The sequence below is a fragment of the Psammomys obesus genome, unplaced genomic scaffold, assembly GCF_907164565.1.
Source record: "Psammomys obesus unplaced genomic scaffold, mPsaObe1.curated_primary_1811, whole genome shotgun sequence".
Classification (NCBI taxonomy): Eukaryota; Metazoa; Chordata; class Mammalia; order Rodentia; family Muridae; genus Psammomys; species Psammomys obesus.
The window spans coordinates 11515346-11587434 of record NW_026594428.1 but is presented as its reverse complement, the minus strand read 5'-3'; positions in this window follow the sequence as shown (position 1 = coordinate 11587434).

Genomic DNA, 72089 nt, shown 5'->3' with positions numbered 1-72089 from the left:
AGCCATCCACACTGAGAAGTCCAAAAATAAAGATGAATGGTTTGTTTTATGGTCAAAATTTCAGTGTTTCAATACACCTATGGAGTTCCTAAATGCACCAAGTAAAAACAGAGGGCAACAGGATTACTGAATTCTGTTCACTTCTATGAGTCTCTGAATCTACAAAATAATTTTTTTCTCAAATGGAACAAATGGCCAACTTAACAAAGACTAAAATGAATCACTCTTAACAAAAATATTCAAACTCTGGAACGCTCAAGTATAAAACGGCACAATGTCCTCACCGTCTGTTCACATTGCAGGCTTGATAATAGTTCCAGTTGGTGAATTAGCTAAATTTAGGCCATTGTTTCTAAGCCTCGTCCATGGAGCAGAGGTAAGCTGAAGTCAAATGTTGCAGTATTGGCAGGAGCCCTGTAAACCACCTTTAAATATAGGTGAATAGCCTGCATCACTGTCTTCCAGGAGAAGGAATTTGCGAAGCTGATGGTTTTCGAAGGCTTGTCCTGATTTTCAGAAACAATAACACCCTAAATGCACTCAAATATAAGAAAGTGTATAACGTTTCACAAAGTCTACCAGTTCACTAACTTAACAACCTCTTCAATCTAACTGTGGACAGCATGGTCTCATGATGAAAGTAAATCTCCTGAAACAAATCATAACCTTCAAACCAAAGGGTTTAGGCTAGTAGGTTATGAATTAAACCAGAGGAATGTCAAGGATATGTTATGTGTGGCTTCTGGGAACAAATATACATGTAAATGATGTTTGTATGAAAAAATCAGCAGCATAGTGACTGTACCATTTTACCACCCTCGCAGCAAGCTCAAGTGAAGGCAGGAAACTGCTTATAAAAGAGAGATTAATTTTTTATTATATAAAGATATAGTTTTAAAAGAACTAATATAGAAACCCAAAGTTCAAATTATTATTCATCTTAGAAACAATTTTAAACATTTGGTTGTGTTTTCCTTTATGTATAACTTTATTTAAAAGTATTATACACATATTAAACTGTACAGAATAATATTGTATATTTCTGTGTTTTAATACAACTAAGCTACTTTCTTTTCTCTAAATATATTTATATAATTTATTGTTAAATATTAATATTTCAGTTCTTATGACAAGGTAAAGTGAGCTTAATTTTCTGTTTTCAGTCCTCCAGAGAACTTCAGTTGTGAATTTTTTAAACTTTTCTTGAAAGTTTAGAAAGGATTCTTCTTCCTACCCCAGCTCTGAACCCCTCAATAAAAATTTTCAATAACCTCTCTGACAGTGCATCTGATCTTTTTTATTGCTACCAATATCTCTCCAGGTGTCCTTAATCTTCTCTTTAATCAGACTGGCTGCTTTCAATCCTTGCTGCAAGGCTGCAATGCCGACCTTTTCACCCTCATGTTGGGTTTCCACTATTTCCAAATCTGTCCATTATTTACTCTTCACTTTAAAAGAGAGGCTACTTTGATTGGTTTATTTAAAATACTCCTTATATTAAACACTGTAACAACAGTGCAAAATAATCAGGAAATTAGTATTTTTCTATTTTCTGTCAATTTTCTTTATTTCTGAGAATGTCATGCATGTCTATAGTGAAACATGATTGTATCCACTTCTCTCTGTCTCTGCCTCAAATCCCCTGTGTCTTCCACACAACAGCTCCCAACTTCGTATCTTCTGTTGTTACATTGTTGTTGTTTGTTGTTGATAATTCCATAGACCCAACCAGTGCTCACATATGTGAAGGTTTGGAGCCGTTCACTAGACCATGAAAAATTTCTTCCAGTGGCCACATATTTAAAACTATGAATACTTCTTCCTCCCCAAGCAGCCATCAACTTCCAACACCTCTTTACTAAGGGGCTGGTCCTGGAAAGCCTTTCACAACTATGCCAAAAATTTGACTGGGTTGATATTAAACAGGTGTGGACAGGCATCCTCAGAGCTTCACATGACTCCATGCCATCCTCCTATTCCTATTTTTTTTTTCCTCTTCTGTGATGTTTTCTAATTAGGTATGAGGTCTGCTCCATTGTATGGAATTGACCTCCTGGCTAAAATCCAACGGTTGAAAAGTCATAGGCCCTAGGATAGAATGTGCTACTGATATTTTGCTAAACAGCCATATTGGCAAATTGTCTTCTGAGTGTTTATATCTATAAATATACACTGGCCTCAGTCTTGGTTACAGAACAAATATTGTTAAAAAATACTGTATTTCTTTTTAGTACTTTGTGAAGTAAGAGGCTCTTCAAAGAAAGAAATGGTTACCTAAGTCCTCAGAAAACAGGGGCTAAAGCATCACTTAATTACTGACGATGAGTAGTAACGTGGCACATACCACTCTAAAAAGTACAGATTGTGTAACTGCTTGGAACAGTAGAATTAAAAACCCCAACAATAGTGACATAAAAATAGAAGATTTTTTTTCTCATTCAAGAAATCCACCCTAATACTAAATCAGAAAAAATAAATGCTCAGAAAACAAAGCCAATTAAAATAGGAGTTGACCACACTGTTTAATTTACATCAGTATTTAATTGTAACCTGTAGTCACTAGAACTGGAAATAAATCTTCAATACTTTTTGTAGTTTTGAAGTGGATAACATTTTTGTCAGCATTATGAAAGAAATCTGTTCGTGAAAATTAATGCCCATGTTGACATCTGAAATCAGGATTTTTGCAATGTGAAAATCATGTACTTATGGAGTGGGTAATAATGATGAACCTGTGATGATTATTTTTCATCTGTAGATCAAAAGCCATAAATGAGGGACCACAGAAAAGACCATCTAACAAATTCTGTAGACATTCTGGAAACCCGCCTCTACTAGTGGAAACAATTCACCTTCAATCCATGTCTGATTACAAATACAGGGTATGTAAACAATGAGATAAGTCTATGATACATTGTTACACTGAAAATTACCTTTGAAAAACAAGAGACACATGATTCATCCCACATTAAAAACATAAACACACATTTGGTTGGAACTGGTTTGTACATTAAGCATCTTGTCATTTCTTTTGTTAATTTTAAAAATCTTATTTATTTATTTACTTTGATTCCCAATCATAGCTCTTCCTCCTCTCCTTCCCTCTTCCCTGTTTCCCCTCTTCGCTTCCTCAGAAAAGGGGAGTGCCTCTGGTCCCACTACCCTTCCCAGCACAGTGAGTCTTATTAGGACTGACTGCATCCTTTACCATGGTGGCCTTGCAAGGCAGCCTCACAGAGCATCTAATATTTTCATCAAAAATAATAATGTAAGAGCAACACTAAATGAATGCAGCAGATACAGTGTGTATGTGTGTGTGTAACAGTATGTATTTACTTTAATTTTTATTTTTATTAATTATAGTTTATTCACTTTGTATCCCCCCTGTACCTCTCTCCCTTCTCCCCTCCCACTATCCCTCTTCCTCACCTGTGTCCCTCTCCCATCCACTGATAAGGGAGATCCTCCTTCCCTTCCCTCTGATCCTAGTCTATCAGTTCTCATCTGGAGTGGCTGCAATGTCTTCTTCTGTGGCATGGTAAGGCTGCTCCCACCTCAGGGGGAGGTGATCAAACAGCAGGCCAATCAGTTCATGTGCAGGGGTTCCAGGCCATCTCCATGAGTGGTCTTGGCTGGATTATCATTTTCAGAAAAGACCAGTGCCCAGAAAAGTCTGTGCCCAGACTTTTTGGATCTGTACCTCTCCTTGTGGAGCTCCTGTCCTCTCCAGGTCTTACTATCTCCCACTTCTTTCATAAGATTCTCTATACTCTATTCAAAGTTTGGCTATGAGTCTCAGCATCTGCCTCAATACCCTACAGGGTAGAGCCTTTCAGAGACCTTCTGTGGTAGACTCCTGTCCTGTTCTCTGTTTTCTCCTTCCTTCGATGTCCATTCTCTTTGTCTTTCTGAATGTGTATTGAGCTTTTTAGCCAGAGTCCTCCTTCCTGATTAGCTTATTTAGGTGTACAGATTTTAGTATGTTTATCATATATCATATATATAAGATCCACTTATGAGTGGGTGTATACCCTGTGTGTCTTTCTGCTTCTGGGATACCTCACTCAGGATGATATTTTCCAGTTCCCACCAGTTCCTTGATTTTAATTGCTGAGTAGTATTCCATTGTGTAGATGTACCACAATTTCTGTATCCATTCCTCAACTGAGGGGCATCTGGGCTGTTTCCAGCTTCTGGCTATTACAAATAAAGCTGCTACAAACATGGTTGAGCAGATGTCCTTGTTGTATACTTGTGCATCTTTTGGATATATGTCTAGGAGTGGTATAGCTCGATCTTGATGAAGCGCTATTTCTAATTGTCTGAGAAAGCACCAGATTGATTTCCAAACTGGTTGTATAAGTTTACATTCCCACCAGCAACTTCCTGAACAGAACACAAACAGCACACGCTCTAAGAGCAACAATCAATAAATGGGACCTCTTGAAACTGAAAAGCTTTTGTAAAGCAAAGGACACTGTCATCAAAACTGCCTACAGATTGGAAAGGATCTTCACCAACCCTATATCTGACAGATGTCTAATATCCAGTATATATAAAGAGCTCAAGAAGTTAAACAGCAACAAATCAAGTAATCCAATTAAAAATGAGGTACATAGCTAAACAAAGAATTCTCAATAGAGGAATACAGAATGGCAGAGAAACACTTAAAGAAATGTTCAACCTCATTAGCCATTAGGGAAATGCAAATCAAAATGACCCTGAGATTTCACCTTACACCCATCAGAATGGACAAGATGAATAATTCAAGTGACACACATGCTGGAGAGTATGTGGAGAAAGTGTAACAGTTTTTTAAAGAGAGAGAATTGGGCTGGGAGGTTGTAGTACATCTCAGTCTTTGGGAAGCAGAAGAAGGGGGATCTCTGTGAGTTCAAGGCCAGCCAAAGCTACTGAGAGTGCAACTGATACCTTTAGAGTTGGAACGGTTGTGTGTCATCAAGTTGGTTCTGGGAAACACACCTGAGTCCTCTGCAAGAGCAACAAGTGCTCTGACATATCCCTGTAGACTAAGAATGACTAAAATTTTATCATATCTCTAAAATCAAGTATATAGAACACTGGGACTCATGCTTTCCATAGAAATGTTTCAGTAAAATTAGGATTAAAATAAAGGAAGCCTGTGCTGTTGGTCTTCTGTTCAGGAAGTTGTCTCCTGTGCCATAGTGATACCTCAAGATCCAATTATACAACTCCTAGGCATATATCCAAAAAATACTCAAGCATACAACAAGGACATTTGCTCAAGTAAGTTCATAGCAGCTTTATTCAAAATATCCAGAATCTGGAAACAACCTAGATGTCCCTCGACCAAGGAATGGTTACAGAAATTGTGGTACATTTACACAATGGAATACTACTCAGCAATTAAAATTAAGGAAATCATGAAATTTGCAGGCAAATGGATGGAACTAGAAAGGATCATCCTGAGTGGGATAACTCAGAAGCAGAAAGACACACATGGTATGTACTCACTTATAAGTGGATAATAGTCATATAATATAAGATAAACGTACTAAAATCTATAGTCCTAAAGAAGCTGAACAACAAGGAGGACCCTAGGGAAAATGAGCAATCCTCATTCAGAAAGGCAAAAAGTATATTCATCAAAAGTGAGAGAAGACAGGGTTCATGACAGGAGCCTACCACAGAGGGCTCTGAGAGACTCTACCCATTAGGGTATCGAAGCAGATGTTGAGAATCATATCCAAGCTTTGGGCGGAGTGCAGGGAATCTTATGGAAGAAGAGGCGATAGATAGAAGGATCTAGAGAGGACAGGAGCTCCACAAGGAGACCAACAAAGCCAAAAATCTGGGCTCACAGGGGCCTTCAGAAACTGATGAATCAACCAAGGACCATGCATGGAGAGGACCTAGTCCCCCTGCTCAGATGTAGACCATTGTCAGATCAGTCTCCATGTGGGACTATCACTTTCAATTGCTCTTCTTCAACAGGTTCAAACTTACAGTATCAAATCATGTAGAGAGCTGGGTCCAGGTAGCAACATGAAACTTTGGGGATTAGAAATAAGAAAAAGGTGAAAAAATGCTTATTGACTTATTATCAGACTTTTGTTTTAACAATATCAGTGTGGCGAGAAGGTGCAAACCTAAACACAGCAAGCAAAAATTATTTTTAATTCTATAAGCCACTGATTAGAGATTGGTGTGCCTCTTGCTGGGATGGAAATTACAGTTCTCATTTTTATATGTAGTCACTGTCAAAGTGATTCTCCTTTCTGAGAAGAAACAAAGTGAGAGCTAAATCACTGAGAAGTTAGAAGAGGATAATGTTCAAAGAGTAAGTAAAAAAGTAATTGATTAAAACATGTTTGTGTGAAGTTCAGCAAGGATTGTTTTAGAACCTATCTTCTATAAGAAGTCGGTTTCATAAAGATGATGGTTTGGGCTGATTTTGTACTATGCATGGATTACTCAATTTAATTCTTATTCAGGATTATGAGGCTGATATAATTATATTGCCCCTATTACAGATGAAAAAGCTGAGGAGTAATTTGTTCAACGTGATAAAGGCCATGAATTGCCAATATCAGTTTTTATAGTTACAGAATCTATTACTTTTACAAGCTCCCAAATGAAAATTTTCAAAAAAGGAAGAGAGAAAGAATAGTATCAGAAAAGCTAAGTCTTTTTCATGACAGGCGAGAAATTCTTATAGCATAAGGCATCTTTTGCTTACGCTTTTCCCAACCATAGTACCAGGTGGCACCTCTGCTAGAGTGATGATCTAACTCTCAGTAGCTGGAGAGCTGAACACTGACAGTGAAAAGGGAACAGAGGACAAAGTTCTAGACTATCATAGAGAAAACATGAAATTCAAAGAATTTGGATGAGGATAGAGATAATGGAGATAAAGATGCATTTTAATACAATGCACTGAAGGTGGTGGTGGGCAAAAGAAGTGTCAGAATTTCTTCATCTCTAAGATGACTGAAGAAATATTTAGATGGAATCTACCAACAAATAACAGATCAGAGTAGAAATATATATTTTTCTCTCAAAGGATCAAACCATTCTTGAGTAGTCATCTACAGAAAAGTTTGATTATCAGGCTGGGGCAGGGGTCATAGGTTTAATTACAACTTGATGTGTTGTCAAATTAAATGTAATTTGGTTTGCAAATAGGTTAAATTTTCTCTTCCTATAGGGATGTAACATGACTGATTTCAATTTTTAAAATTTAGGGCATTTTCATGGAGGCACCTAATGAAAGCAAGAGGAAAAGACAACTATAAACAAATATAATTCTTTCTATTCATTCACCTACATTTGAGAAGATGATAGTGTAGGGCTAAAGTAACGTCCAGCCTTTTGGAAACCTAAGATCATAGACCTGTTCTTTATAGTGTCTCATATATTTTTACTTCCTGTAGCTGAGAACATTTAAATTCTGGGAAAGTGTTTTTGTCTCTCATAGGGTCAGGGTGAAAGCACCAGCTTAATAGTGTTGGTTTGTGTGCCATACATCATGCTGTGTTTCAAATTTCTATATAGTCTGACTGCATACATATTAATATTTTCTGATCATCTCTGAAATGATTTCAATATCTTCAGCTTCCAAGTGTTTCTGGTATTTGTTTTGCTCTCACAGCACCTACTAGAATAACTCATTAAAATCAAGTTGCTAGTTTCATTTCTGTTTCTGTGATTAAAACAAAATGTCCTGATAAAAAAGCAACACAGATTGGGGGGTTTATTTGGCTTAAAATTTCCTGTCCTAGTCTTTTATTTGGAAGAAACTGAGACAGGAGCCAACAGGGAGAATAAACACATGAGTCCCTGCTTGATTTTAGCTGGATTAATCCCGTCTTATACTGTTCTGGACCTGGTAATTAGGTAATGGTTCCTCCCACATTGAACTAGATCTTCTAAAATCACTTAATAATCCTAACAACTCCCATAGACATGACCAACTTTCTCTAGATAATTCATCATTAGGACTCTTATTTTTCAAGTGATTCTAGGTTGTGTCAAGTTGACAGTTAAAACTAACCAGCACAGCAGAAAAGAAAATACTTTATAGTGCATGATCATATATCAAAGGTCAAGTTGTTCTAACTCCATGGATGAACACCTAGGAGAAGGGTATAGCTTACTCAGGGAGTGGACACCTCTGGGACAAAGCTTCAGAATTGACCTAGGGATGAAAATAACTTTGAGGCTACATAGTTTTCCATTGCAAGATTTTTGCCTATTCATCAGTGGATGGGGATTTGGGTTACTTCTTCATTTTGACAATGCTGAATGATGTTACTAAGAATTTTGTGTCAGAGCTATGTCGTGGAACTTTCTTTTTAGTTATCTTAGGTAATACCTAGTATTGGAATCGCTGACTCATTTTGTAACTGCTCTTTTGGAGGAACTGGCAAACTTTCTGTGTCTTCTTGAGATCTGTTAGGTGTCCTTGTGTTTATTCAGTGTTATCAAATATTTGTATGTTCTTGCTAATATTTAATGTAAATCTTCTCTTCTACCTTTTTGTATTATAACTAATTAACTAATTGGCTTGTTATTAAAATATTCTATTTCTCTGTAAAAAAAAAAAAAAAAAAAAAAAAAAAAAAAAAAAAAAAAAAAAAAAAGAAAATAACTTTGATCACCAAGCCATGTCTGGCCCATGGTAAATGAGAAATGTGATCCAGTAATATTCTATTCATATTTCATGATATGAAACCACATTACAAGATAGAAGGTCAATGGCATTCTGGATCAGCTGGAAAGATAGGACCTTGGGAGAAAACATGACATCTTAAAAGGGGGCTTTTGCATGTACCTTAAATGAGGCATAATAACTATAGCTGGATCATGAAGAAAAAAACTGCTAAGGAAGTTTTTTGACCTAAACAATATCATTTTCACTCTTTTTATTTGCTGTTTTCAACTGTCATTTCACAAATTTTACGCGATAAAAATTAATGTTTCCTTCTTAACTCATGAAATAGACATTCATGTGAGAATTTAAAAATGAAAGCAAGGCTCTTGATAATTACTAAAACACCGTTGATTAGATCGTGGTATTTCTACTGGGTATTGACTTGTGTCTGATATGATGGAATAATCATAATGGCAGGAGCATGTTCTTCAAGTGATTTAATTCAATTAAATATCTTTTATGGAAATAGACTAATTCTCTCATTTTATCACTTTTAAAATCATCCTCAAATAAAAGTAAATGTCTGAATTCAATAAAATTGAATATTAGAAAGACAGAAGGAAGTGAAATAAATGGAATTAAATGAGAAGTAGAAATCTGACTTAACACTGCTAAAATAGAGACACTTAACTGAAGAGAAGAATAAGTTATATAAGAAATAAAGATGCCACAAATGAACAATGGTAGTTTTTTCTAGATGTAAACGAGCTACAACCCATTGAATGGTCATTCTGATGGGCAAGGATTCCCAATACCTAATTCACTCACCTTATTCCTATCTGTCCTCTAAGATGTTAAGCTGAATGCCCTAATAATTGTTCTGGATTGTCTATTACTTATATTATATCATGTTATATATTTTATTTGAAATTAAATTTGGTATTTATTAGTATAACTTTTTTGCATCTTGATGTTTTTAATCAATGTATTTTATGGTATTCATCCATGTTCACAAATGTAACTCTATTTTATCTATTTTCAGTATTTAAAAAAATTCAAACAACACCCTTCACAATAGCCACTAATAACATAAAGTACCTTGGGGTGACACTAACCAGGCAAGTCAAAGACCTGTTTGAGAAAAACTTCAAGTCTCTGAAGAAAGAAATTGAAGAAGATCTCAGAAGATGGAAAGATCCCCCGTGCTCATGGATTGGTAGGATTAACATTGTGAAAATGGCCATCCTGCCAAAAGCAATCTACAGATTCAATGCAATTCCCATCAAAATACCAACTCAATTCTTTACAGACCTTGAACAAAAGATTCTCAGCTTCATATGGAGAAACAAAAAACCCAGAATCTCCAAAACAATCCTGTACAACAACAGATCATCTGGAGGTATCTCTATCCCCGATCTCAAGTTGTACTACAGAGCAATAGTGATAAAAACTGCGTGGTATTGGCTTAAAAACAGAAAGGCAGATCAATGGAACCAAATAGAAGACCCAGAAATAAACCCACACACCTATGAATACTCGATTTTTGACAAAGAAGCCAAAACCATTCAATGGAAAAAAGACAGCATCTTCAACAAATGGTGCTTGTCCAACTCGATGTCCACATGCAGAAAAATGTAAATAGATCTATATTTATCACCCTGCACAAAACTAAAGTCCAAGTGGATCAAAGACCTCAACATAAAACCAGATACTCTAAATCTGTTAGAAGAAAAAGTGGAGAACAGCCTAGAACTCATTGGCACAGGAGACAACTTCCTGAACATAACACCAACAGCACAGGCTCTAAGAGCAACAATCAATAAATGGGACCTCATGAAACTGAAAAGCTTCTGTAAAGGAAAGGACTCTGTCATCAAAACAAAACGACTGCCTACAGATTGGGAAAGAATCTTCACTAACCCTTTATCTGACAGAGGACTAATATCAAGTATATACAAAGAACTAAAGAAGCTGAAAAGCAGCAAACAAAGTAATCCAACTAAAAAATGGGGAACAGAGCTAAACAGAGAATTCTCAACAGAGCAATATCGAATGACAGAGAAACACTTAAAGAAATGCTCATCCTCATTAGCCATCAGGGAAATGCAAATCAAAACGACCCTGAGATTTCACCTTACACCCATCAGAATGGCCAAGATGAAAAACTCAAGGGACAACACATGCTGGAGAGGTTGTGGAGGAAGGGGAACCCTCCTCCACTGCTGGTGGGAATGTAAACTGATACAACCACTCTGGAAATCTATCTGGCGCTTTCTAAGACAATTAGGAATAGTGCTTCCTCAAGACCCAGCTATACCCAGCTAGGTATATACCCAAAATTTGCTCAAGTACACAAAAGGGATATTTGCTCAACCATGTTTATAGCAGCTTTATTTGTAATAGCCAGAACCTGGAAACAACCTAGATGTTTCATTCTTCAACGGAAGAATAGGTACAGAAATTGTGGTATTTTTACACAATGGAATACTACTCAGCAATCAAAAAGGAGGAAATCATGAAATTTGCAGGCAAATGGTGGGATCTAGAAAAGATCATCCTGAGTGAAATATGCCAGAAGGAGAAAGACAAACACGGTATATACTCACTTATATAGACCTATAAGATATGATAAACACAATGAAATCTATACACCTAAAAAAGGTAATCAAGAGAACGGACATGGGGTAAGATTATCAATCCTCCTTTAGAAAGACAGATGGGATGCGCATTGAACATATGACAGGAGTCTACTGAGCACATTTGAAAGACTCTAACTAGCAGTGTTTTCAAAGCAAAGATTCATGACCAAATCTTTGGCAGAATACAGGGAATCATAAGAAAAAAGGGGAGTTAATCTGATGAGGAAAGGATAGGAGCTCCACAAGGACCAAATATTTCTGGGCACAGGGTCTTTTCTGAGACTGACATGCAACCAAGGACCATGTATGGATATAACCTAGAACCTCTGCTCAGATGTAGCCTGTGGTAGCTCAGTAATCAATTGGTTTCCCATAGTGAGGGGAACAAGGACTATTTCTGACAGGAACTCAATGACTGGCTCTTTGGCCTCCCCATCCCCCAAGGGAGGAGCAGTCCTGTTAGGCCACAGAGGAGAGCTTTGCAGCCAGTCCTGAAGATACCTGATAAAACAGGATCAGATGAATGGGGAGGAGGTCCCCCCTATCAGTGGACTTGGCAAGGGGCACGGTGGAGATGAGGGAGGGAGGGAGGGAGAGAGGAAGGGAGGGAGGGACTGGGAGGGAATGAGGGATAGGGACAAGGCTGGGATACAGAGTTAATAAAATGTAACTGATAAGAAAAAAATAAAATTAAAAAAATTCTTTTTGTCTGCCTTAATTTAATAACACTTATTTTGATTCAATAAATTTTTATTTATTAAAAATCAGTGTAATAGTACATTAAAAAATAGCTCCCCAAAATTTAAACTCTGGCATAAATGTTATCAATAATTTCTATTTGGTTGGTTACAGGATTATAATATAATATATTGTTACTATTAGGTTGAGGTTACATTGTAAACCAGATGTAAAGAAATTTAAAAAAATTACCCTGCCTACAAGAAGGGAGGGGATGAAGAAAGAACAATGATTTAGGGAAAGTCCAACCAATAATTGGCCCAACCTGAGCGGCACCCCACAATAGAGAGCCATCCCTTGATGTTATTAATGATGCTTGCTCTGCTATGTTTGCAGATAGGAGCGTAACTTGACTGTTGTCTGGAAGGCTCCAGCCAGCAGCAGATCCAGACAGATGCCAGGACTTGCAGCCAGCATGGGGCAGAGCTCCGGGGGGTCATGTGTAGGTGTTGAGGGAAAGATGGAAGGACCTGGAGTAGACAGGATCCTCACAAGAAAACCAACAGAGACAACTAACCCAGTACCAAGGAGGCTTAAAGAGACTGAGACATCAACTAAGAAGCATGCATGATCTGGTCCTAGGTCCTCTGCACATGTGTGGCCCATGGGCAGCTTGATCTTCATATGGGGGACCTGGCAAGTGGAGTAGGAGTGCTGTTTCTAACATGGACTCTATTGCCTGCTTTTGGATCAGTTTCTCCTGACAGCACTACCTTGCCTGGCCTCAGCGGATGAAGAAATGCTCAGTCCTGATGTGACTTGATGTTCTGGGGATGATTGATATAGGAGACAGGGCTCCCTTTTTCTGAGGAGAAAGGGAAATAGAAAGAGGGAAGAAGGAGAAGGGGCACTGAGAGGAGAGGAGGGAGGCGGCACTTTGGGGATGTAAAGTAAGTGAAGTGAAATAATAAAGAGAGAGAAAGGGAGGGAAGGAGGAAGGGAGGGAGAGAGGGAGGAAGAAAGAATGGAGGAAAGAAAATCTCATAATTGTTAGATCTGACCAGATAATCAGAAATCACATGGCTGTATACTTTCTAAGAGATTTGATGCATACATTGGAGGCTTTTGCTGTTCCTCTACTAATTTTTTTGTGTTTTATTTTTTTTTTTAGGTGCTCTAGATAAGAGCATATACATATATGCTTAAAAACAATCCAATTCTCATACCCAGAGCATTTTCAAATATGTGGCCAATGTTAAAGTATTCAAAGATCATTTAGATGTATTAGAGGCAGGAATGAGAGGAAGGAACCTTCTTAATGGAAGACAAATATTCCTCACAGGCAGTACATCTTACTCATTATGTATCAGCAGCTGAAAGAGGCCCAGATTAAGCCAAGCAGGCCAAAACGTGAAAAACAAAACAGAACAAAACAAAAATACTTGAAAATGAGACGGGGACATGGAGGAAAGAAGGGTAAGGATGATGGGTTGGTAGAGGTGAAAATAAATAAAGGGGAGATGTGACCAGAATGTGACAGAATGTGATATGTGTGTGTTTATGTGTGTGTATGTGTGTGCATGCGTGCACTCATGGTGTACACCTGTGTGTGTGGAATTGTCAATGCACTTTTTAAAAAGTAATACCCTTTTTCTTTTTTTTTTTTTCTTTTTTTGGTTTTAGAGAAATTTATTAAGAAACTTCATGCAGGGCTAGAGAGATGGCCCATCATTTAAGAGCACATGCTGTCCTGAACAGGATCCTGATTTAGTTCACAGCATCCAAATGGTACTTTAAAGCCACCAGTGGACCCAGTTCCAAAAGATCCAACTCCTTCTTCTGAGCTCTGTGGGACCAGCCATGCACATGGTGCCCACTCATACATGTAGATGAATACTAATAGACATACACAAAAATGAATCTCTAAAAAACAGCAAGCTCGTGTATAAGAAATAAAATTTCTCAACATGCAGTCTTTAAAGTAGAATCTTTTTTTGCATTTTATTATTTTATTAATTACACTTTATTCATTTTGTACTCCCCATAAGCCCCTCCCTCCTCTCCTCCTGATCCCACCCTCCCTCCCCTTTCTGCATGCATGCCACTCCCCAAGTCCACTGATAGGGGAGGTTCTCCTCTCCTTTCTGGTCTTAGTCTATCAGTTCTCATGAAAAGTGGCTGCATTGTCCTCTACTGTGGCCTGGTATGGCTGCTCTCCCCTCAGGGGGAGGTGATCAAAGAGCAGGCCAATCAGATTATGTCAGAGGCAGTCCCTCTTCCCATTACTATGTAACCCACTTGGACACTGAACTGCCATGGGCTACATCTGTGCAGGGGTTCTAGGTTATCTCCACAAATAGTCCTTGGTTGGAGTATGAGTCTCTGGGAAGTTCCCTGTGTTCAAATTATCTTGTTCTGTTGCTCTGCTTGTGGAGTTCCTGTCCCCTCCAGCTCTTACTATTTCCCACTTCTTACATAAAATTCCATTCACTCTGCCCATCAGTTGGCTATCAGGCTCAGCATCTGCTTTGACAGTCTATACTGCAGAGGCTTTCAGAGGCCCTCTGTGGCAGGTTCCCAGGTTGTTTCCTGTTTTCTTCTGGCTTTCAGAGGTCCTCTGTAGCAGGTTCCGAGGTTGTTTCCTATTTTCTTTTTCTTCTGATGTCCATCCTCTTTGCCTTTCAGGATGGGGATTGAACATTTTAGTTAGGGTCCTCTCTTTTGCTTAGTTTGTTTAGATGTACAGATTTTAGTGGGTTTATTCTATATTGTATGTTTATATGAGTGAGTATATACCATGCGTGTCTTTTTGCTTCTGGGACAACTCACTCAGAATGATCCTTTCCAGGGCCCACCATTTACCTGCAAATTTCATGATTTCCTTATTTTTCATTGCTGAGTAATACTCCATTGTATAAATGTACCAGTTTCTGCATCCATTCTTCAGTTGAGGGGCATCTGGGTTGTTTCCAGCTTCTGGCTATTACAAATAAAGCTGCTACAAACACAGTTGAGCAAATGTCCTTTTTGTGTACTTGAGCCTCTTTTGGGTATATGCCTAGGAGTGGTATGGCTGGATCTTGAGGAAGCGCTATTCCACCCTGAACGCGCCCGATCTCGTCTGATCTCGGAAGCTAAGCAGGGTCAGGCCTGTTTAGTACTTGGATGGGAGACCGCCTGGGAATACCCTTTTTCAAAACTTTAAAATCTGTATTAAATTAAAAAATATGCAATGAGGTTTTGCAATTAGCTTTTCCGTAACTGTAATTAATCAGTAATGACATTACTCTGACATTGATTCCCAGCCCAGCCAGCTGTATTTCTTTAAGCATTTTTCTGGTTTTCGTATTACATGTATGTACACTTAGAGTCTGACTTTAACACATGGAAGGATATAGGCTTTTTCCTTAAGACGCTTTCTCCACTTGTTAGTGAGGAGCCCTGCAGAGGTGTGTGCCTATGGGCACATGTCCCTTCCTGTATGTGTCCCTTCCTGTATGGAACCTCTCTCCTGGCCCAGCATTGCCTCCCTGACCGCACATCAGCTTCCAGCTCGTTATCACTTGGTACATGGCATCCATCAGGGATGATGCCGCCACATTGGAGACACATCTTTGGTCCCTTTAACTGGACAGTTAAGTGTTTGCACAGAGGGGGTTTTGAAACCAGCTTTAGTAAGCTCAACGGTATTTGACTGTTCAGTGCTACCTTGGCGCTGTCTTCTCCAAGTCATCATGGGAGACCCAAGCAGCAATGATATCACAAGGAGAGTGCCTAGAACTGTCGAAGACATTGAAATCCTTTTAGAGAAGTTAACAAGAAACGGTTTATATCTGTTTCGTTTGTGTTAGATAAGCAGGTTGGAATCACCTACTAGACTTATTAAATCCCAGACCAGCCTGATTTACTCAGTGTGGAACTAGCCTGCAACGCACAGCCTTGCTTTGCCTTTCCCAGGCTCTGCATTCTTCAGTTCAATTTTCAGTGCCATCCACCACGTTCTCTTTTTTGCTTCACATCTGAAGTTCATTACCAGAGGAACTAGAGAAAACAAAATAATTTGTAGTGTGCACTGATTACACTTCCTTCGTTACTCTTGATTTTAAAATATTTACCTTATTTATTTACTTTTGTGAGAGCCTCTTGCCCACTTCGACCATGAAGTCTAAGGTTAAACTGAGACCATCAGAACTGTAGGCAAGCACATTTACCTGCCGAGCTACCTCTCCAGGCCCTGCTTATTCATTTCAGATCACCGTGTACCACCTGCTGCATACCTTTGTGACCAAGCAATAAATCATTGCTTCGGGTTAGTTTATGCTCCAATACCGCAAAGACACCATCAGCCTTCTGCTCAGTCTTTGTAAGACATCACTGGTTGTCATTCACCAGTTGTCAAATTCTGTGGACACTGGGATTTGCTTTAGTTTAATTTTTTTTTGCTTTTATTCCCCCCTATTTTTATTATTATTATTATTTTATTATAATTACACTTTATTCATTTTGTATCCCCCCATAAGCCCCTCCTTCCTTCCCTCCCGACCCCACCCTCCCTCCCCTTTCTGCATGCATACATTTAGTTTTACTTTTTATCTGAACTGCATTTCCTGTGATTATCAAACCAGAAAACCAAACCATAAATGCGAACACTTCTGACTTTGAGTATCAGTAAAATGCTTTCATCAGCATTTAGCATAGTTGAAAGGGGCACATGGGCTCTAGTTAATTAATCTCTTAAAATAAATCAAGTGTTCTTGATTGCTAAGGCTTTGAGAAAACAGTTTCTAGATAAGCTCTTTCACGTATTCCTCAGTACCCTGTTGCCAAAGCCTCAAATATTGAAAATAACTTATATGTATATTTGTTGCTTTGCCTCTTACAAACAATTTAAGTACCCGCCATATGTTAAGGGGAACTATTTTGTTGTGCTAATTATTTTATACTTTATGATATTTGTGTGTGTATGTATGTGTGTGTGAGCACGTGTAAGGTACATGGACATGTGTGAAGAGGCATGAGATTAATGTCACGAGTCTTGACAGGGCAGGTTTCTCAGCTTTGCATCTGTGTCTGCTGAGTGGTAGAATTCAATGTGGGTGGCAATGCCCACAAAGCATTTAGGTATATGTGGATTCTGGGATCAGAACTTGAGATCTATGCTTGCAAGTAGTTTACCCAAGGAGCCATCCTTCCAGGCCCTTGCTGTACAAACCCTTTAACCAATAAAAACTTCTACAAAATATAAGGCCAGTACTTTTGCGAAGCCAAAACATTGGGGAGCTGACATTTTGTAATAGTTTTATGACCTGTAAAAGCTCTATGATATTGCTACTTATGTGACTTACATCAAAATTTTTTGTGAGGTACATATATTAATATCCACACTAATAAACAAAAGGCACACACTGTCGTATGAATCATATCAATTAACCTTTAATTTTATAAGGATGCTCACTTCAATATATTTTTTTATGTTTACACTCACTGAGGATGTAATTAATAGTCTGACGGGGTAAGCTGAAGTGGGGATATGCAACAAACCATTATTTCCCTGTGAGGAAACCTCAGTTCTCAAGAACTGGCACTCATTCCATCTGTTCTTCACACATACTCTGTTCATTGTTTATGCAAATTATGGGAACAAAGCATTGTAAAGACTTGTTAGCCATGCATATTTTTATGACACTATTAATGCATCTTTGTACATCTAAAATGGTACAGTGACCAAAAAATGATTTCCCGCTAAGTGTATTACAAACTGAAGCTAATTGTTTAACTGAATGGCTTAGACTTGGCTAGGCATCTGGGAACATATCCTGAGTTGTTTTCATGCCTTTCTAATTTTATTATTATAAATTTTATGCAAACAAATGACCTTAAAACAGCACATTTCAATTTATATGCAATTATGAGCATGCTTAGTTCCTTGATACGTAAATTGGGATTAATAAAAAGGCCAGACAAGTTATTGTACTTTCATAGGACATGTTTTTGTCACATTTTCACAAAACTGAGCAGTAGACTTACAAGTCATTCATCATTTTATCTAGAAAGTTTCATATGCCTGTGTTTACTATGGAGGTGTGACCCTTTCTCTTTCTGTCCCTTGTGAATGTTCTTCCCTCAGGGAAGAAATCATGAATTTCACTTAGTCACTTTCAGGGATATTAGCAGTTTTTCATGGTGCTCATAGGTACATTAGTCTTGCATCCTGAAACAGTTAAATTCATTATCGTGGCTCCCACACACATATAATTGTAGCTTTTTATGTTTTCTTGACAATATTCCTCCTAGATTTAAAAATATTAAATTAGAATACTCTTATCTATGAAGAAGTTTTAACATTGATAAAACTTGACAGGGAAAGTTTATGTTCCTTTTCAGAAACTCATCTTTCAATGTGTAATTTATTATGCACTTTCAAGTGAATGGTTACACTTGCTGTGACTTCGTGTTTCTGCTTGATTAGTTTTGGATCGTGGTTATTTTTGTTACATTAGGAAGAGGTCAAACTGCAGCAGCCCAATACTATGATATATAGTTTATGGAGTTACACAGTTAATTATCTCTTATATAGTGTTTAACACTGTGAGGATGGTAAATCCTGGGGATTTGGAATCAAATTCAGATTGAGAGTAGGAAGACAGCACCAGAGTCCTACTGTTACTGGTCCACTTTATAAATATCCCTTTAAATAATAATATTCTACTCCTAAGTCCATAGGTTCATTGTCTTCTCATAATGCAAAACGCATCTTATTCATTACAAAGTAACAAAGATTTTTACCAGTATAAAAATATTATTCAAAAGCCAAACATTCGGTTCTCTGGGACCAAAAGAGATAATAATTTTCACAGCCATAAAAAAAAGCTATATACTTCCAGTATATAATTGCATAGGAAAAAATTCTATTCCAACATGAAGGAATGGGATCATGGTAGGAGATATCAGGTAAAGGCAAGGCATGAACTCAGAATTAATAACACCAGCTTCTTTATTTTCATGTCTGACATTTGGTAGAATCAGATGATACCCACAAGCCTGGAACAGCATTATTCCTCCAGCCACACTGCTTACAGCGCTTGGGACCTGTCACTTCAACTCGCCCCACCCCATGCACACAGCTTTCCTTGGCAGGTATTCCATAGTCTTGGCATTTTTGATAACTATATTTGAGTTTAGATTTCACCAGTACAGTTTCACTGAATGACCTCTCAAGGCCTCGTTGTGGGGAATCCAACCCTGACACACACTGATTGTCTTCCTAGAACCTTTGAATAAGCCTTCATGACTTCACGACTCTGGACTTCTGGCATACTGGATGCACATAAAACCAGGTGCAAGATTCAGTCTTGTTCTGCAGCCCGAAATGTAGCCTATCCTCTTTCTACCACAAAGCAATAGTGGGTTTGTGTGCCTTGATGTGTAAATGAGGGAAAGAGACCTGACAGTAGTTTTCATAAACAAGGAATGCTTCTGCCTCAGCAGCATTTTCAGTTTAGGTGTTCTCTTTCTAACAAACTACGGCTTCACAAGATGGTGGTTTCAATAGGGCGAGACTTTCACCATCAAGGCATTTTTCTACTTCCCCAGTGCAAAGATTTGATAGGTTTCTAGCAAATGGAGACTCTACAAGCTAATGCTACATTCACAGATGCATCACTGCATCTTTGAGATCACTTGCACTATTTATTTAAGACAATATAAAAACATTTCACGCTTGTTTCTTCCATTGTTGCTCTCAATGCAAAGCTGGCTGAGAAGGGCAAATGTTATCTTGTCTTGAAATTTCTCTCACTAAGCAAATCAGTTCATTAATTTCGAATTCAGTTTCACTCAAATTTTGCCAGAATTAAAAACAAATCATATCAGCCCCTGTTCCTAATAGAGTCTGTGCTTGCCTCTCCAACCTCCCAAGCATTGCCTTTGCTATATGAGTAGCTCCTGACATTATGGTTTTCTATGCTCACACTTGAGTGGTTCATAACTCTTTGTTTATGATACTCCAAGATTTCACAGGCCCACAGAACCAATGTTTTCCTCATTACAAAGGCTTCTAAATCACACGGTCAGGTTAATCAAAGTGAAGGTCCACTCGTGGTACCAATTTTCAGCATTAATTACCATGTCTTTGATATAACTGTTTGTTTACAAAAGTAACACAGGGAAGAAAATGCTCACTTTTCCTCCTGGTTGAGGGGATGTAGTCCATGCATTAGTGTGAGTAGTGTGGGTAGTGTGAATGTCTGCTACTACGGTGTCTCTTGTCAGGAAGTAGATAATTACTGGTGGTTAATTTTATCCTTTTAATTTTTATTCAGCCAAGGAGCTCAGCCGATGGAGTGGTGTCAACTCCATTCAAGTTGGTGTTGTGTTAGTTGAGACTCTCTGGAAACCCTATCATAATAGGTATGTCTTCTAGGTAATGAATCAAGTTAGGTCAATGATAGAAGTGTCAATTACCACCTAAAATACTACAGCTTCTCTTGGCTAATGAGAATCTTGGACTCAAGTATAACAATTGGCATATGAAATAAGTGTGTCGTTACTTTTTCTATTTTTGTGAAGAGACACCATGATCAAGGCAACTTATTAAAGAAACCCCTTAACTGGGAACTTGCTTACAGTTTCTGAGTGTGAGTACATGGCCATCATGACTGGCAACATAACAGCAGGCAGGCAGGCCTGGACACAGGGTAAGAGTTGAGTGATCTGCCATCTGATCTGCAATCAGGAGGCAGAAAGAAAGAAAGATTTAGATTGCCAGGGTATTTTGAAACCTCAAAGCCCAACTCCAATGACATACCATCTCCAGCAAGGACACACATCCTAATCCTTCTCAAAACAGTTTCACCAGCTATGGACTGAGCATTCAAATACATGATCCTATGGGTGTCATTCTCATTCAAGCCACCATAGTAAGACACACAAGGGATATTCCCAGTTTTCTGAGAAAGTGCCAAATTGATTTCCAAAGTGGTTGTGAAAGTTTGCACCCCCACTAGCAATGGAGGATATTTCCCTTTCTCCTCATTCTCATCAGCATGTGTTGTCACTTTAGTTTCAATCTTAGCCATTCTGAAGGTATAAGACGGAATCTCAGAGTCATTTTAATTTGCATTTCCCTGATGACTAAGGACCTTGAGTATCTCTTTAAGTTCTTCTTGGCCATTCAATATTCCTCTGTTGAGGAATATTTAGCTTTGTACCTCATTTTTTAATTGGATTATTCATTTCGTTGGTGTTTAATTTGAGTTCTCTTTATGTTCTGGATATTAGCCCTATGTCAGATGTAGGATTGGTAAAGATCTTATCTCAGTCTGTAGACTCTCATTTGGTTCTATTAACAGTGTCCTTTGCCTTACAGAAACTTTTCAGATTCTAGATGTTCTATTTAGTAAGTAGATTTTAGAACTTGTATTGTTGGTGTTCTGCTCATGAAGTTGTCTCCTTTGCCAATAAGTTTAAGGCTCTTACACACTTTCTCCTCCAGAAGCTTTAGAATAGCTGGTTTGAGTCTGAAGCATCAACCAAAGACAATGCATGGTCTAGACCTATGTCCTCTACTTATAAGTAGCCGATGGATATCTTAGGCTTCATGTGGGCCCATTAGTTAGGGGAATGGTGGTATCTCTGACATGGACTGTGTTGCCTGCTTTTTGAGCACCTCCCCCTGATGGAACTTCCTTAGCAGGCAACAGGGGAGAAAAATGAACAAAGTTCTCATGTGAATAGATGAGTTGAGGTATCTGGTTAGAGGGCCTCTCCTATTCTAAAAAATAGGGGAGGGAGGATGCAGGAGGAAGGAAGTGGGAAGAGAGGAGGGAGGATCCTATGACCTATATGTAAATTGAATTAATTGATAATAAAAAAGGAACCCTACAAAAATGTGCATCTTTAATTATTTGAAAAGACTTAAAGGAAGCTTGACTATTAAAACATCAAAATATTATTTTGTATTGGGATTTCTAATTTACTTCTTTATCTTTTATTTTTAATTTTAAATTATTATTATCTATTACAATTTACTCACTTTGTATCCTGGCTATAGCACCCTCCTTCACATCTTCCAGGTCCCACCCTCCCCTCTCTTTCTCCCATTATATATAAGGGAGGCCCTCCTCCCCTACTATCTGACCCTAGCCTATCTTGTCTCATCAGGTCCAATGGCAGAGTGTGGCTCTGACTCTGCAGCCTTAGGCCACCTGGCCAAGCCCACCATCTATTTATTTATTTTTATGATCTGAATTTCAACTGTGACCTCCATTCTTTGAAGCCAATTTTAATCAGTTTTTCTAACATCTCACCGTGAACTTACTTCTTCTTATCCTTCTGATTTTTAAATAGTATATCTTGTTATTATTGATTGGGGTTCTGTAAAAGGCAGAATCATAGATATAGATGAAAGATAGGTGATTAACAGATAAACAAATAACTACTAAAAGTATTGAGAAAACTGACCCACAAAAAAGGGACAGGTGGGGGTCTTTGGGACCATTTTCTGTAAGCTAACATACCAGAGAAAACAGTTGATGGTTCAGCCCATATCTATAATTGTAGGAATCAATGAAGCCAGTGATATGACTGTTACTATCAGGTAAAAGGCTTAAAAGACACAAGAGTTCTCATGATCTAGGGCAGAAGAACATCCTGGAGAAGGGGACATTAGTAGATTGGAAAGTTCCTGTTTATACTAACAATAGAGCGTTCCCGTTGTTTTAATATATCATTTTCATTGTGTGACAATTTCATCTGTGCATATACTTGTTTTGACAATATTTCTCCCCTTCCCTCCTCTCCCACTTGTATTCCCCTTATCACTTTTCCCACACAACTCCATGCGGTGTTCTTTAGTAAACTTGCGGAATCCATTTAGTGCTGTCTGTATGTGCATCAGTACAGGAGCACTGATGGATCAAGGGTGACCGTTCCCCGGCTGCAGCTCTGGAGAAAACTGGCCTTTACTCCCTTCACAGCCACCCTTTACCAGCAGCTTCTCAGCCAGGGTTGGGGAGTCATGAGCACCTTTCTTTCTGGGACCTTGTGCAGGTCTATTGCATATAGTTGCAGTTGCTGGATGGATCTATCTTATTTGGTCTATCCATCACATTCAGACCTAAAAATTATTTTTACCAATTATCTAATTAAATTTACACTCCAAATTAATTGCCATATACTGTAATCATTGCAAGTGAAAAAAAAAGAGACAGAAATAATCTCCCCTAGAAGACACAGCCTATATTCCATATAGAAATACTTGTGCCATATACTGATTCACTATCTTGCCAATATTATTTCCCATTATGTCTTCACACAAGTTTTCCCGGTACACTGGTAAATCTATTTATTCACCAGAGAAGAGGGACTTACTCTCTGAAATGTGATAATCAGGACACTTGCCTAGAAAGCTATTTTTTTATGGTTTTGTTAAAGTTTTGTTTTTCGAGGTGACGGTGGAATGAAACAACCTAAGGAAGCATTCACTACTCCCCATACAGCATTTCAGGCAACATTTTGCTTGCCTTCTTCTTGAGAGATAAACTGAAAATAAATATGAGCTGGTATTGGGAATTTAAGGATAGGACTAATATCACAAATCAAAAAGAAAAGTAAAAAATCTAAAAACAAGTGCACAAATGTTGTATGCCAATGAGCCACATGAAGCCACTGTGCTTGATTTCCCCGATACAGCCATATGTTCAGGTTCAGACATATTCTTGTATGGTATCAAGAATTGGGAAAACTCAAAATAGTGCCCCAAAGTTAGAGAAAAGCATCTTTCAAGGATCCATTGGCTCACAGTGGTTAGAACGGTAGGATGTTACCTACCTTGGAAACCAGAGTTTAAGCAAGTCTTATTTACGTAACTCCTTTTAAAAAATATGTTAACATAAGACATATTAAATAATATTCATTGAAAGAGGGAGAGTCCAGGAAAGAAAAAACTTTTATCAGTAATAAATCAGTCTTCAAATGAGAAAAATTAGAAAAGTTCACCCCATTAGAAAAATACCAAGCTAGGACTTCCAAGATAGCGGTGGCTAGTGTGCAGCTTAGCTGAAGGGGAGAGGACCCGAAACGTGGAAATTGGTGAGTGATGGGGCTCATCAACCCAGAACAGAGGTATCTAGACTTCCAAGAAGAAAGAGACTATGATCTGAGTCCTTCTAGAATCAGGTCACCGCAGACTCCTCCGGGAGGAGACACCCGATTGGTGATCCCCAGGCACTTCCCCGAACCCAACACCCTACTTCCTCTTCGGAGGAGGCAGGAGGCATCCAGCAGAATCTGCCACAGACCACACTGTCTGTACCTCAGCCTCAGTGAGAGCTGCAGCTCCTCCCACAAAAAAAAATAAAATAAAATAAAATCCAATCCTTTCTGGCACTCCCTGAGTGCCCAAACGCTGCCTTAACCCTGCGACAGCAGAGCAGAAGGATAGAGAATCACACAGCAGCTTCAGAGCGCCCAGTCCACAGTGATGCCGGCTGCACCTAGAGAACAAACTTCAGCTCGGGATCTGGGACTGTGGTCATTCAACATGTCCTGAGACTCTCCCGGGTCCAGCAGAATAAGAACCAGAACACCGCCATAACCCTGTCGTGGCGGGGCAGAGGGTTAGAGAGGCACACAGCGGCTTCACAGTGCCTAGTCCCCAGTGCTGCCAGCTGCTCCTAGCGAACAATCTTCAGCTCGGGATCTGGGACTGAAGACATTCAACACGTCCTGAGACTCTCCCGGGTCCAGCGCAATAAGGACTAACACCAAGTCCTACCACTGGCCCCCCCCCCCCCCCGGCCCCAAGGCAGAGAAACCCCTGCTCAGGATTGGGACTGAGATGTCCCAACCTCTTCTGACACTCCCCTGAGAGCTCTACCATAAGCTTGCCCTAGCAGAGGGGAAGGTAAGAGGGGAAACACAGAAAGGCAGCCTGCCACAGGACACAGCACCCCCTCTACAGCTCACCCAGCAGCCCCTGGCAGAGAAACCCAAGCTCTGGATCTGAGGACACTCAACCATACCTGGTACTCTCTCAGAATCAGCAAACATAGGTTCTAGCCGCCAGGCTGCTTCTGGCAGAGAGATCTGGGCCCGGGATCTGGGATTGAGAACACTCAACCCAACTCTTTCCCACGCTACCCCGGGACCAGTCAACATAACCACTCCTGGCAGAGGGAAAGGACAGAGACGCAGCACACAGGAAAGGTGGACACCAAGTCCAGCGGCCACAATGCCACAGAGCTGACTGTTAGCCTACCCGTGCATTTTCCACAGCAGGACCAAATCAGAGAGTAGAGAGCCAGGGGAACCCCTGTGCATTCCAACTGGTCCTGCAAGAGAGTGAGTGAGCCTTCTAGGGAGAGTTTGCACCAGACCCAGGACCTCTCCACACAAGCAACCAGACAAGATCCCTGCCACCCACACCCCTAGTGTGGGCATCATAGGGATTCTTGAGATATCAACCCCAAAGTTGAAGCCTCTGCCTTGTGGATCCACCAGTGTAATCCAGGCAAACAATCCCTGGATCTCAGACAAAACTGCATAATAGTGGCCTGCAGGCCACTGCAATAGTCAGAGAATACACGCATGCACACTGTGCCCACTAAAAGCACATGCGAATAGCGCCAGCATCACATTCCTTACTTAGGCAAAACTGAAACCACAACGCAAACTTCCAAACAAGTGAACCTCCCTCATATTCCTGAAAACACAGTCCAGAAAATAGAAAGAGACGATCATAGCCCGAACTACAAACTAAAGGAACAAACAGTGAGGGTTATAAATAACCCAGAAACCCAGATGGCTAGAGGCAGATGTAAGAACACACCAACAAAAATCAGGACATAACCAGTAACCCCACAAAACAATGGACACTTCAATTCACTAGATATACAAGAAAACGACCTCAAAAGTATGTTTCTCCAGCTATTAGAGGCCCAAAAAGATGAAATGAACAAAGCCCTCAGAGAAATAGCCAAACAAATCGAGATGAACAAAGAGGAAACAAATCATGCTCTCAGAGAAATGACCACAAAAATTGAGGCAAACAAAGAAGAAATGAACAAAGTTCTCAAAGAAATGTCCACACAAATGAAGGCAAATAAAGAAGAAACAAACAAAGCTCTCATAGAAATACAGGCAATTATAACCAAAGAAATAGAGGCACAGTTGGTGATAGATAGAGAGGAAATGGACAAAAAAATAGAAGACATCATTGAAAAGCAGGACTCCACACTCAAACAGATGAAGGAAATGGTGCAAGACATGAAAACAGAATTAGAATTAATAAAGAAAACACAAATAGAGAGAAACCTGGAGGTGGATAACATAGAGAAAAGATCAGGAATTACAAAGGTAAGCACCACCAACACAATACAAGAGATGGAAGAAAGAATCTCAGGAGCCAAAGATACACTTGTGGAAATTGACACGTCTCTCAAAGAAAAAATAAAATCAGAAAAGTTCCAAACACAAAACATTCAAGAAATCAAGGACACCATGAAAAGACAAAACCTAAGAATAACAGGAGTAGAAGAAAAAGAAGACATCAGGCTCAAAGGTCCAGAAAATATTTTCAAGAAAATTATAGAAGAAAATTTTCCCAACTTAAAGAAAGAGATGTCCATAAACATACAAGAGGCCTACAGAACACCAAGTATACTAGACCAGAAAAGAAATTCTTCACGTCATATCATAGTCAAAACACTGAACCTACAGAACAAAGAAATAATTCTAAAAGCAACAAGGGAAAAAGGCCAAGTAATATATGAAGGTAGACCTATCAGAATCACACCAGATTTCTCAACAGAAACTATGAAAGCCAGAAGGGCCTGGACAGAAATCATACAGTCCTTAAGGGACCACAGATTCCAACCCAGACTACTATACCCAGCAAAACTTTCAATCAACATAGATGGAGAATTCAAAATATTCCATGACAAAATCAAATTTAAACAATATCTACATAGTAACCCAGCTCTACAGAAGTTACTAGAAGGGAAACTCCAAACCAAAGAAAACAACTACATCTAAGGAAACAGAGGAAATAGATAACTACACAACAATAACAACAACAACAAAAAGAATACAAGCAATGAAACTCAGTGATACCACCAACCCCACATCAAAAGTAAGTAAGAATTTTTGGTCACTAGTTTCTATCAACATCAACGGACTCAACTCCCCAATAAAAAGACACAGACTAACAGAATGGTTGTGGAAACAGCATCCAACATTCGGTTGCATCCAAGAAACACACCTATGCAACAAAGATAAACACTACCTCAGAGTAAAGGGCTGGAAAAATGTTTTTCAAGCAAATGGTTCCAGAAAAGAAACTGGAGTAGCCATCCTAATATCTAATGAAATAGATTTTCAACCCAAGTTAATCAAAAAAGATAAGGAGGGCCACTGTATTCTTATCAAAGGAAAAATCCACCAAGAGGACATCTATGCCCCAAATACAAGAGCACCTACATTCGTAAAGGAAACAATATTAAAGATGAAATCACACATGGATCCTAATACCTTAATAGTGGGAGACTTCATCACTCCACTCTCACCAAGGGACAGATCAACTAGACTGAAAACAAATAGGGAAATAAAAACACTTACAGAGTACCTAAATCAAATGGACCTAACAGACTTCTACAGATCTTTTCATCCAAACTCAAAAGAATATACCTTTTTTCAGCACCGCATGGAACCTTCTCCAAAATAGACCATACATTTGGTCATAAAGCAAGCCTCAACAGATACAAAAAGATTGAAATAATCCCTTGTATTCTATCTGACCACCATGGACTAAAGCTGGACCTCAACAACAACAGAAATGACAAAAAGCTGACACGTATATGGAAACTGAACAACTTGATACTCAATGACAGCTGGGTTAAGGAAGAAATAAAGAAAGAAATTAAAGCCTTTCTAGAATTCAATGAAAATGAAGGCACAACCTACCCAAATTTATGGGACACATTAAAAGCAGTGCTCAGAGGAAAATTTATAGCACTAAGTGCCTTCAAGAAGAAATTTGTAACATCTCATACAAGAACCTTAATGGCCCAACTGAAAACCCTAGAAAAAAAAAGAAGCAGATACACCCAAGAGGAGCAGACGGTTGGAAATAATCAAACTCAGGGCTGAAATCAATCAGTTAGAAACAAATAAAACTATTCAAAGAATCAATGAAACAAAAAGCTAGTTCTTTGAGAAAATCAACAAGATAGACAAAGCCTTAGCCAAACTAACTAAAAAGCAGAGAGAATATATCCAAATCACCAAAATCAGTAATGAAAAGGGTGACATAACTACAGACACAGAGGAAATTCAAACAATCATTAGGTCATACTACAAAAGCCTGTATGCCACTAAATTTGAAAACCTAAATGAAATGGAGAATTTTCTTGATAGATTCCATCTTCCAACATTAAGTCAAGATCAGGTAGAAAGACTGAACAGTCCTATATCCCCCAAGGAGATTGAAGCAGTCATTCACAGTCTCCCCTCCACAAAAAGCCCTGGGCCAGATGGTTTCAGCGCAGAATTCTACCAGACCTTCAAAGAAGTGCTTACACCAATTTTCATCAAACTATTCCACAAAATAGAAACAGAAGGAACACTACCAAACTCATTCTATGAAGCGACAGTCACCCTGATACCTAAACCACACAAAGACCCAACAAAAAAGAAAACATCAGACCTATCTCTCTTATGAACATTGATGCAAAAATACTCAATAAAATACTTGCAAACCGAATCCAAGAACAAATCAAAGATATCATCCACCATGACCAATTAGGCTTCATCCCAGGCATACAAGGGTGGTTCAACATACAGAAATCCATCAATGCAATCCACATAATCAAACTGAAGGAGAAAAACCACATGATCATCTCCTTAAATGCTGAAAAAGCATTTGACAAAGTCCAACATCCATTCATGTTTAAAGCCTTGGAGAGATCAGGGATAAAAGGCACATATCTAAACATAGTAAAGGCAATATACAGCAAGCCTATAGCCAACATCAAACTCAATGGAGAGAAATTTAAATCAATCCCACTGAAATCAGGGACAAGACAAGGCTGCCCACTCTCTCCCTTCCTCTTCAACATAGTACTTGAAGTCCTAGCCAGAGCAATAAGACAACTAAAGGAGATCAAGGGGATACAAGTCGGAAAGGAAGAGTTCACAGGGTCACTATTTGCAGATGATATGATAGTATACATGAGCGACCCCAAAAACTCAACCAGAGAACTCCTCCAACTGATAAACACCTTCAGCAAAGTGGCAGGATACAAAATCAACTCAAAAAAATCAGAAGCCTTCCTGTATACCAAAGGCAAAAGGGCCGAGAAAGAAATTAGGGAAACAACACCCTTCACAATAGCCACTAATAACATAAAGTACCTTGGGGTAACACTAACCAAGCAAGTCAAAGACCTGTTTGAGAAAAACTTCAAATCTCTGAAGAAAGAAATTGAAGAAGATCTCAGAAGATGGAAAGATCTCCCGTGCTCATGGATTGGTAGGATTAACATTGTGAAAATGGCCATCCTGCCAAAAGCAATCTACAGATTCAGTGCAATTCCCATCAAAATACCAACTCAATTCTGTACAGACCTTGAAAAAAAGATTCTCATCTTCATATGGAGAAACAAAAAACCCAAAATCTCCAAAACAATTCTGTACAACAACAGATCATCTGGAGGTATCTCCATCCCTGATCTCAAGCTGTATTACTGAGCAATAGTAATAAAAACTGTGTGGTATTGGCATAAAAACAGAAAGGCAGATCAATGGAATCGCATAGAAGACCCAGAAATAAACCCACACACCTATGAATAATTGATTTTTGACAAAGAAACCAAAACCATTCAATGGGAAAATGACAGCATCTTCAACAAATGGTGCTGGTCCCACTGGAGGTCTACATGCAGAAAAATGAAAATAGATCTATATTTATCACCCTGCACAAAACTAAAGTCCAAGTGGATCAAAGACCTCAACATAAAACCAGATACTCTAAATATGTTAGAAAAAAAGTGGCGAACAGGCTAGATCTCATTGGCACAAGTGACAACTTCCTGAACAGAACATCAACAGCACAGGTTCTAAGAGCAACAATCAATAAATGGGACCTTATGAAACTGAAAAGCTTCTGTAAAGCAAAGGACACTGTCATCAAAACAAAACGCCTGCCTACAGATTGGGAAAGAATCTTCACTAACCCTTTATCTGACAGAGGACTAATATCCAGTATATACAAAGAATTAAAGAAGCTGAAAAGCAGCAAACCAAATAATACAATTAAAAAATGGGGAACAGAGCTAAACAGAGAATTCTTGACATAGGAATACTGAATGGCAGAGAAACACTTAAAGAAATGCTCAACCTCATTAGCCATCAGGGAAATGGAAATCAAAACGACCCTGAGATTTCACCTCACACCCATCAGAATGGCCAAGATGAAAAACTCAAGGGACAACACATGCTGGAGAGGTTGTGGAGAAAGGGGAACCTGTTCCACCACTGCTGGTGGAAATGTAAACTGGTACAACCACTTTGGAAAGCTATCTGGCACTTTCTCAGACAATTAGGAATAGTGCTTCCTCAAGATCCAGCTATACCACTGCTAGGTATATAACCAAACGTAGCTCATGTCCACAAAAGTGATACTTGCTCAACCATGTTTATAGCAGCTTTATTTGTAATATCCAGAACCTGGAACCATCCCAAATGTCCATCAACGGAGGAATGGATACAGAAATTGTGGTATTTTTACACAATGGAATACTACTCAGCAATCAAAAAAGAGGAAATCATGAAATTTGCAGGCAAATGGTGGGATCTAGAAAAGATCGTTCTGAGTGAAATAACACAAAAGGAGAAAGACAAACACTTGCTTATATAGACCTATATGATATGATAAACACAATGAAATCTATACACCTAAAAAGATAATCAAGAGAGCGGACATGTGGTAAGATGATCAATCCTCATTTAGAAAGACAGATTGGATGTGCATTGAATGTATGACAGGAGTCTACTGAAGGCATCTGAAAGATTCTAACTAGCAGTGTTTTCAAAGCAGATTCAAAGATTTATAACCAAACCTTTGGCAGAGTACAGGGAATCATATGAGAGAAGGGGAGTTAGTATGACATGGAAAGGATAGGAGCTCCACAAGGACCAAATATATCTGGGCACAGGGTCTTTTCTGAGACTGACATTCAACCAAGGACCATGTATGGATATAACCTAGAACCTCTCCTTGGATGTAGCCAGTGGTAGCTCAGTAGCCAATTGTTTTCCCATAGTGAGGGGAACAAGGACTATTTCTAACAGGAGCTCAGTGACTGGCTCTTTGACCTCCCAACCCCCCCAAGTGGGGAGCAGTCCTGTTAGGCCACAGAGGAGGGCTTTGCAGCCAGTCCTGAAGATACCTGATAAAACAGGATCAGATGAATGGGGAGGAGGTCCCCCCCATCAGTGGACTTGGAAAGGGGCAGGGTGGAGATAAGGGCAGGAGGGTGGGATTGGGAGGGAATGAGGGAGCCAGATACAGCTGGGATACAGAGTTAATAAAATGTAACCGATAAGAAAAAAAATAAATTAAAAAAAATAAAAATAAATTAAAATAAAAAAAGAAAAATACTAGAAACAATATAATTTTGGATGGAATGTCAGATTTTAAATTTTAAAGAGAAAACATATTGTATTAAGTAATATTATATTCCAAGCAAAAACTTCAGTATAGTAAAATGTTTTATCACCCTTCATAATTTGTTATATTAGGGCAAAGATAAAAATACAAGACTGACAAAAAATAGAAAACCAGAAGATGGTTTTGACAAAGACTGAGAACTCATATAAGAGCATAATTCAAAAAAATATATCTTTAATCATAATGTATCATAATGGGATGAATATTAAGTGAATATTAATATTAGCAGCACATAAATATTTGACATTGTTGCCACCCAAAATAAAATCACTGAATATAGATTAATTGTTACTGTACTGAATTTTTCTTTTATCTCCAAAGATATTTAAAGTTATTCAAGCAGATGATACATTTTATTTGAAAAATTCTTCACAAATTTATGATAATGATAGTATATAATAACTATGGCATGGTGGTTTGAAAAGAATTGAGGGGGAAAATCAACAGCACAAGAATAATCTATTTTATATTATATGACTAATATCCACTTATTGCTGAGTATATACCCTGTGTGTCTTTCTGCTTCTGGGATACCTCACTCAGGAAGATCTTTTCTAGTTCCCACCATTTACCTGCAAATTTCATAATTTCCTTCCTTTTAATAGCTGAGTTATATTCCATTATGTAAATCTACCACACTTTCTGTATGCAGGGCTGTCTCTGACATAAACTCAATGGCTGGCTCTTTGATCACGTCCCCTTGGGGGGTGAGGCGTACAGCCTTACCAGGCCACAAAGGAAGATAACGCTGCCAGTGCTGATGAGACCTGATAGGCTAAGGTCAGATAGAAGAGGAGGAAGACCGCCCCTATCAGTGGACTAGGGAAAAGGAATAGGGGGAGAAGAGGGAAGGAGAGTGGGAATAGGAATAGGTGAGAGAGAGGGCTACAGCAGGGATATAAAGTGAAAAAATTTGTAATTAATTAATTAATTAAAAATATTATGAGAAAAAACATACAAATGACAAACAAATATAAAATAAAAAGAACTTTGTAAAAAAAGAATTCTCCATCATGAATGAACAAAAAGAAAATATTTTCTATACTTTATAACAATTTATCCTAATTTTATTTATGGATCTTAAACCTCAGAAATTCTGAAAATAGTTTTAAAATATAAGGAGGATGTCAAAATGAATAATTGGTGCCATAAGGGAATAAAATAAATGCTAAAACCAGTTAAACATCTTTTCCTAACTCTCAGAAACAATTTCTAAAAGATTTAGTAAGGTTGTTGGTTTCAGAAGTCTGGTACCAAATAGACAACTCAGAAAACATACATACAAGTAGCATTATATAGACTGAGCAGCTAAAATTTAGAAATACATATGAATACACATGTACACGTATGTATGTAATGACAATTTAAATAAGAAGAGACCATCAATTCAAAAGAGAGTGAGGAAGAGTATGTGGAAGGGTTTGAGGGAGAAAAGAAACAATCACAAAATAAATTTTTTAAATGAAAATCTCATTTATTAATACAAGGTAATGTAAGAGTACAGACAATGTATTAGCAAATAATTCCAGTAATGCATTAAAATTATCAATGGCATATCAATGACATAAAATAGTTTTGTTCCAAAAAAGTGGAAAATATTTGTTGAATCAACAACTTTGATAAAAAGCTAACAATTTCACTGTAGTATTATTCTTATGACCCTGCTTAATTCTTTCATTATTTTGCAATAAGTAAATGGCTTTTTGCGACACCTCTTTACCTATGAAGAATAACTGAAAAAATTACTCGCAAGCCTAGCAGGTGTTATAAAGGCTTTAGCTATAAGAATTTAGATATACTGTAAATTCCTGGACAATAACAACTTGATTCTGAGTCACTGTGACTACCTTACCATATGGAAGTCATTCATTCTTTTAAAGAAAACACTAACATCCTCCCCTCAAAAAATTTTTATCAAAATTTATGGCACCATATTTGGCAAACAGTGAAATTTTAAATAAAAAGGACTTAGTTGGGCCACTGAATAATCTTGTTACAAAACACAAGCTCAAAATTGACAAGCTTGACATTGCTAAATACTTGTCAGTAGTCCCTGGAAGAGTCTCTATAATGGTTTGGTAGAAAAGTGAAATTTTCATATTTTTATACATATTTTGTGGTGGCCATTTATCTGTCTCCTGATGTATTTATCAAAAAAAACCCCAAGTTATTTAGGAAATTAAAAATTAAAACTTGGAAAATATAACCAATGTAGCATGTGCTTAGACTCAATACTTTAAATTTTGTCATAGTAATAAAGCCAATAAATTCATTCTAAAAGAAATTTTTATATTTTCTTTTTTTAGTTAATTTTTTTATATTAGTTACTGTTTATCCACTTTGTATCCCAGCTGTAGCCCCCTCCCTCATTCCCTCCAATTCCACCCTCCCTCCCATTTTCCTCTCTGCTCCTCTCTAAGTCCACTGATAGAGGAGGTCCTCCTCCCCTTCCACCTGACCCTTGCTTATCAGGTCTCTTCAAGACTGGCTGTAATGTTCTCCTCTGTGGCTTAACAATGCTTCTCCTCTCTTGGGGGGTGGGGAGAGGGAGGTCAAAGAGTCAGCCATTGAGTTCATGTCAGAAAGAGTCCCTGTTTCCCTTACTAGAGTACCCACTTGGATACTGAGCTACCATGGGCTACATCCAAGCAGGGGTTCTAGGTTATATCCATACATGGTCCTTGGTTGGAGAAACAGTCTCAGAAAAGACCCCTGTGCCCAGATATATTTGGTCCTTGTGGAGCTCCTGTCCTCTCCACGTCATACTAACTCCTCCTTTCATATGATTCCCTGCACTCTGCCCAAGGTTTAGTTATGAGTATCAGCATCTGCTTTGATACACTGCTAGGGAGAGTCTTTCAGAGGCCGTCTGTGGTAGGCTTCTGTCCTGTTACTTGTTTTCTCCTACTTCCAATGTCCATCCCATTTGTCTTTCTAAGTGAGGATTGATCATCTTACCCTGGGTCCTCTTCCATGTTTATCTTGTTTAGGTGTATAGATTTTAGTATGTTCATCCTATCTTATAAGTCTAGTATCTATCTACTCACTTAAAAGTGAGTATATACTGTGTGTGTCTTTCTGCTTCTGGGATACCTCATTCAGGATGATCTTTTCTAGGTCCTACCATTTGCCTACAAATTTTATGATTTCCTTGTTTTTAATTGCTGAGTAGTATTCCATTGTGAAAAAGTTCCACAATTTCTGTATCCATTCCTCCATTGAGGGATATCTGGGTTGTTTCCAGGTTCTGGCTATTATAAATAAAACTGCTACAAAGATGGTTGAGCAAATGTCCTTGTTGTACTTGAGTATATTTTGTAAACATGCCTAGGAGTGGTATAGCTGGGTCTTGAGGGAGTACTATTCCTAATTGTCTGAAAAAGCGCCAAATTGATTTCCAGAGTGGTTGTACAAGTTCACATTCCCACCAGCAATGGAGGAGGGTTCTCCTTTTTCTCAACAACCTCTCCACCATGTGTTGTCACTTGAGTTTTTGATCTTAGCCATTCTGGTGGGTGTAAGGTGAAATCTGAGGGTTTTGATTTGCATCTCTTTGATGGCTAAGGACATTGAGTATTTCTTTAAGTGTTTCTCTGCCATTCTGTATTCTTTTACAGAGAATTCTCTGTTTAGCTCTGTACCCCATTTTTTAATTGGATTGCTTGATTTGCTGCTTTTTAACTTCTTTGGTGCTATATATATTCTAGATATCAGCCCTCTGTCAGATATAGGGTGGTGAAGATTCTTTCCCAGGCTGTAAGCTGTTGTTTTGTTCTGATGACAGTGTTTTTTGCTTTACAGAAGGTTTTCAGTTTCATGAGGTCCCATTTATTGATTATTGCTCTTAGAGCCTGTGCTGTTGGTGTTCTGTTCGGGAAGTTGTCTCCCATGCCAATGAGTTCTAGGCTCTTCCTCACTTTTTATTTTAACAGGTTTAGTGTGTCAGGTTTTATGTTGAGGTCTTTGATCCACTTGGACTTTAGTTTTGTGCAGGGTGATAAATATGGATGTAATTTCATTTTTTTTGCATGTAGACATCCAGTTGGACCAGCACCATTTGTTGAAGATGCTATCTTTTTTACATTGAATGGTTTTTAAAAGTAATAAGAAATATAATTAGAACACCAGTCTACTTCACTAATAAAAATTTGACTGATGACAAGGCTAAACACTATTCAACCTTGCGATATTAATTTTGTTTCATGGCTGCTCAATAAATAGTCTTCACATTGTCACCTGAATTTTAGGAATTGGAACACAGTGTGATGCACTGGGCTGGAAGTCATGAGGAAAGTACCTGGGCTTTTCTGAAAGTCATCCAAGTGCTTGCAATGAAGGAGTATTTGCTATGATTTGGGCAGAGTTGATTAAACTGTAAAGAGATGGACTAGCAACCAGAACAAAATGCAGCAGAGAACTGAACCATGATCACCCACCAAGCATGAAAGGACCAGAGAAAGAATTGATGGGCAGTTGCTGTCAAAGCCTGGAGTTTTTCAAGATAGATACTTCATGGCTTCTGTGGGGCATCAGGCCTTTGCCATACATGCCTTATTGGAGGAAGTTAGTGAAAGAATTATTTGTGTCTCCTTCTCATTATTCTCTGATTTTAAACTCATATCTTTCACTGTTGATGGTCACCTGAAATCTAGGCTCAAAACCTCCTCAGCCACAAATCCCTAATTATAGCCTTCAGGCAGAATGTACTTTTAATAAACAAGGAGAGGGGTCCAGATAGGCTCTGGTACAAATGGAAACACATTCAATGAAGGCTCTTATATACAGCTGAAGATCTAAATAAGTCAGCATCATGGGTATAAAATACTCACACACACACAAAAAAAAATAAAGACAAATAAGGGAAAGGCTATGTATATTTTGGAAGACTTTTTCACTCTGTTCTCTGTATTAAGATAAAAGGCAGAAAAGTTGCATGTTTAACATATGTTGATTTTACTGCTGTGATGTAAACATCCTTCACTCCTCATAAATCACAAGTGGCTCATAAAGAAGTCTGAAACAAACACATATGCTAGGAGATACTTTACAACAGATGTTGAGTCTACAAGTCTACAATAAGAAATCAATAGGATTTGATAGCACTGTCATGAAATTTTCTGTTTGGACAGCAGCTTTTGCACCTTCATTTAGAAACAAAACCCTCTGATGAAAGTAGACTGTAAACAAGTGTGACATCTCTACATTGAATGTGCATAACCAAGGTGAATTTCATAAAATAAGTATATTTAATGTAAAGGAATTTTAGTCCAGCAACATGGGTGCTCTGGTAAGGCATCACGCCCAAAGACCTTCTAGGTCTATGTAATCCACCTAGGATGTAGACACACTCTGGATTATAATATGATTCTGGATTACTCTATGATCTGACTGAAATACAGACATGTACAATGAAGGTAAGGTTAGTGTAGAGAAGGAAACTGCCATGTCTGAAAGTGAGGTCTAATTGAGGAGCAGACAAACTGACAAATCAGAAAAAGATTTAACAAAATGAGTCAGAAATAGTATACACCTACCTCTGATAAGAACAGGACAGGACAGAACGGAGAGGCTACTTGAGAGCTGTGAAGGAGAGAGAAGAGAGTTTGTTTGTTTTATTTTGTTTTTTTTGTTTTTGTTTTTATTTAATGTATTATTTATTACAATTTATCCTCTTTGAATCCCTGCTGTGCTCCTTCCCTCATCTCCTCCCAATCCCACACTTCCTCCTTCTTCTATCTCTATGCCCCTCCCCTAGTTCACTAATATGGGAATTCCTTCTTCCCTTCTAGCTGACCCTAACCTATCCGGTCTCATCAGGTCTGGCTGCATTGTCTTTCTCTGTGGCCTGTCAAGGCTGCTCCTCCTAGAAGAAGGTGATCAGAGAGCCTGCCATTGCATTCATGTCAGAGACAGCCCCTGCTCCCTTTACTAGGAAACCCACTTGGAGTCTATGGGCTACATCTGAGCAGGGGTTTTAGGTCCTCTCCATGCATGACTCATTCTGAATGAGATTTAAGCATCCTTCCTAGGCTCTTCCTTGTTGTTTATCTTATTTAGTTTTGTAGATTTGAGTATAGTTATCCTATAGCATATGGCTAAAATACGTTCTAAGTAAGTATATACCATGTATGTCTTTCTGCTTCTGGGTTACCTCAGTCAGAATGATCTTTTCTAGTTCCATCCATTTGCATTCAAATTTCATGAAATCCTTGTTTTTGATAGCTGAGTAGTGTTTCATTGTGTAAATGTGACACAATTTCTGTATCCATTCTTCCACTGGGGAACTTCTAGGTTGTTTCCAGATTCTGGCTATTACGAATAATGCTGCTATGGATGTAATTGAGAAAATGTCCTTGTTCAGTGGTGGAGCATCTTTCAGGTATATGAGCAGAAGTGGTATAGCTAGATTTTGAGGTATTACTATTCCTAATTTTCTGAGAAAATGCCACATTGATTTTCAAAGTGATTATACAAATTTTCATTTCTACCAGGAATGGAGGAGGGTTCCCCTTTCTCCATATCCTCTGCAGCATGTGTTGTCACTTGAGTTTCTTTTTATCTCAGCCACTTTGATTGGCATAAGATATAATCTCAAGAGTTGTTTTGAATTGCATTTTTCTGATGACTAATGATGTTGAACATTTCTGTAAGTGCTTCTCTGCTATTCACTATTCCTCTGTTGAGAATTCTCTGTTTAGCTTTGTACCCAATTATTTAATTGGATTGTTTGGGTTTTTGTTGTTTAACTTCTTGAGTTCTTTATTCATTCTGGATATGAGTTGTTAGATGTAGGGTTGATGAATATCTTTGTCCAGTCTGTAGGCTGTTGCTTTGTTCTATTGACAGTGTTCTTTGCTTTCCAGAAACTTTTCAGTTTCATGAGGTCCCTTTTATTAATTGTTGATCTTAGAGTCTGAGCTGTTGGTGTTCTGTTAAGGAAGTTGTCACCTGTGCCAATGATTTCAAGGCTCTTCCCCACTTTTTCATTCAACAAATTTAGCGTGTCTGGTTTTATGTTGAGGTCTTTAATCCACTTGGACTTTAATTTTTTACACACAGATCTGGGTCTATTTGAATTTTTCTACATGCAGACATCAAATTAGACTAACACCACTTGTTGAAGATGCTATAAGACAAGTTGTAAAGAAAAAAGATAGACACAGGAGAAGACAGAATGAGCCAGAGAATGAGAAAGAGCCAGAAGATTAAAATATATTGCCAGAATTACTTTGAAGCCAGGTAGAGCAATTCATTCAGAAGTCAAGAGAGGACAGCGAGCAGGAGTTCATAACAGCTTGGGAATCCACTCATCTAAGGAAATAAAAATACTTAAAATTTTCATTGTGAATTGAGGATAATGTATAGAATAATATATAGGAGTTAGAAAGATGGTTCAGTTGATAAAAGTGCTTGCTGGGTGAGCATTCGGGCCTGAGTTACCATCCTCTACATCCATGTGTGCCTGCAGCTCCACCGTTGAGGAAAAGACAGATAGATCCCTGTGCTCCCTGGACAGCAGCCAAGTGGAAACCCCAAGCTTCAGTGAGGGACCCAGTCTTCTAGGAATAAGGTGGAAACTGACAGAGCAGAAACCCAAAGTCCTCTGAACTGCACATACATAGATGTATTCACTCACACACACATTGCCTAACAGTCAGACCTGTGCGCACTCACATACATGCACATGCACACACCACACGTTAAAGCTAGCAACATCGTCACATAGGATAGATCAATAAACTAGAAAAATGAAAGTGCAAGTAAATGAAACTATCAAATAAGTTAAAGCAGCAACGTGACCGAAAGTTTTTATGTTTATAAGTATTCATAAAAATTATGAAAGTGTTTCCTTTACCTCTTCCAAAAATGAAAGAAAATGTTTCAAGAGATCATCTTATCAAGTAATGTACATGGAAATATTCAAAGGTAGTGCTGACAGAAAAAAAATCAAAATGTTGTACTTTGTGCTCTAAAACTTGTAAAGAAAGAATTTATTTTACTACCAATATATGAACTTTATAACCACATTATGGAGGTTAATGAAGTAAAAGTGTGCAATTGCTTGAAAGCAACTTTTCAACTAAAGCATTGTGAAATTTGATTTCCTTTTGAAAAATAAATTTAGAGGCTGGTTATCATTTTAGGAAATAGTCCCAAAGAAAACAGTAACTACAACAATATTCTGTATACTGGGATAATCATTGAAATGTTTCCTGAAATAGTCAAAAAGAAAAAAATCAAAATAACACAGATGTTTCAAAATAGAACAAATTAGAATAAAATTAAATAAGAAAATGTGGGTTTTTTTCAATTTTTTTTAATTTTATTTTTCTTTTTAGTTACATTTTGTTAACTCTGTGTCCCAGCTGTATCCTGCTCCCTCATTCCCTCTCCAACCCCACATTCCCTCCCTGGTCTCTTCCCTGCCCCTTTCCACGTCCACTGATAGGGGAGGACCTCCTCCCCTTTCATTTGATCCTGTTTTATCAGGTATCTTCAGGGCTGGCTGCAAAGTCCTCCTCTGTGGCCTAACAGGACTGCTCCTCCCCTGGGGGGGAGGGGTCAAAGAGCCTGCCCTTGAGATCCTGTTAGAAATAGTCCGTGTTCCCCTTACTTTGGAAAACTACTTGGTTACTGAGCTACAACAGGCCACATCCAAGCAGAAGTTCTAGGTTATATCCATAAATGGTCCTTGGTTGAGTGTCAGTCTCAAAAAAGACCCTGTGCCTGGATATATTTGGTCCTTGTAGAGCTCCTATCCTTTCCATATCATACTAACTCTCCTTCTTTCATATGATTCCCTGCACTCTGCCGAGGGTTTGGTTATGAGTCTTAGTGTCTGCTTTGAAACACTGCTATGTAGAGTCTTTCAGATGCCTTTTGCGGTAGACTCCTGTCATACGTTCAATGTGTTTAATCATTTAAAATTTGGGTTTGTAGTTTCAGCATGGTGGAAAACTATGCAAGACAATGTTTAATACAGTGAACTCAAACTATAAAGGAAATATAATTATAGTTGTGCCCACGTATTTATCTAGGTTTATCCCCATAAACATTTTCATAAATGCGATCATAATGTATATGGAAAATTAGTTATAACTTTATTTGAATAGAATGGTGTGATAGTAACTGGTTTTTTGTTTGTTTGTTTGTTTTTGTTTTTCATTATTTTCTTTGTAATCAGTGTGTGTGTGTGTGTGCTGGTTAGTTTTTGTCACATTGACACAGCCTAAATGTACCTTGGAAGAGAAAGTGTCAGTTGAGAAAGTTCCTCAATCCAGTCCTATAGACCCATTTGTAAAGTGAAGTACTTTCTTTTTTTTTTTTGTTTTTTTGTTTTTTTTTAATATTGTAAACAATAGCAAAAAGATTCTTTATTTCAAGACTTTGTTGTGACTGTGAACGTAGTCTTGATTGGATTTTATGGAAATTGACAGTAAAAAAGCAAAATTATGCAGATTATAACACATATAAATTTCACATCATATAAATCACATCATATAAATTTGTGAAATGAATGATACATTTAAGCATATATATATATATATAATGTGAAACTAAACTAATTAATTTTAAAAGTGCAAACCAAATTTTCCTCACCATATACCTGCATGTGTAAACTTATAAGCCATTCTACATTTAACATTTTTATGAGAAATTGTAAGATAATTTTAAAATTTCAAAAATAGTAAGACTTTTAAAAACACATTAAAATCTCAAACCTTATCATTCACAACATTATTTTAGGACTAATTTACTATTCCTCTAGAAAAAAGTTGACATGATATTTATGGGTGAAATAAGGTACTAAAAAACATTGAGTTATTTAAATAAAGTACCTTATCCTTTGAAATCACAGCTACACAGTAGATTTTCTGGATAAACTCTTCTAACTCTGGACACTTTCTTTTGATTTCAGAATAAATCCCCCAAATATGTATTACTTTCTCTTTGTTTTTCATAAATAGGTCCCTTTAAATTATAACTCTGGAAAGACATCAATTCATTAATTTTTTCAAAAATCCATCTCAGAAAGAACTTCAAATCTTAGTAATATTTATTGTTTGGATGATCATAAACATCATTACATGAAAAATAAATAAATAAAGTGTTTTCAACAAGTGAAAAAAAATCAAAGTTAGATGTTAGTGGGTCAAGGAAGAAAGCTGTGTATGAACTACTAAGCTAAAATAAATTCACTGTATTAATGGTATAGTTAATAATGGAAAGGTTCACAATATATTTAGTAAAAGTTGGCAGACTTATAAAAATATTAGGTGAAGTACTTTCTTAATCACTAATGTTGTAGCAGGATCCAGTCTACTGTGCGGGTGCCGTTCTTGGCAGCTCTACCACGGCTGCAGAATAAAGATAACTGAGCAAGCTAGGAGAAGCAAGCAATATGTGCATAGCTCCAAGGTCTCTGATTAAGTCCACGCAGTGGCTTTCCTAGATGATGAATTGTAATATGAAACCAAATAAATATTTTCCTTTACCAAGTTGTTTTTGGTCAGTGTTTCATCATAGCAACAGAAATCAAGGTAGTACACTATGCATTCTTTCACTCTTTCTGTAAAACATTTATGATTTATTTTTTAATAATTTATTTAATTTTATTTTTTTGTGCTTTAATGTGAAGGTATCAAATCCCTTGGAATTGGCAGTACAGACAGTTGTGTGCTGCCATGTGGGTGCTGGGAATTAAACCCGGGTCCTTTAGAAGAGCAGACAGTGCTCTTAACCACTGAGCCATCTCTCCAGCCCCTAATAATCTTTTTTTTTTTTAATATATGAGTGCTCTTCATTTATGTCTGTATGCCAGAAGAAGGAATCAGATACCATTAGAGATGATTGTAAGACACCATGTGGTTGCTGGGAATTGAACTCAGGACCTCTGGAAGAGCAATCAGTGCTCTTAACCACGAACCATTTCTCCAGCCCCCTCACTTATGATTTATTCTCAATTATTTGTTCAGTAGGAAGAAATGACTTCACATGTTGATTAGAACAGACCTTTCATGAATATAAACTTGCTTATTTCTAAATCAGTTTCTGGCAAAGCTTTCTATATATCAATGTTATGGCACTAAGAAATAACTTTGAACTGGTATAAACTCAGCTTTTTAGGAAGTGTGGTAAGATTCATTAAAAGTAAAGACTTTTAAATGAGAAAATATGCATTTCTAAAAACATTGGCTATATTACTGAAAACTCCTAACTCAAAAAGAAGAAAGAAAACAAAAATGTGACATTTCGTTTGAAAAAGAGAGAGAAGAAATCTGTGGGATTCAATCAAGTTTGCATATGGTGCTGTCTAGATACTGTGGCTACTGAGATGCCAAATATAGATCATAAGATATAAATGGGAAGTGCTTTCCTCTGACAACAGCAAACTCCTGTCAATGACATTTTAATTATGAAGATATACTGATCTTCCAGAATTGTTAAGAGTGAAAATATCAAAATTATTTTGACTAAACTTATTGTATAGTTTCCCCCAACTGTCCATAGATTAAGTTGACCTACTGTATTCTAAAATGCATTCTTTTGTTTGGTAATAGAAATTTATAAAAACTCTGTAAATGGTAGAAAGTTTTTCAGAGGGGGTTATTGTTAGTTGTAAGTTTGGTAAGTTTTGGGATGAATTGTCTTTGTACAAATTCTCATTGCTTTTCACATATTTAATAATTACAAGCAAGTGCTTGTTTGCATGAAGAGGCTGTGCTAAGTTCAAGTGTTAGAATACACATCCCTACTATTTTTTGATATTTAAAAATATTAAACAATTTGCCCAAGTTTACACGGGCACTAATTTCTGAGGGTGAAATGTGGACCAATACAGCAGTCTAGATTTTAGATCAGGCAAAATTATCTCACTAGCTGGTTTATTTTCAGCCTTATGTATTAGAATATAGTAAGCAGGATGCCTCTGCTTTATTGAACCTCAGATCTTGTGCATATTATTTTTTAAAGCTGCACAGACTGTGTAGCCCAGGCTGGCCTCGAACTGGTGATCCTCCTGCCTCTGCCTCCTTCAGCAAATACTACCGGTGTGCACCACCACAATCAACATAAAGACACACATGGTATATACTCACTTATAAATGGATATTAGACATATAATATAGGATAAACATACTAAAATCTGTGCACCCAAAAGAAGCTAAGCAAGGAGGACACTGGGTAAGATGATCAATCCTCATTCAGAAAAGCAAAGAGGATGGACTTCAGAGGAGAGAGAAAACAAGGAACAGAACAGGAACCTACCACAGATGGCCTGAGACTCATAGCCAAACTTTGGGCAGAGTGCAGGGATTCTCATGAAAGATGGGGGAAATGAAAGACCTGGAGGGGACAGGAGCTCCACAAGGAGAGCAATAGAACCAACAAATCTGGGCCTGGTGTCTTTTCTGAGACTGATTCCACAACCAAGGACCATGCATGAAGATAACCTAGAACCCCTGCTCAGATGTAGCCCATGGCATTACACTGTCCAAATGGGTTTCCTAGTAAGGGGAACAGGGCTCTCTCTGACATGAACTCAGTGGCTGGCTCTTTTTTCACCTCCCCCTATGAGGGAACAACCGTACCAGGCCACAAACGAAGACGATGCAGCCAGTCCTGATGAAACCTGATAGGCTAGGGTCAGATGGAAGGGGATGAGGTCCTCCCCTATCAGTGGACCTGGGGAATGTCACGGGAGAAGAAGAGGGAGGAAGGGAAGGATTGGGAGGGAATGGGAGAAAGAACTACAGCTGGGATACAAAGTGAATAGATTGTAATTAATAAAAAATAAATAAAATTTAAAACATAAAGCTGCACATACAACAGTTGAAAATTAAGATAAGATACCGACACATTAGAAACAGAAAAAAATCACATTGCTTCAGTAGAAGATAAACTACCAGTGAGGAAAATGTAAATCAAGACAATTTTTACCCTATCATAAAAATAAGCGTTAAAATATTTCACATATTTTTGCTTGATAATGGGGCTGTAAATCCATATATACAAAATAAGATTTCCTAGAAGTCAAATTCACTGATATTCATAAAACTCTCAAATCTTTCTGGGGTTTTCAGTTTTTAATTTAGACCACAAAGCAGCAGGAAGAGCACTGAGAACTTAATGTGAACCATGGCATGAAGTCAGAAGAAAATGAAGACACATCTTTCTTTGCCTGCTTAAATAACATCTTTGAACATTTTTCTTTACTACAGTTACTTTCTTGATCAAGGGATTAGTAGAACTCAGTGGGAACATTGGGCTTATCAAATGAACTCTTAGTTTCACATAAATTAACGTGAGAACAGGAAGAGTGTTGATAGCTTAATAAACACCTAGTTAGCTTTCAGAAACCTATTTCTTGTTTGCATTTTCCAAGGAGATAGATGAATCCTACCCTGCAAATTTCAGCCTTATATTGTAGCACACACTTTACTTTGATCTCAAAACATTTGCTTGTGTTGAGAGTGGTCAGTCAAAAACGTCAATGGCTATGATGTTTTAACATTGGAGAAAATATTTCTCAAGAGAAGGACAGGAGTCACAATGGAAGGCTATTAGAGATACCAGAATAAGCCATATGGAAGTGTTTCCTAATCCTCTAGACAATACTTAATGGTACTTTGCTGAGAGTTCAATTCTGAATAACTTGGTAAATAGATAAAATTGTTGATCATTAAATGTTCTATTTGTTAGGTTCAAGGTTTTATGAGGTGGGAATGGGTAATAATAAGCCCATAAATGCAGATAGGACAAGTCATGGAAGGTAAGATATCAATTTTGATTCACAATAGACAGGGACAATGGTTACAAAGATTTAAATGCAAGATTTTAATTTTTTTTAGTGTTATCCTATACTCATAAACTTTGTTCATTAAGTCTAAATAGTTGGAATTTAGGAAACATATTATATGCATAAGTTCTAGGCATTCTTGTGCTATATTGGAATCATTGATTATTAATTTTCATTTTTTAATTTAATTTTAATTTTTTCACAATGTATTCAATGTATATCCCGATTGAATGACCCTCCCTCAACCCCTCCAGTCCATCCTCCCTTCCTCTTCACCCTTTCCCTTAGCCCAATGAAAGGGAGAGTTCCCCTCCTTTGCCATCTGTCCATAGCTTGTCAATTCTCATCAGGACTGCCTAGATCCTTATCCTCTGTAGCCTGGAAAGGCCACATCACCAGGGCAAGTGATCAAAGAGCAGGCAAATGAGTTCCTGAGAGAGGCAGACCTGCTCCCCTTACTAGGGAACCCACATGGAAACTGAGCTGCCTATTGGCTACATCTGAGCAGGGGGGTCAAGGTCTTCTCCTTGCATAGTTCTTGACTGATGTGTCAATCTCTGCAGGATCTCTGAGCTCAGTTTTACTTTTTTTAGCTTTGTTTCCTTGTTTATTTCCTATGGCCTCCATGTCCTTCTATCCCCACACCATTCTTCTTCCATAAGACTCCCTGAGCTCTGCCTAAAGTTTGGCTGTGAGTCTCAACATCTGCTTCTATCCCCTGTTGGGTGGAGCCTGTCAGAAGACCCTGTGTAGTAGGCTCCAATCCTGTTTCCTCTCTTCCACCACTTCTGATGTTTATCCTGTTTGCCATTCTGAATGAAATATAAACATCCTTCTTAGAGTCCTCCTTAGTGTTTAGTTTCTTTAGGTCTGTAGATTATAGTATGGCTAAAACAGTGCAACACATTTTGAACTTTTAAATAATAGTCAAATTGTTTACACTCACTTATCAGTGTATATTAGCCATTTGATTATTATTTAATAACACAAAATGTGTCGCCCTAGCCTAAGAAATTCTGATTTAACAGGTATGCAGTAGAGTTCCAGAAGGGAAACAAAATGATTCCAGAAGCTGCCAGAAGGCCCTAGTGCCACAATGGCACAGGGAACCACTTGGATCCTGTGTCAGGACACATAGAGCTGATAGTGTGATTGTTTTTTTTTTTTTTTTTAATGGTTTGGGGTTGCTTATTTATTCATTCATTCTTTTTTTAAATTTTTTATTAATTACACTTTATTCATTTTGTATCCCCCCATAAGCCCCTCCCTCCTCCCCTCCCGATCCCACCCTCCCTCCCCTTTCTGAGTGCATGCCACTCCCCAAGTCCACTGATAGGGGAGGTTCTCCTCTTCTTTCTGGTCTTAGTCTATCAGTTCTCATCAAAAGTGGCTGCATTGTCCTCTACTGTGGCCTGGTAAGGCTGCTCCCCCCTCAGGGGGAGGTGATCAAAGAGCACGCCAATCAGATTATGTTAGAGGCAGTCCCTCTTCCCATTACTATGTAACCCACTTGGACACTGAACTGCCATGGACTACATCTGTGCAAGGGTTCTAGGTTATCTCCATGAATAGTCCTTGGTTGGAGTGTGAGTCTCTGGGAAGTTCCCTGTGTTCAAATTTTCTTGTTCTGTTGCTCTCCTTCTGGAGACCCTGTCCTCTCCAGCTCTTACTATTTCCCAGTTCTTACATAAAATTCCATTCACTCTGCCCAACAGTTGGCAATTAGGCTCAGCATCTGCTTTGATAGTCTGCAGGGCAGAGGCTGTCAGAGGCCCTCTGTGGCAGGTTCCTAGGTTGCTTCCTGTTTTCTTCTTCTGGTTTTCAGAGGCCCTCTGTAGCAGGTTCCTGGGTTGTTTCCTGTGACTGTTAAAGCAGTAATTTAGAAAGAGTTTTAAACCTTGTAGACCCTGGTTTTGACCACAACCACTACAGATGATCTATGATAGATGAGAGGTAGATAGATGAGTGATCGTAGATATATGTAACAAATGAGTAGATAGTAGAAGATAGTTAAAAAAAGATAGACACATAGATAGATAAATGATAGATGAGCAGACAGATGATAGATAGATAGATAGATGGAAGGATATAGATAGAAATGATAATAGATATATGAAAACAAGTCAGTGGACCAGGATAATATCTCTTTTAAAACTAATTCTCCTATCAATTTTAACAGAAATTTTTGCTAAATAGAGAAGAAAACTACAAATTATACTCAAGTTTTCCTTGGATCTTGGCTTGTCCCTCTGTTTTAATTATGTCTAGTGGGATCTCAGAGAAAAAAAAAAAGATCATAAAACTACATGTCAACCATAATATCACCACTTTATAAGAATAATCCCTTGAGACAATTAACTTGCAGGCTCAGTTTTTATACTGATTTTTGCACAAGCATGAGGACCCTAGATTGACCCACTGTAACTATGTAAAAAGGAGGGCATTGCAGTGGGGTCTTATAGTCTCAGCATTAGACAGGTAGAAATCGACAAACCCCTGGGAGTTTCTAGCCAGTCAGGCTAAATGTGTTGGAAAGCTGAGGAACAATGGCTGACCTCTGCAGTACACATATGCACACATCCACACACATTTACACACATACACATGCACCAGCCATCACGTATGCACTCAGCTACATACAAATATGAACCCACACCCACATACTCTCTCTCTGTCTCACAGAGAGAGAGAGAGAGAGAGAGAGAGAGAGAGAGAGACAGCGAGAGAGAGAGTTTACTGTGATTGACAGTTTTTGAGATTCCCTTCTATCCCGAGCTGACTCATTGTCTTCTGGCGAGTGCCTTGAGCGCCTTGAGCACTAGATACGGGTGATAGGTAAGACATGACAAGACAAACTTCTCATTTTCTATCTAGGAAATAATATAAAATATGAGAAAGTGGGCATGGTCCCACTTTGCCCTTCAAATCTGTACCCCTATGACTCAAGTCTTATCAACTCCCAACTTTGACTTGATAGGAGCAAAAACCTTTAGCACATAGGTCATTTAACCATGCCACTGGAACTGTCTGGGATGCATTTTCCCTATATGTTTGTTATTCTTCTCATCTCTTTTGCTGTTTAGACATCAGAAGGTATCCAGTTACACTTGGTAGACAAAAATTAACTTTGAGATGAAGACATTGCCACTGAGTTTAAAAGAATTAAGACTCCCACTGACTTTATAATAATCAGCTCTCTCCTGAGCCCTGCCCATGATATCCTAGTTTTGTTAATAAAAAAAATGATAGCTTTTCCTGCTCTCCCACAATTCCTCACATTAACCCTTCTATCTAAAATTTTATCTAACAACATGCACATGGAGCAGTATTAATACCCATTGTGTAGAAGGGCTAGGAGTCTAGAATGCCTCAAATAGAATATGGTAACTCAAACAAACTTTATTGCTGCATAATTGTGCCATTTGGAACATTGAAGAACAATGCACATAGTATATATTAAATTTAGGAAACATGGTTTATAAAGACAGAGATAAAAACCAGTAAGCTTTCTAAATCGTTTGCAAAACTAGAATGTTATGCCAGTGTGCTTCTCCATTGCCCAATGGACAAAGCTGGAACAAAGCTAATTATCAAGACTAATGAATGTGGTGTGACCACTTGAATACAAATTCAACAAGCAACTATATAATTAAATGGAAAGCCTTTATTTTGTGCCCTTCGTGCCACTTTAGAAGGATAAATAGCAATAGATAGCATGTTGCATTATAAGAACTCATTTATACATTTAAATCATATAAGCTTTGATCAGCCCCATTCAAAATACACACATTGTGATTGTCAATATTGCTTGAATGGTTTTGAAAACTTAGCTGTGAACCCTGTCTGGCAAGGTATGCACACTGGGGAAAATGTGCACAAATGTCATGAGGAAAACTCTCCACTTTCCAATTGCTTTTAAGACTCACTCCACAAGGTGGAACCCATACCTAGCCCAGCTATTGAGACCAGGAACATGTTGCTATACATGCCAAGGGAGAACATTCTCCTAGCAACCTGCTCTTAGAACATAGTATTAAATTGGCTCCTGGTGACTGATTATACTGAGATTTGTACATTGCTCAAATCTCCTCAAAGGCACTTCTTCTTGCAGTAGATTTCAATGAACTCCAAGACTCACAACTCGTCAAGCGAGAAAAAGTGACTGTACAGTGCTCAACCTAAAAGGAACAACTTTATCACAGTGCTCTCCTTACAAGGCTCAGAAATTATTGCAGAAGAATGGGTAGTAAGAATAATCAGAAGCAGCGTTTGGTGGATGCAGCAGAGAAACAGAACACTGTAGTGGTTGGAATGAGAATGGTTCCCCTAGGCTCGCAGATTTCAGTACTTGCTCACCAGGAAATGGCACTCCTTGAAAAACTTAGGAGGCCTGTCCTAGTTGCAGGAATGTTGCATTGGCCCTGGGCTTTAAAGTTTCAAAAACCCCATTCCAAGCCCAGAGCCTCTCTTTTTCCTGCTGCCTGCCTGCAGGTCGGGAGGTAGAACTCTGCGCTACTGCTCCAGCTCCGTGTCTGCCTGTGTGCTGCCATACTTCTTCTCACCATGATTACAAAGGACTAAATCCCTCAAACTATAAGTGAGCTCCAATTAAATGCTTTCTTTTATAAGAGTTGCCACTGTCATAGTGTGTCTTCAAAGCAGTAGAACAGTGACTAAGACACAAATGAACTAATATGGGTTGTGACACTTGGACAAGATCTGTATACATTCAAGCCAGACAAAAATTCATGCATGGAAATGGTTGTGGATATGATAATGTTTCCCTCAACTGGAGAACATTGAATAGTTAATAGCTGCTGGAAGACTTATGCTTAATTTTTGTTTGTTTTTAAATGTGACCTCTGGTTGGTCTCACATGTTCCACTAATTGACATGTACATAATAGTATATATGCAATATTAATGGAACTCAAAGAGATTAAAAAAGGATGAGAACACTAATTTGGGTTAGAAAACATATTGGGTGTCTTATAAGAGGAGACAGGAGAGGGAAAGTATTATGATCAGAGCACGATATATGAAATTCCAAAGAAATTAGTACAAATATAGAAAATGCTATTAGAAAAAAACATGAGTTAAATAAGTTCACAAAATAAACTAATTCACAAAACCTACATAATAGAAACAATCATATTTTAAAATACTATTGATAAGTTCATACCCGATATATGCATAGGAAAATGTGTAACAAATGTCGGTCGTGTTGCACCTATATTCTACAAATTACAAATCACAGCTTAAGTATATTAAAGAAGACATAAATAGCTGGCTGAATCATATTCCCAGGTCAGAAACAAACTATTCCTGTTTAAACTTTGATTCAACACAAACTGATATATAAATTCAGAAAAAATTTTAATTAAGTCTTCATTTTCGATGGAAATTGGCATATTGAATCTAAAACATTTTATAAATACTGTTGAAAAAGAAGCAAGTTGTGTAGTTTCCACAGCATAAAGCTAAGAGTCGTTCTGAATTATGACTGATCAGCGGTGAGATCTTGGTGGTGAGACAGTCAGTAGAAAGGTCTAGATGACAGGGAAGTTGACAGAAAAGCCTGTGCTAATTTTTCACAAAGGTGCACAAAGAAGTCGGTAGAGCAAGCATCATCCTTTGAAAATTGTATTTCATATTCATACTTTGCCTTACCAGAAAAAGAATAACCAAAAATGGATCAAAGACGTGCAAGGGGCTTGCACACATCTCAGCCAGATGGCATCCCAGCCCTGAGAGAAGTGGACACCAGCCTCCATTCCTAAACAACAAGATATCTTTAATGACCAACTGCTCATCGAAGGAAAATTAGTTTTTTGCAAAGGAGTCTTGTTGGATATACATAAGCCCCATGCTCAGAAGTAGAAGGACAACCCAAAATGAACTCAATGGGATTTTTGGAGGTTTTTATGTCAGTAAACTTTAAGAATTTTTTAAACCTTACAGGTATTTTGCTTATATAACAAGGTTCCTGATTTTGACTTTTCAAGGGATTTCTATGTGCACAAGTCTATGTGTCTCTGAGTCTGTCTGCATTCTTTTGCTTTTTCTTTTGTTTTTTACTGTTTTTTTATTGTCCTATTCTGTTTTTGTTGTTATTTAATTTGTTTTATTTTTGTTTAGTTGACTGACTGCTTTCTAATGAGAGACAGGGAAAATAAAGTTCAGATTTGGGTGGGTGTGAAGATGAGAAGGATCTGGGAGGACTTGAGGGAGGGGAACTAGGATCAGAATATATTGTATAAAAATCTATTTGTCAGTAAAACTTTAAAAAAAACAATAGAATTCCCAAACCTGTAACTCTATCCCTCAGGAATAGACTTAATCATCTTCTTGCTTTTATTACAATTTAGAACAGTTATCTAAGTGAGCTAAATTTTGAATATTTTGTAAAATCAAGCCATGTGGTACCTTAAGAATAAGGATTCTTGCAAGCTGAAAAACAATGATAAGATGCTGAAATTTAAAATAAAAACTATATTAAAAATTAAATTTGACACTTCAAATATAGAAGAAAACATTGGAGACTACCCTTATGAATTAGTGTTCTGAGTAAAGATTAACATTGTCACAGCCATGACAAGTTATTTATGATTTCCCTGGGGTTACTTTCACAATGGGAGGATAGAGTTGAATAACAGTGGCTCAAAGATGTAGAGCCTAAAATATTACTATAGGGTCCTTTCATCAAGTGTTTTGACCCCCATCGGATCACAAAGAATAAGAAAGTCGAGTGGGAAATGGTCTCTTGGCTCAAAGAGTCAAGAGCAGAAGTGGCTTTGCCTTGCACTAATTAAATGATTCTGCTGCCTTCACTGGTTCTTTGTCTTCCGCAGGATTTCGGAGTCTCATAATGGACAACTGCAGAAAAGAGTCCAGAAGTCTATTTATGAAGGTCACTTTCAGACAAGACACATTGTAATCATTTATAAGACTTAAGAACTAGACCCCCCTGCCTGAATATATTTAAAATCAGTTTTCCCTTACACATGTTTTGATTGAAAAGCTATTTACTTAGTATTCTGAATTGTTGCTGTTTATAATAAAAATCTCATTTGAACATAGAAACCTCTTCAGGTGCCTTAAACCAGGTCTTAAAAATAAATGAAAATAGGAGAAAATCCCCCGGGAAACAAGCGTATTTGCTGTGAATGTGTATTGTAACAATACAGTCATAAAATTAAATAATTAAGATCATGTAATGTGATTTTCCTTTTGGATATTTAGTGTGGCTCGGAATAGCATAATCTCATTTTTAAGCTATTAAAGTGTGTAGGGCTCATTTAGCTGGGTGAGTTATTGGACTATTAAGTATCATTAAGAAAAATAAATTATCACTGACACCAGGAAGAGGGTGTTTCTAGCTTCTGAATGATCTATAACTTTTAATAAAAATGTCTGAATTAATTTGTATCACACATTAAGACTTCTGAAATTAGAAAGCCCCTCTTCCATTCAGGACTAGCAATCTGAGCCTTTGTGTAAAGCTTTATGGGTTTCCAGTGGCTCAGATTGCTCTATTTTGAAATGTCCTTTACAAATCACTTTGTTGACTTTTAAGTTATATATGCTTATTTATTTTTCCTGTATTGGAAGAATCATGCTGCTATAATAAATTGTGGCTATTCCCTCTAGAATGTGGACCCCGATGTCTTCTCCCTGCCCTGTCTGTCTCTCGATATATTTTCCTTAATTCCTAGAGGATTATTGTGAGCCTTTCTTTGTTAAAACCATTTGATATATTTCTCTTTAATATTTCTACTAAATTGCATTCAGAGACTTGCTCATTAAATTGGCTTCAAGTTTGCAATTAATGGATCTCAACTAATTTTGTCTTCAGCAAAGTTGTAAAGGTGTTTTGTCTAAAACTGACTGGGAAGTACAACTAACACCTTCCTTGCCTACTCATAGAACATACATTTCAAAAACAAGAAGAATCTTGGTATGCTTGGCTGTGTTACACACATGTGCACATACAAGTCATTTTAGCACCTAACCTACTATAGCACTATCTGATGGTTTCTTAGTATAATTTTACATAATAAATGACTGGCTTAAAGAATAATACATTGACAGGATATTAAGATATGTTCTTGAAAATATGCTCTTGTTTGATGTCAGCTGCATTTATTCTACTGCGAAGTCGTAACTAGCTAGGAAAAGAAAATCCTTCTTAAGACTTTCTTTGCTGCAGACCTGTTCGCTGGGAGTGCTCTGTAGGGACATGAAGTGCTCTGTGTGGACATGAAGACAGAAGTTAACATTGAACTTTATTCTTCACTTCATTTTCCCTTCCAAAGAAAAGTAGGTATATTGCCAAACCTACCACTGGATTACTGTAACAATTTTAGGAAATCCATGTACTCACAGACAAGAAAATGAACAACAACAAATAAAAGACAAAACTCTTATAAAATTTCCTAAAGTAAGCATATGTTAAAAATAAGTAGAGAATTAATGAAAAAAGAGGCCATGAATTTGAAGGAGAAAAAAGAGAGCTACATGGAAGGGTTTGGAGGGAGAAAGAAAAGAAAAATGATGTAATTATATTGTAATCTCAAAAGAAAATTAAAGCAGTTTTCACATTTAAGCTGAATTTTTATTGTGTCTTCTACGTCCTTTAAGCAGCAAAAAATAAATTGAGATTACTGCCTGAGAAATACAGCCTTAACTTTATCCCAAAACAACTTGTTTTAATATTGTGTGTGTGCGCACAAATGTTTTAAGATTTGCATTAAAGTGTTACCTCTCTGTTTTAAACGGCAGTCCTTAGTGAAAGTACAACCACAGCCACTGATAAGTACCTATAAGTCAAATTGGTGAAAATTCTACCACTAACAACGGAGCATTAGACCAAACCATAAAACTGTCATCCTTATGGTTCAATGTTTTAATATATACATGTATATCACTGTTTATTTTAATGATTGACCATAACAAATGCTTTGCTATTGTGGCCATTCTTGTTAGTCATTTTCACAGTCTGTCAGTACCTGTTGGACATGTGATGTTTCTTATCAAATGGAAGATATGTTACCCACCCCAGTGACGGGAAGACTCTTTACTTGCAGTCTTTTATCTTATTATAGTCATTCCTTCCCTTCAGTACTTATTTGTTGAATGGATATTTTTACCAATGCATACGAATGTTGTAGATTTAGTTAATAAACAATTGTTCTGGATGGGTGGCTATGTGCCTTTGGCCTGCACTGTTATTTTGAACATGGTGCTTAATATTTGTTTCTAAAATAAAGATACTATTTCAGAGTATAAAAATAAACAGGTCAGAGGAGGAGGCTCTGCTGTTCAGTATTTGCCATGCAAGCTTGATCACCAGGACTGACGTAAGATCAGGTGGGGGCGGTGATCACTAATGATTACAGCATTAGAAAGCAGACACAGAGAAACCCCAGAGAGAGCCGGCTCATGAGACTACCCGCAAGGGTGGACTCTTGGTGTCATTGTGAGATTCTGTCTCAAGGGATAAGGTAGATGAGTAGTGAAGGATGATTCCTGAAATCACTTTTGGCCTCTGCATTACACGTGTGCATGTGTACCCGCCCCCACATGTCAACACACACATACGGAAAATACCTATATAAACATGAACAGTTATCATATTGGAGAGTTGCATTGGCCCAGATTGCCAGGATGAAGTAAGTATGCTAGACTGGTTGGCTTAAAGAAAAAAATCTTTATCTCTAATAGATCAAGCGTCTGGGGGCGGGGAGGAAGGGGACTGAATCTGACTGAAGTCTAGATTCAGTCAGATGCTGTGGCTGTGTTTGGTGAGGACCTACTTCTTATGTTGAAATGACATTCTCATTGTACCATCACAGAGAGAGGGACACATGCTCCCCTCTGCCTCTTTTTATAGTAGCAGAGATTTCATTCATGATATTTCTACTCCTATCATTGCCATCCAAGCTCCTACACCCTAGGACCATAACACTAAGGATTAGGCTTTAAGAATATAAAATTTAAATTCACAGACATGAAGTCATAGGACAATGATAGGGATAGCAGAATGATAGCATGTGATGGCTGGGCTTTCTCTAAGATAACGTTGAGCATAGCAGAGCTAACAGAGTAGTGTACCTATTCTTTCTTTTTTAATTTATTTTTTTACTAATTACAGTTTATTCATTTTGTATCTCAGCTGTAGCACCCTCCTTTTTTCCCTCACAACTCCACCCTTCCTCCCACATCTCCTTCCATAACCCTCCCCAAGTCCACTGATAGGGGAGGTCTTCCTCCCCTTCCCTCTGACCATACCTTATCAGGTCTCATCAGGACTGGCTGCCTTGTCCTCTTCTGTGGCCTGGCCTGGGTGTTCTCCTCTCAGGGGGAGGTAATCAAAGAGCCAGCCACTGAGTTCATGCCAGATACAGCTCCTATTCCCCTTACTAGAGAACCCACTTGGATACTGAGCTGCCATGGGCTACATCTGTGTACGGGTTGTAGGCTCTCTCCATGCATGTCCTTGATTAGGGTATCAGTCTCATAAAAGACCCTTTTGCCCAGAATTTTTGGTTTTTTGCTCTCTTTGTGGAGCTCCTGTCCCCTCCAGGTCTTTCTATGTCCTTCATCTTTCATAAGATTCCCTGCACTCTGCCCAGAGTTTGTCTATGAGTGTCAGCATCTGGTTTGATACCCTAATGGGTAGAGCTTTTCAGAGGCCTTCTCTGGTAGGCTCCTGTCCTGTTCCCTGTTTTCTCCCTCTTCAGATGTCTGTTCTGTTTGCCTTTCTGAGTGAGGCTTGATCATCTTATCCAGGGTCCTCCTTTTCTTCTTTCTTGATGAGAATCCTGAAGTTTTTTACTGTCCTTTTTCTCAGGCCTTACTGTACTTCTGAATGAAATAAAGGAGGATTAAAAAATATTCTTAAAGATAGGATTCCTCTTATTTTAAGTCCTCAGGCTATATTTGAAGCTCCGTGTCTCTGGATCAAAACTCAGGGAAACTCTTACCAAGAAAAGATAGGTTCAACATCATGCCTGACCTGGAAGGGCATCCCAGGTTGGTCACAAAACAGTGAGCAGGACTGACTGCCATGCTTCTGATTGGAAGAAGGTTTTAACTAAAAAAACCCAAGAAGTGTCAGCTATAATGTAACATAAAGACCCCTTTAAATGCAGAATAAAATAAAAGGTAAGAAAGCTCTGATTGGAGCTTAAATAATAACAAGAAATGCTTGGCTATTACATCAATCATTAACAAAAACTTAATTCACAATAGAAGTTTTAAAATGGTTGGTTGATTTGCAAAGAGCTTCTGGTCTTATTGACTTTCCTTGCCATCATTTGGAAATAACAGAACTTCAGCTGAAGCATGATGGGTGCTACAAAGTCACCCACAATGAATGGATGTGTTGCCACATTTACTCAGTCTAGACTTGCTGCTAACCTCTGTCAATCTTAACTTCTTAATCTCTAACACAGGAGGATGCAACATCTGCTCATCATCATTTGGTAAATAGATTCCATGGAGACTCTAAAAGCACTAAATAAGTTCAGCAGAGGGATTCATTATCATAGTGCTCAGATTTCATTCACAAGTGTGAGCCTTGAGGAACCCACATTTTTCTAATGGTCTTACATTTGATTCTATTGTGCTGTTCATAAAGCATAGGAAGTCCCAGTTTCCTACTTTGACAAGCCCTCTTTCTTTTTTTGTTCTTTAATTTGGCCTCACCATAGTTATGCTTTTATAAATTATCATTTATTGCAATTTTAGTTTCCTAAGTAGGAGTAAAAACCCATTTGAGTTCATTAATGTTGAAAATAAAAAGTCTTTTTTTGGTGTCACCAGAGGATTTGTCAAGTACCAAACAATTCCTTGGTCCCTATCTCTTAACCACCACAGTTGAGTTAGAAGGTCTTGGGTTCTATATTCCCAAGTCTGAGGACAGTTGGCTACATGAGGCAAGTTTAGATACCTCCTTGGGTTCCAAAATCCTGTGATTTTAGGAGAGATAGGTTTATTTATGGAATATACTATTGAATGCTGTAATTACTTTATTTCTGTGTGTTAACATTAAATTGAATTCTTAAATGACATTTCTTTTTAACATATCTCAAAATATATAAAATTTTGCTATGTGTTATAGTTCAAAGGCTGTATCAATTATATTAATAAGATTCTCCACAGCATAATATATTTAATTTTTGTAGTTCACTGTTGTAAAGTCCATAACTTTCTGATATGATTTCAACATTGTACTTTGCTAAATTTAAATAAAGAGGAATAAGATTTTAAAAGGTAAACATGTTTATATTTATGTTAATGTAATGCGTGATGATCAAGCAAAATGAAATGTTCTAATGGCAAATGTAATAGTCTGGGATGAATATTAAAAGTGAATATATTTTGCTTGACAATATAAGGATTACAAGCTTTAAAATGTCTTTTGTAATAGAACTCTTCATAGTTTGATATATTTAATGTTAATTAATTAACAATTTCTAAATTTTATATGGCACTGTGGATATCTCATAAGGAGTTGAAAAATAAGAAAACAGAAGACATTAAAACAAGGTAATTATGATTCAAAGCCAAAAATAATGCATTAAGATAAGCAAAAGAAAGAAAGGACTCTTAAGTTCTAGCTGAACTCTCTGTTGCCCACATTTTTCCAGGATTCAATGAAGAGGCTATTCCGTAATATAGTTAGATGTCAAAGTGATGGATCACCAATAGGCGGGTGCAAATAGGAGCATAGATCTTGGTCTTTATTTCTTGGAATTTTCATATTTGAGTCTGACATATACTTTTTTTTCTGTACAAGTAGTAGTTCACTGTGAAACTAACAGTGGCTTTGCCTAGAACAGCAGGCCGAATAGACAGCTTACACTGGTTCTAACCCAGGTCTTTATGCCCCAGGAGAAAGTGACTACAGTGCAAGTGGGGGGATAGTTTATATTCACAGAAAATTATATTCATATTTACCTCATGACTCCACTGGTGTGGTAGTCTTGGGATCCTATGTTTCTGTGTTATTTGAGAGCAGATATAGAGGCTTATGTTTTAGACTACTTTATAAAGTGATGGCATGGTGAAAAGCCTTGGAAACAGTGATCCCCTCAAGAGCCATGAGTAGTTATTATTAATGCCATAATGTAAAACATAACTGCTTATAGAGAGGAGGGAAACAATGGGAGGGGTCATCTCTATAACAAGTTGGAGACTTAAGATAGAGTAAACTTCTGGAAGGATATGAGTGTGACTCTAGCTGAGACTCATAGAAACTGAAAAGGACATCTATAACTAGGCAGGACTCCTAGTGGAGGGAGGGAAACACCAACCCACTTACAAAAACTTGACCCCCAAATTTACCCTGACTACAAGATATAAAGGAATAAAGATAGAGCAGAGATTGAGGGAATATCCAAACAATGCCTGGCCCAACCTGAGAACCACCCTAATATTCAATTGCTTTGCTCAGCGACAGGAACCTAGCGTAGCTGTCCTCTGAGAGGCTCCACCCAGGATTGAATTGAAAAAAAATGCTTAGACTCACTGCCAAACACTGGGCCAAATGAAGAGAGTCTTGTGGAAAAGTGGCAGGGAGGATAGAAGAACCTGAAGGTTCCAGGAGTTATAGAAGAAGACTTTGAGAGCAAAGTAACCAGCTTCCAGAGGGGCTTGTGGGGACTGAAGTACCAACAAAGGACCATGCATAGATTGGACCTACGTTCCCTACACAGATGTAGCAGATGGACCTGTCATGCTTCATGGAATGGAGGCTCTGTCTCATAACCTCTGTTTCTTGCTTTTTCATACTTCCCCCTGACCAAGCTACCTCTCTAGGCCACATGGAAAGAGGACTCACTCAATCCTAAAGGAAACTGTTGAGCTGGGGGGGCCTATTGACTCTTATTGCCCGTTAGAATATATTTGGCACTACTGACTTGGCGGGAGAAAGACCTGCCCTGGTTTCCCCTGGGACAGTCACACTCATAGCTTTCTGGGTGTATAGGCCCCTGTGATTTACCCAAATGTGAAAAATACAGCTGCATAATTTGAAGTAGTAAGTGACTGCATTCACACTTTTTCCTGGACGAAAGAATGAAATGGAAGAAAGGAAAGAAGGAAGGAAGGAATATTTGAGTTTCTGCAGCTCCAGTGAAATCATTCAGTTGTAACAGACTCCACCCTGTTTTCAGCTGCACACTAGAAGTCTTGCTTTTCAAAAATACTGGTTGCCCTGGAATCAAACTTTTTGCCATGATATACAACGCAAAATTTATGTCTGGCCTGTTAATAGGTCCAACTATGTATAATGCCATCTTCTGTTTTGTTTTGTTTTGTTTTGTTTTTTTCCCAAGAAGTGCCAAAATGATAGTAAAAACTAAAGAGAGCTCTTGCAATAGAATAAGAAGGGTGTTTCCAAGACATGAAAAAGTGGCTACATTTCTAGAAGTTTAGTAAACTGAGATGATATAGAAAAGTCTGAGAGAAAAAGGGAGGAGCAGAGACAGCATCCTCAGAGAAGTCTATAACAAATGCAAAAGGGTATTTTGTTAGCAGAGTCGTCCAAAGACCCCTGCATGAGAGCGGGGGTGTGAGGGAAACTGATTGGGGAAAATAATAAGGATAGTTAAGGGAAACATATTCGTGAGTGACAACTGGCCCCCAATACCTCACCCAGTATTATTATTTACAACATGTCTACCTCTGCCAGTACAGCCCGAGACGGAGAACGTGAACAAACTCAGTTAACTTTCTAGGAAAAACACAATTCAAAATCTGACCAGCAGTTCAATGTAAATTCTTCATGGAGTCAGAAATCCGACAGCACAGCCCACTTGAATGGCCTTGGTATATACCTGTACTCAGTGCTTACAGTTTGTCTGTTGGCTGACTCATATCTAGGCAGAAATGTGAAGTTTAGTTTTTCTTTCAGAGAAGTAGCATTGTAGGAAAACAAAGAACATTGAGGAATACTCATTAACTTATATTTTCATTGATCATAGTGAGTAATCTTCCACCATAGCTGAAATTCTGAGAAAGATCAGAACTCAAAAGTTTAGATCTAATACAAGTAAATAGAAGAGTCAGTTCAAAGGAAACAACCTGTCATTTCTTAGTTAATTCACACAAGAATTCAAGATGATCAAATCACACAGCATTGAAAAAGACAATGTGAAAGAAAAAAATATCCAAAACACGAAAGTGAAAGTAAACATAATAAACAGAATAATAACAGTGAAACATTAGGGAGAACATTTTCTCAGAAGACTGAGAGAGAAGTCAGAGATAAGCACACAACTAGAATATAAATCAAACTGATCTGAAAGACAACACAACGTCATAACAAAAAAGAAGCAGAAAGCTTCAATGGAAAGAAATTTGAGTCTATAAATTAGACTCAAGTTTTCATAATGAAAGGTCACTACATGTTATTGGAGTAAGGATTAAAAATATTGTCACTGAGACATCTCTTCATAATAACTCAGAGGACAGTGTCTATAGCAATCAAGCTACCAGAAGAGTGCCTGTTTGATGTTGTTTTCATTGGTTGATTTTTTTTTTTTTGTTTATTGTCAACTAACACAAGCTAGAGTTATGTGAGAAAAGGGAGCCACAGTTGAGAAAATGCTATGTATTCATAAGATAGGCTTATAGTCAATCCTTACATTCCTTAATTAAGGACTGGTAGGGAAGGGACTGGCCCATTTTGGTTGGTGTCTTCCTTGGGTGGTTCTGGGTTGTATCAGAAATTGTACTTACTCACTTTTATCATAGCCACCTCCCCCTTCTCCTCCAGGTCCCATCCTCCACCCCATCTCTTATTCCTCAGATAAGGCTAGTCCCCCTCCACACATACATCAGCTCATTAAATGGCATCACTACTGAATGAGTCCTCTTCTGCTGTGGCCTGGCAAGGCAATCTTGGGGCAGAAGGTGATCAGAAAAGAGGCAACAGAAGGAATATAACCAAACACATTCAATGAAGCCCCTGTCATCCTGCTACCCAAACCACACAAAGACCCAGCAAAGAAAGAGCATTTAAGACCAATTTCCTTTGTGAACATTGATGTAAATACTCAACTTGCCAACAGAATCTAAGAACACATCAAAAATATCATCCACCACGATCAAGTAGAACTCATCCCAGGCATACAAGGGTGGTTCAGTCTACAAGAATCCATCAATGTAATCCACCATATAAGCAAACTGAAAGAAAACAGAAAACAAGCAAAAAAACAAAATAAAACCCACATGATCATCTCATTAGACACCAAAAACGCATTTGACAAAATTGAACATTCCTTCAGGTTGAAAATCTTGGAAAGATCAGGGAGATACATGGCACATACCTAAACACAATGAAGGCAATATATAACAAGCTTGTAGCCAACATCAAATTAAGTGTAGAGAACTTAAAGCAAGGCCACTGAAATCCAGGACAAGACAAGCAAGGCTGCCCACTCTCACTGTATTTCTTCAATATTGTACTTGAAGCCCTAGCCAGAGCAATAAGGCAACTAAAGGAGATCAAGGGGATATATATTAAAAAGAAAGAAGTCACAGTATCTCTATTCACATATGTTATGATAGTGTACATTAGTGTCCCCCGAAATTCCACCAGAGAAATCCTACAGCTTATAAACAGCTTCAGCATAGTGGCTAGATACAAGATTAATTCAAAAAAGTCAGTAGCCCTCCTGATTTTTGTTTTTTGCTTCATTTTGTTACAGACCTTGGAAGAACAATTCTAAATTTCATATAGAAAAACAAAAAAGCCAGAATAGCAAAAGCTATCCTCATGGCTAAATTTTCAGATCCTTCTACCAGGTTCCTACTCTGCTTCATTTCCAGCCCTGACTTCCCTAAGTGACTGACTGTTACCTGGAAATATAAGATGAAAGATACTTTTTTCTTCCCAAGTTGTGGTACTGTTTCATCACAATAGAAACCTTAATTAATACAACTGATCAAGGGTCAGCGTTCTAATTAGTACTGCTGGATAGTAGTCAATAAAAAAATTTTTTTTGAAGGAAAAGGAAATAATGTAAACTTCTCTCAAAGACATCCATTTAAGAAAAGAGAAAAATACTATATTGTTAGAAATTCAAAATTGTTCTATAAGAAAACATTTTACAAACTCAGTAAATAAAATAACCTACAGATATTAACAAAAACAAGAATCTAGAAAGTCTTGAATATCTGAGTTAACTGCAAGGTGCAATGGAAATCAATGACTTGGGTACATTTGTGCTGCCTTTCTAGAAGGGGATGTGTGTCAGGTATGGAGGAGGGCAGATGAGCTTTGGAAGCATGCCATCAGGATTCATGGATGACAACATCACCAGAAAACATGTGTCCTTTTTTTTCAAATGTAGAGAATACACTTAACTATAAATTTTAAAAGATCAGGTTGGATAGATGACTCAGTTGATAAAATATAGTACAAGCAAGAGAAACAGAATTTGGATCACCAGAAGCCACATAAATGTGTAGTAGATGTGATAACCTACCAGTAATTCTACTTTTGGGAAGGCAGAAGCAGAAAATCCCTGGAGCAAGATGGATAGTGAGCTAGCTAACAGAAAGCTCTGTGTTTGAATAATTCTACCTCAAAAATTAAGAACGCAGTCGGTAAATGAAACTTGGGTCTCCATGTGTTTGTATGCAGACATACACACACTCAAATGCACACGTAAGTATGTTGATACATGCATAAGTATGTGCAAACATGCATCTATATCCCCACTCATCTCTCTCTCATACATACACACACAAAGGAAAAGAACAGAAATACAAAATTCAACATTCAAATTACACATGGCTTGAGTAACAGTGAAGAACAAAACAGAAGCTATTTTACATTTGCTTGGGAGGACAAAATGTGAGGATTAAAACTTTAATTCCACCTTTCTTGCACTCACCAGTTATGTGCACATTGGGATAAGGAATAAATGCTAGACTGGCAGTTCATTCCTCTTAGGTTGATTTTTACGCTTTATTATCTGGAGGAAAGAAGCCAGGCTTCTTACTCATCACGCCGAAGACATGTAGAACATCTTTCAAGAAAAGGCGTTCATGAAATAAATAGGAAAAGTCTGTTACATCTAAGAGGAACTCCAGTGTGATGTGCAGAGCATAAAGGACACAAAAGAGGAGACACTGTGCACTTTAACCAACTTTAATGTCACATTTGTAGAGAGAGGTGTTAGTTCAGAGGCAGGATGATGATTTTGTTTATGATTTCAGCCACCTGAAAGGAGACCATGGTGACTGTTCAAGAGAGGAGTTTACTGGCTGGCTTTTAAGTATAGACTATTTGGCAGAATTATTTTTATAATTGTAGGACATCTTTATATTTCCTCTTGACAATTAGACCAATGCAATTTTCTTAATTTTTTTCTAACTCTTAATTTTATTATACAGCTTTGGTATAATTGATGTGTTAAATTCTCACAAATGGTTTAAACGTTATGAAACTTCGAAGAGTTCAATATAATTGCAAGGTGTTATGGATGCCTTAGGGGAAGAGATTGGGAAGCGTGGCTTCTCTTCTGTACATGAAAACATTGTCAAGTATAGAAAAAGAGGAATTCTGTCGAGAAACATGGGTGCTTACTCTGCCATTCGCCTGCAAGACATCCAACTGCGACCCACGCCTGACTCAGCAGCTTGATCACTTGATCACTGTGGATGGTGGAGAGAAACAGAGAGAGTTATAAAGGAGGGAGGGAGATAGAGAGGGAGGGAGGAAGGGAGAGAGACTAAACACCAGTCATTTTGTCCTGATTCAGAATCAGGTGAGCTGATTCTTTGTGTATTTCCTAAGTCATGTTACTACATGCTGAGGAGAAGTCTATAAGAAACAGGTTTCTAATATTTTCAACACTTACGGCACAAACATGATCTTTCTTTTTTCAAACTACTTAGGTAGAGAGTCATTTCACATATACAAAAGGATTGACACGTTCGGCCTCAGTGCCAAGGAATCATTGAAAAATATCATCTTATTTGTTAGTTTTTGGCAGTTTAAACATTTTATTAATATTTACTCACGCATATAAAATGTCTGGGGCCAACCTACATCTCAGTTTTTCCCTACCAATTCTACCCTTATCCTAACTATTTTACTTTCTCATCTCTCTCTAATTAAATACCCACTGCAAACACTTAGTGAAACTTGTATGTGTGTAGGCAAATGACCATTTACTTGAGTGTGGGTAGTATTACAGGGTTCACACACCCAAAGAAGACTGACTCTCCCTGGGATAGCTTTAAGGAGATATGCCCTCTTCATAGGTCTGAATTTGAACAGTTGATTCCCCTTGGTGCTGCTGCGGTATTTGAATGTTAATGAGGTGTGGCCTTGCTGGAGAAGGCTTTAGTAGTTTATAGCCTGGTCTAGGTTCACTTTGCCTACTTCATGCTTTGCCTTGAATATGTGGGCTCTCAGCTTCTAGCTTCTGCAATCATGCCTGTGGCTTGCTGCCATACCTCCCCACTGTGATGGACTCATCCTTCTGAAACCGTAAGCAAAATAGCCTCTTATTTTTATAAGTTGCTTTTGGATTGGAGTTTTATCTCATCAACAGAAAATTAATTATTATACTCCCTCTTCCAATATCCAACACTTTCAATTAAAAAGCAATCATCTCAATATGAAAGTAATTCAAATAAAACATGAACTCATCACAAAAATGTGTTCCACAAGAATAAGAATAGTAACTTTTAGTATAGCTATATGGGTATATGAAATTAGTCACTAAATAAGGGTAGGAAAGATGCAATAATACATACTCACTTTACTTAATTTATGAATGAAACCACATATTATCATTTAAAGGTTTTTTTTGTCCATTTAATTTTCTCATTCCATGGAAATGTCTCATTCCATGGCATTCAAGTCACATATTTAAACTCATATTTTCAATTTAAAAGATGTGTAATTGAGCTTGACCTCTTGGCAATGGCCTATTCTCAGGTCTGTGAGAACTGAAGCTATGAAATTGAATGTAATTTCCTCAATTACTATGCCTGATGGCAGTAATATTCTCACATCTAGACTTAAGAGTCTGAGAAAAATAAGGAACTAAAGTAAATCACTTTGTCTTTTGTTTGTTTGGGAATTTAGTAAGTGTTAAAGTCCTGAGTTTGTTGAAATATAATAATTCAAGAATGTATCCCTGGTGCAGTGCTCTTTGTACATGGTGGTAAATTCTACATAGTAATGAAAAGCCCCCGACATCTTAAGTGAGTTTGAAAATGCTTGCTCCTAGAGCTTGTTAATTTCTGAAATGGAGAAAATCTCTCTCAGAGTCCACTGTTAGCAGTGGCAGCTTAAAGAGCAATTCACATTTAAATAGCTGTTTCCATGAATCTCACCCTTTGCCAGCTACATGATATGGAAACACTAATGTGCACCCAGGAATCAGCCTGACATTATACCATCATGACACTAATGCACTTTGAATGCCATGCCTGATTCTGCTTAATTGAAAGGTTGTCAGTTATTACATGAGCTAACTAAAAATATTTCAGGGGACTGCAGCTAGCAGGTGAGAACAGCTTATGTGAACATTTGGAGCAGCCTATGGCTCCTCGGAGATGTGTGATTTCTCAGATTTTTTTCCATAACACCCATTTCCCATCCAATAAAAGGCAATAAATACTATGTCACTGTTATCTTGAATTAAACATGTAGCCTGTTTCTATTATTTTATTATTCTATTATTCTACTATTTTCCAGACCATTTTTAACCTCGATGGTTAGAACTTTAAGATTTTGTTTTGAAGTTATAATTGTTCTGTCATTTCCTAGGATGATTTACAAGCTTAAGTTCATGAAAAACTTACAATAGTATATGCTAAATGCAGTATTTTGGAAAGGAAAGCCCAATGTATGAATTTAAGTATATTTACTGGTTTGAATTATAGGACTGGGTTTGATATGTTAATAATCAAAGGGTGCTAAGAGATTCTTGTAGCTTAACCTGTAGAAATTGACTGGGTTTAGAACTAATTGACTATAAGAATCATTATTTTTAAAAACATTTTATAATTTAAAATATTTTTAATTTATATATATTTTGATCATATTCTTTCCTTCTCCCAAGTTTTTCCAGATGATCTCCTCATCCCTACTAACCCAAATTTAGTTCTCATCTCAAAAAAAAGCAAAAAAAAAAAAAAAAAAAAAAAAACAGAAAAAGTGCAATACAACAATATACAATATCACCTAAAATGGCTAAGAAAAATATCGAACCAATTCCCTATGCATCCACACAACAACAACACCAACACCAACAAATAATAGCAACATCAAAAACCTATGGCATTCGTTATTTGTTGGTTAATTAGTCCTGAATATGAGATCTGCAGTGGATTTTGTTAAAAACAAAACAAAACAAAATCCCAAACATTCTCTTTTCTTTCCCTTTTTCTGAAATTCAGTAATAGTTTAGAACCCTGAAACAGAAAGATGAAGACTTGAACTTGTGCCTTCACCAAGTTTCAAAGTTTTTTACAATTTCCCTTTTGTGTCTTGTACACATAAAAAACTGAAAAAGAAAAGTCATTTTTGGTTTTTGAGCTCATGCTGTTTCCTTCAGGTATTCCAAGCTGACAGTCCCTGCACTCCCTTTCATTTTACTCAGATTGAAAAACAACTTCCCTCTGACTGAAGCTCTCTGTGCTATGAATTCTTCTTCCAATCCTACCTGCAGGTAAAGGGTTGGCACTGTGAGAAGCCAAAAGAGGTCATTGGTGGAGATCCAGCTTTAATTGACACAAAGCCCCAGATTAAAGAGATAATGGAGGGAAGTTGAAGCTTGGCATCATATGTCAGAATTAGAGTCCCTGAAGATAGCCCTAAAGAGATAGGTTATTGGCAAAGGTGTAGCTCAGTTACATCAGGAACCTGAGCACTTTGGAGATGTCAGTACCAAGAGATGACCAACAATGACAGCAACAGCCATGGAGTATGACACAGGCTGTGTGTTCTGTGGATGACAGAGTCAGGGGAACGCTATTGCCAAGGCCATTTGAAGCGCAGGGGATCCTGAGTGTGTACTGGACATTAAGTGCTGATTCTTTATCCTGTTGGACTTTGGTTTTGGTTTGATTTGATCGTGACTGTGACCTTGGAGGAGGAAAGTATTTAACAACACCCTGTTTTTACAGTTGCCCATGATTATGAGAACTTTGATACTTTAACTAGATTTTTTGAACAGATTTTGGATATTTTTGAAAAGCTTTGAACTTTTTAAGAGACTTTGGATATTTTAAAGACATATAACTTTAAAGTGTTTGAATTGTTGAGGGCTGTGGGACTTTTAGAAATTGGAATGTTTTAAATAGTGACGTTAATACTATTATTACATCTTGGGAACATAGAAGAAAGGAAGGGTTCTAGTCTAGTTAAATTGTGGTTGTGCCATTGTGTTTCAAGGGGTAAGTTATACTGGAGTTTTAAAAATTCTTCTTTCATACCATATGTCTCCACAGCTGTTTCTCTACAATCCACTCATTTCTGTTCCCCCACCACATCCCCTCTCCCCAGATCCACTCCTCTTCCATTTTCTTTAGAAAGTAACAGGCCTTCCAGAGATATCAACTGAACTTGGCATAACAAGTTACAATAACACTAGGCACAAACCCTCATATCAGGGCTAGGTGATACAACCCAGGAGAAGAAGGGTCCCAAGAACAGGCAAAAGAGTCAGAGACACCACTACTTCCACTGTTAGGCATTCATAAAACAAGATAATAACCATAATATAGTTGCAGAGAAACTAGTACAAACCCATTCAGGCTCCGTGATTGTTTATTCATATGAGCCCTGGTTATTTAAGTCTATGGGCCATATTTGTCTGGTGCCCTCAATGTCTCCATCTCCTGTAATTCTTCCTCTCCTCTTATGCATGGTTTCTTTAATTCTGAGGGAGAGATACCTAATGGAGGTCTGCAGTTTTGGTTCTCTCTCCACATGATATCTGGCTGTGGTTCTCTGCATCTGCTTCTCCATCAACTGCTGGAAGACATCTCTCTGATGACAATTGGAATCTATACTAATCAATGACTATTGCAGAATATCATTAGGAATCATTTCTTTTTCTTATCCTAGGTCTCTGGACTGTGTAGCCTTTAGTTCCTGTTCATCCAGGCAGAGTTAGACAGCATTGGACTCCCTTTTGTGGAACTGTCCTTAAATTAGACTACTCATTCATTGGCCACACCCACAAGTTCTATGCCTACATTACTCTTGCACATCTTACAGGCATGATAGATTATTAGTTGAAGGTTTTGTTGCTGGCTTGGTATACTATTACCACCACTGGAGGTTGCCTGGCTACAGAGGATGGCTGGTTTTTCAACTTGAGACAAGATAGAGTAATTTAAAAATAAAAACCTCAAATGGGAAAATGCTCTCAACAACCAGACCAATGTTTGTGAAAAGGCTGTGAGGAAGATTCTTGATTAATGATTAATGTGGGAAGGCCCAGATTACTGTGAATGGTATGAGTCCTGGTCATGTGGCCTTAGATAGTGTAATAAAGCAGTCTGGGAAAGCCATGAGGAGCAAAGCAGTAAACCTCACTCTTTCACAGCACCTGCCTAAGTTTCTGCTTGAGTTCCTGCCCCAACTTTCCTGGAAGATGAACTGTAAGATGTAAACTGAAATAAACACTTAGCTCCACAGGTTGCTTTTAGTCATGGTGTTTTGTCACAGCAATGGACCCCCTAACTAAGACAGCTCATGTAAGAAGAATTAGAAGTTTACACTACAGAGAAATTTTAATTTAGAACATAGCTGCTCTGCAATGAAATCAAATCCAAAGACCTTCTAGGTCTGTGTTATATGGCTGAAATACAGACACACCTTTAGTCCCAATCAAGGCAAACAGATCTTGGGGTTCAAGGACAGCCTGGACTAGAGCAAGTTACTGATTAGAAAAACATTAGGTCCAGGAGTGATAGTACATGACTTTAATCCTGTCACTCAGGAGACAAAGGCTTATAGATATCTGAGTTCTCTATTCAAGCAACTTGGGTGAGTCTGTTAGTTTGTGGCAGTGCAGGCTCATGGAATTTACCAGAAGACTTTTACAGAGACAGGTTGAAGAGAGAACAAGCTAGACACAGGTGAAGACAGGATGAGCCAGAAAATGAGAAGGGGTCAGAAGATTAGAACAGATTGTTAAAAGTTAAATTGAGGCCAAGAAGAGCAATTCAGTCAGAGGCCGAGACTGATTAGTCACCTTGGAGAAGAATTTGTGGGAGAGCAGCTCTGTTGAACCAGCCAGGCAGAGTTCAGAAAGAACTAGAAAAGGTGAGCTTATTCAGCAGAAGTCTCAGAGGCTAAACATATTCTAGGCCTAGATTAGATTTTACAGAGGCTATAATCTTCCAGGATGAGGTCTAGGTTAGCAGATGGAGTCAGGAAGCCTCCAATTAAACAATTAAATCAGGCAAATATAAATTAGTATGCATCACACATATTATTTTAAATAATAGAACTAGTGTACACATCACACATGCTATTTTAAATAATAGAACTAGTATATACATCACACATATTATTTTAAATAATAGAAGTAGTACCCAGAAAGCAGTTATTTTGAAAAGCAGAATAAATTGATTTGAAGTAAGATTATGATTCTCTTTATAAATAAGAGGTTGAAACTTCAAGTCTCTGAAAAAAATTGAAGATATCAGAAGATGGAAAGATCTCCTATGCTCATGGATCAGTAGGATTAACATACTGAAAATGGCCATCCTGCCAAAAGTAATCTACAGATTCAATGCAAGTCCCATCAAAATGCCAATACAATTCTTTACAGACCTTGAAAGAAAAATTCTCAACTTCATACGGAGAAACAAAAAACCCAGAATTTCTAAAATGATCCTGTACAACAACAGATCATCTGAAGGTATCTCCATCTCGGACCTCAAGCTGTACTTAGAGAAAAACAGTAATAAAAACTGCATGGTACTGGCATAGAACAGAATGGTGGATCAATGGAATCAGATAAAAGACCCAGAAATAAACCCAAACACCTATAAATACTTGATTTTCGACAAAGAAGCCAAAACCATTCACTGGAAAAGATAGCATCTTCAACAAATGGTACTGGTCCAACTGGATGTCTACATGCAGAAAAATGCAAATAGATCAATACTTATCATCCTGCACAAACCTAAAGTCCAAGTGGGTCAAAGACCTCAATATAAAACCAGATACACTAAATCAGTTAGAAGAAAAAGTGGGGAAGACCTTAGAACTCATTGACACAGGAGGCAACTTCCTGAATAGAACACCAACAACAGAGGCTCTTAGAGAAACAATTGATAAATGGAACCTCATAAAACTGAAAAGCTTCTTCTCTAAAGCAAAGGACACTGTCATCACAACAAAATGACAGCTTTCAAACTGGGAACGGATCTTAACCAACCCTATATCTGACAAAGGGCTGATATCCAGACTATATAAAGAACTAAAGAAATTAAAAAGCAAGAAATCAAACAATCCAATTAAAAAATGGGGTGTGGGGCTAAAAAGAGAACTCTCTGTAGAGGAATAAAGAATGGCAGAGAAACACCTAAAGAAATGCTCAGTGTTCTTAGCCATCACAGAGATGCAAATCAAAATGACCCTGAGATTTCACCTTACACCCATAAGAATGACTAAGATGAATAACTCAAGTGACAACACATGCTGTAGAAGTTGTGGAGAACTGGGAACCCTCCTCCATTGCTGGTGGGAATGTAAACTTGTACAACCACTTTGGAAATCAATCTGGCATTTTTTCAGACAATTAGGAATAGTGATCCCTCAATATACAGCTATACCCCTCCTAAGCATATACCCAAAATTTGCTCAAGTACACAACAAGGACATTTACTCAAACATGTTTTGCAGCTTTATTCATAATAGCCAGTACTTGGAAACAACCCAGATGTCCATCAATGGAAGAATGGATACAGAAATTGTGGTATTTTACACAGTGGAATACTACTCAGCATTAAAAACAAGGAAATCGGAAATTTGCAGGCAAATGGTGGGATTTAGAAAAGATCATCCTGAGTGAGGTATCCCAAGAGTAGAAAGACACACATGGTATATACTCATTTATATAGTCCTATAAGATAGGATAAACATGCTAAAATATGTGCATCTAAAGAAGATAAACAAGAAAGAGGACCCAGGGTAAGATGTCCATATTTATCACCTTATAAAGACAAATGCGATAGACATTGGATGGAGGAGAAAACAAGAAAAAGGACAGAAGCCTACTGAAGAGAGCTGCTGAATGCCTCTACCTAGCAGCATTTCACTTTGGTAGAGTGCAGGGAACCATATGATAAAAGGGGGAGTTAATATGACCAGAAGAGGACAGGAGCTCCACAAGGACAAAATATATCAGGGCATGGGGTTCCTCTATGAGACTGTTTTTCCAACCAAGGACCATGTATGGATATAATCTAGAACCCCTGCTTGAATGTAGCCCACGGTAGCTCATTATCCAAGTGGGTACCTTAGTAAGGGGAACAGGAACTATTTCTGACATGAACTCAATGACTGGCTCTTTTACCTCCCCCTGCCCACCGAGGGAGGAACAGCCTTGCTTGG